General features: G+C 45.2%; 7 protein-coding genes across 7 annotated transcripts; 2 read left to right on the top strand and 5 right to left on the bottom strand.

The window, feature by feature from the left end:
* Positions 1–477: 477 nt before the first annotated feature.
* HOO65_110067 (Endonuclease) lies at positions 478–1,472 on the bottom strand (the record flags this gene model as incomplete). The annotated part of the gene is made up of 2 exons (XM_071004747.1): positions 478–678; positions 717–1,472. The coding sequence occupies 2 exons, from the start codon at positions 1,470–1,472 to the stop codon at positions 478–480; spliced, it is 957 nt and encodes a 318-aa protein (XP_070855777.1).
* A 777-nt stretch (positions 1,473–2,249) lies between these two features.
* Positions 2,250–6,587, top strand: HOO65_110066 (Retrovirus-related Pol polyprotein from transposon TNT 1-94; the record flags this gene model as incomplete). The annotated part of the gene is made up of 5 exons (XM_071004717.1): positions 2,250–2,317; positions 2,378–3,162; positions 3,481–3,579; positions 3,640–5,267; positions 5,325–6,587. The coding sequence occupies 5 exons, from the start codon at positions 2,250–2,252 to the stop codon at positions 6,585–6,587; spliced, it is 3,843 nt and encodes a 1,280-aa protein (XP_070855776.1).
* Positions 6,588–6,954: 367 nt separating this feature from the next.
* Positions 6,955–11,253, bottom strand: HOO65_110065 (Retrovirus-related Pol polyprotein from transposon TNT 1-94; the record flags this gene model as incomplete). The annotated part of the gene is made up of 1 exon (XM_071001745.1): positions 6,955–11,253. The coding sequence occupies one exon, from the start codon at positions 11,251–11,253 to the stop codon at positions 6,955–6,957; it is 4,299 nt and encodes a 1,432-aa protein (XP_070855775.1).
* A 720-nt stretch (positions 11,254–11,973) lies between these two features.
* On the top strand, positions 11,974–15,912 carry HOO65_110064 (Retrovirus-related Pol polyprotein from transposon TNT 1-94; the record flags this gene model as incomplete). Its single annotated transcript, XM_071001744.1, has 1 exon — positions 11,974–15,912. One exon carries the CDS (start codon positions 11,974–11,976, stop codon positions 15,910–15,912), a length of 3,939 nt encoding a protein of 1,312 aa, XP_070855774.1.
* Positions 15,913–20,221: 4,309 nt separating this feature from the next.
* HOO65_110063 (uncharacterized protein) lies at positions 20,222–20,824 on the bottom strand (the record flags this gene model as incomplete). The annotated part of the gene is made up of 1 exon (XM_071001743.1): positions 20,222–20,824. One exon carries the CDS (start codon positions 20,822–20,824, stop codon positions 20,222–20,224), a length of 603 nt encoding a protein of 200 aa, XP_070855773.1.
* Positions 20,825–24,149: 3,325 nt separating this feature from the next.
* HOO65_110062 (uncharacterized protein) lies at positions 24,150–25,424 on the bottom strand (the record flags this gene model as incomplete). Its single annotated transcript, XM_071001742.1, has 1 exon — positions 24,150–25,424. One exon carries the CDS (start codon positions 25,422–25,424, stop codon positions 24,150–24,152), a length of 1,275 nt encoding a protein of 424 aa, XP_070855772.1.
* A 3,219-nt stretch (positions 25,425–28,643) lies between these two features.
* Positions 28,644–28,943, bottom strand: HOO65_110061 (uncharacterized protein; the record flags this gene model as incomplete). The annotated part of the gene is made up of 1 exon (XM_071001741.1): positions 28,644–28,943. The coding sequence occupies one exon, from the start codon at positions 28,941–28,943 to the stop codon at positions 28,644–28,646; it is 300 nt and encodes a 99-aa protein (XP_070855771.1).
* Positions 28,944–52,503: the final 23,560 nt, after the last annotated feature.

The raw sequence follows: 52,503 nt of genomic DNA, 5'->3' as shown, positions 1-52,503 counted from the left end.
TGTGATCGTCAATGGCAGATTGTGATTGTCGGGGGGCGGTGAGAGGCCTCCCACTTCCTTTTCTCCGAACAAGGTGCAACCTTAATACATGGGTCCTGTGGTTCTTTCCAGTAGCTGGAAACGTTCACAGCTTGGAACTGGAAATCTCGAGAGATCATGATTTTGACTTGGTGGTCATGGACCATTTTCATCCCACTTAGCCTTCCACCAATTTCGTACCAGTGCTGTAGGGACAGCAGATTTACCGGCGCTTCGGGCAAGAAAGAACATTCTGGAGAAGCATTGTTGTATTCGTACCTGGTACATATAACGCTACATCCCCTTTTTTCTTAGCCACCAATCTCCCGTTTCCCGTCTTCACCCCTATCTTCACATCCACCACCAAGCCCGGAACAAACTCGTCCAGATCCTTGACAGCGTGCGTGTTCGCACACTGTCTGCCAAACCAGCAGCTCATCGATCTGTCGTACGTTGTTGTCAGTTTGTGCTTGTTCGGGTTATCGGTGTTTGTGCAGATGGAAACGGTGAATGTGCATGGGATCTCGGTTCTTGGTTGTTGTCTTGCATACCTTCATCTTCCTCAGACTCTGCAGCTGAAACGGCGACGCTTCTGCTGTTCTGTCGGGTGTTGGCCGATGAACCATTCCTTCTTTGAGCCTTGTGCTCGTCCGCCTTGCTCTTGACCTTGTCATTGTCACGTTTCTCGGGACACTTACTGGAGTGGTGTCCCACGACATCGCAGTTCCAACACCCCGTTCGTTGCTTTCCCGTGTTGGACTTGGAGGTCCTGGTGTTGTCCGGGGGTTTGAACGGGAATTGGCGGTCGTCTGTATTCCGGTGACTCCGCCTCGGATTGGAGCAGGCTGAAAACGGCAGAACTTGTGCATAGGCTCGACATGTGGTCTCAGGGACGCAAAGTGTTCGCCTACCACAGCCATCAGGTAGTTGGTCTTGGTTGTGTCTCGCAGATTGAGACCAGTCGCAGACGCTCTGGCAAGTAGTAGCTGGAACCTTTCGAGGAACTCGAGGAGGTTTTCGCCTGGCTTCAGTCGCAAAGTGCACAACTCCCGTTCCACCTGGACGCTCGGATCCTTGAGCTCTCCGACAGTCAGGGTTCGGAGTTGTTCGATCATCAGCGTGAAGGAGTCACACGCTATCACGTTCTGCTGCAGACGTAGTGATACATTATCCTTCACTACCCTGATGATACGAAGTTTGGTCTCCTCCGGGAGGCAATCGACGTCTTCCAGCGTGAGTCCGATTTCCCTCAATGAAGACTGGACGGTGGAGTGCCAGGTAGGCCATGTGTTTTTTGACTCTAGCACCTTCTCTGGTCTCATGGAAAGAGACCACCCTGTCTGGAGGAGCTGTGCAACTGTGAACTCCTTCGGGTTGGGTGCGTTCTGGGTTGGTGTGGTTGCGGTGAACTTGTGGAACATCTCCAGCAAGTCGTTTGGGCTTATCGTCAGCATGGCACTGGGGGGAGGCCATTGCGTTGTTCGGATTTGGTTTCCTGCTCGTGGACAGGATGTGCCTGGGCGGAGGCGTGAGGTTTCTGCGCGTGGGCAGATGGGTGTGCCTGCGTGGAGGCGTGGAGGTTCTGCGCGTGGGCAGATGGGTATGCCTGCGGGAGGCGAAAGGGTCCTGCGCGTGGGCAGATGTGGGTGATGCCTGCGTGGAGGCGATGGGGTCCTGCTCGAGGGCAGGGGTTTCCTGGGAATGAAACATTGTTTCTTGATCAGAGTTTAACCTTGCTGATCGGCGCGGAGCTGACATAACTTCGTTGTTTTCAGAGACAGAGAAAAAAAAAATTATGTTGTTGCGTAGCGCGGGCTCATAACCTATTCTTTGGTATTAAACTTGATAATCTCTTTCGTTTTCTATCTACTTGTGAATCGTCGGTGGTGTTGTGGATATTCTGCCACTATCCGGGTCAACATCGGGTAAATACACTACGTAGATATGTATAGCACGATGTGGCTCGTGAGAGAAAACTCTTCCCTTAATATAATCAAGTTTAACAAAAGACAATCCATAACAGGTTATGAGCCCGGTGTTTTTTCAACTAGTAGAACACCTCCTATAAAAGATTTGATAATAGAACAATCCGCCACACGACAAAGTATCAATCAAGACACTGTTCAACAAGACGGAACGAATTCGAAATCTCCCTAATCACATCTCGACAGCACTTGCTTGCCTACTTTGTTTCTTCAAAAAAAAAAAAAAATACACATAGACCGTTCAAGATGGCATCCAACCAGAACGTCGCAACGGATAACATTGACCAAGAGAACCTCAGTATCATCTTGAAAACGTTAGTTGAGTCGATGAACTCCAACAAAAGGCAGGAAAGACAAGCAACTCCGAGCAATAGTTCGAAGGAAACTATGTTCCTGAATTTTCCAAAACTCAACGACCTTAACTGGGAGAAATGGTCAAGAGGAACGATCAGAAATCTGAAGGCCAGAAGAGTTACATATTTGTTCAAAGGACTCCAGGAGGAGGAATTTGTCAATGCTATGGAGCTCGAAAAGTCAGAGGATGACAAAATGGCCGATATAGCCGATGCCTTCGGGATAATTCGTGCTGGCCTCCATGAAGAGGACCTTGGTGTTGTTGAGAACTCAGACAATGTGACAAAATGTTGGACATCACTCAAGGAAAGGTACAACGGTTCCACGCACCGCAGACATTTTGGAATACTTTCCAATATAAAGCGGGATATGGAATGGCAAGAAGACGATACCGCCTCGAAGAAATGGTTCAATCTCCGCGACAAAATGGAAGACATCCCTGGACTTGAGTCCCTCACCAACGACACAACGATGGGCAATTTTGTCATCAGAATCTTCATCGACCTCTGGATTTCACGTTTGCCGTCACACATTGCTAAGATTTTCGAAAAGAATGTTAGACAAGGCGCCGGAACCTGGAACGAGGTGATGATGAACATCGATGATGACATTGCCATGATGCCCAAATCATGGAAAGCCAGTGCGAATAAGGAACCCGCCAAAACGCGCTACGGGAACAAGAACCAGCCCAGGCCTACATGCCAGTTCTGCAATAAAGTAGGCCACACTGAAGACGTTTGCAGGAACAAAGCATCATGGGACAATAGGAAGATAAATGCCAACATGAGTTTCATGGATAACCAGAGTAAGAAAACCCCCAACCACTGGATCATTGACAGTGGCAGCACGCATCACCTCACAGGAGATCTAATGAGAATCCACAGCCACTGAAAAATAAATCCCATACCAGTATTCTGGGGCAGAATTCGGCTGGAAACCCGGATCATGGGTCTTGCCAAGATTGATGTTGGGGGATTCAGGGTTACCATAGACGTTTATCATGTAGAAGGGCTGAATCAAAACCTTTTGTCAGTAAAGAAGCTATGCCATAAAGGACTGGAAGTTGTAGCACGAGAATACCATGCCTTCATCAGAATGGGACGTAGAAAAACGATCTGTGTAGACAAGGACGGACTATACACCATCCCGTGCACTGAAACGATGGAACCGAATGTAAAGATGATATCATACGAGGATGCCCATGTGAAGTTCGGCCACGCAGGTGAGCACAAACTGAAAAAGATTCATCAACAATCAGCGGACAAACACTTGTGGTCAATAGGCACAAAACCAGACGATTTCCATTGCCAAACTTGTGTGAAAGGCAAGATAACCAAAACAAATGGTCATTCTCATACCTTGACGACCCAAGAGCCTCTGGACCTGATACACATGGACATATCAGGAAATCACCCCATAGGGATCAACAAAGCCCAGTATTACATCATAGTGGTAGACGATGCCACCAAATACAAATGGGCGATACTAATACAGAACTGGAAAGACGCACCGAGCGCACTGAACGAATGGAAGAAAAAGATAGAGCTAAAAATGGGAAAAACCATAAAAGCCGTCAGAACGGATAATGCTGCAGAACTAAAGAAATTGACGCTTCAATGGCAAAGTCAATATAGTTCCGATGCGCAATTTACCATTCCAGGAACTTCCAGCCAGAACGGCGTAGCCGAGAGAGCCATCAGAACAGTGAACGATTCCATCCGAACAATGCTGGAGGACTCGCAAATGCCCACAAAATTCTGGCCATATGCTGCAATCCACTCGGCCTACATGGCAAACAGAGCGAGTATCAGCAACTCGAAATCCCCTTTCGAACTCTTCTTCTCAATAGCCCCAAACGCTATGCACATCCACAGATGGGGGTGCAAGATAATCTTCCACAATGCCTACAACAAAAATCCAGCAATGGAACAAAGGAACAAACTGGAAGCTCGTGGCAAGGAAGGAATTCTATTGCTGATAGATGAAAACATCAGTGGAAGATACACATGCTGGGACATAGAGAAGAGGAAACCCCGTGTCACAGAATCTCTGAAGTTCTTTGAAGACATTGCAGGGGGAACCATACTCAGATCAACCAAAACAAACAGGGAAGCGCCAACCTCAGAAAACACCACTAACACGGTACAGGACACGAATCAGATTCTCGTCCAAGAAAAGGAGATGAACAATTACGTACCCGAAACCGCTGAGGAAATACATGAAGAAGAGGAGGGCCCTGAGAATCAAATTCATGACAATGAACCGGAAATGAACCATGAAGCCAACAATGTTGACCATGACATGGACATGGAAATCGATGACCAGGAAACTGATACAGTGACAGTTGAAGATACACAACTTGAAACACAGAGAGAGGATATTGACACCAACAAAACGGATGAAATGATTCCAGAGCAGGAACTGGAGATCACAAATGAAGACACCCCAGACAAAGTTCAAGAAAGAATAAATAGGACACTGAACGACCTGTACCTCAAGGGCATATTGAAGCGACCCTATACCCAAATCCAAAATGATCAAGAAGATGATGAAAATGCAACAACGAAACGCATCAGAACAATGGTCACGAAAATGGCTGAACGCGAACCAGGAAATTACCAGGAGGCGATTAATCACCCTACACATGCATTGGAATGGAAACAAGCGATCGACACAGAACTGAAAACACTACGTGAATTCAACACATGGACAAGCGTTCCGTTCGAGAAGGGAATGAAGCCCGTCAACACCAAATTTGTGTTCAAAATCAAACCAAGCAGAGACAACCAACCTGAGAAATTCAAAGCCAGACTGGTGGCACAAGGATTTAAACAGATAAGGGGGGTTGATTACCATGAGACCTACGCGCCAACACCAAAACAGACAACAACAAGAACTTTCTTCGCCATTGTATGCGAACTTGGCCTGAAATGCTGAAAGGTGGATGCCACGAACGCGTTCGCACAGGCCAAGCTGGAAGAAACCGTACACATCATTCCACCTCCACCACTGCAAGAAAAAGGCATGGTCTGGAGATTAAATAAAGCCCTGTATGGCCTCAAACAGGCATCATATACATGGCGCAACAAAATAGTAAGACGCTTATCTCAGCTAGGGCTTATACCGAGTACAGAAGACGAGTGTATCATGGCAGACCCAAATGGGGGAATCATGGTGCTGATATACGTTGACGACATCGCTATTGCAGGGCCAGATGAATCAAAGATACGAAAATTCATAGAAGCACTCTCCAGGACAATTGACATCAAAGACATGGGGGAACTGACATCCTTCCTGGGCATGGAAGTCTCCTGGGACAAGAAGAACAGAAAATTGTGGTTGACCCAAACTGGATATATCCAGAAAATGGCTGAGGAATTTGACATGGCTGCCTGCAGGGCACGACCAATATCCGCCCCGATCAGTTCATGGGAAACATTGGAACCAAGACGTCCTGAAGAAAAAGGGGCGGACAAGGGACTGTATCAGTCACTCATAGGCACACTGATGTATCCAAGTGTGATGACTAGGCCAGACATTGCATTCGCCACGTCATCCCTTTCACAGCACATCACGGATCCAGTAGAGAGGCATTTGGAAGCAGCAAAGCGAGTAGCCAGATATCTCAGAGACACTGCTTCCCTCGGCATAGAATTCGACTCGTCACGCCGTGGGGGAACGAATGAACTCCTGGTAGGATACTCCGACGCTGACTACGCAAATTCCAAGGACAGAAAATCAGTATCGGGCATGATATATACGCTTGCTGGTGGACCGATTCAATGGAAATCCCAAAAGCAACGGAGTGTCACCACATCCACCACGGAAGCAGAATACGTCGGTTTCACTCCCTGTGCAAAAGAAGGAATTTGGATACACAGATTGGTAAAATGGTGCTTGGAAATGATGAAATCAGAAAGCATCTTGAAGAAATCAGCCCAAACCATCAACCTACGAGATAGCACACTGGTATTCGGCGACAACCAAGCTGCTCTGAAAATTGCAAACAACCTGGGAGCGAGCTCCAAAACCAAGCACATTGATGTGCAATACCACGCAATCAAAGAATGGATTCGCGAAGGAAAGATAAAACTGGAATATGTGTCAACCGAAAAGATGCTTGCCAACAGATTCACTAAACCACTGAACGCTCAGAAATTCAAAACCTTTCGGTCGGACATAAATATCCGATCCGTACCGGACGGTATAACAAATGAGACCCCAGAATAGTGCTGAATCTGGGGGAATGTTGTGGATATTCTGCCACTATCCGGGTCAACATCAGGTAAATACACTACGTAGATATGTATAGCACGATGTGGCTCGTGAGAGAAAACTCTTCCCTTAATATAATCAAGTTTAACAAAAGACAATCCATAACAGGTGGCACAATGGAATATATAGTACACGTGGGTCACGTGACCTAGGGTTGGTACTTGGATGGCCTGTGTTGTGAAGTGTATTGATTTTCTATTGATTTATTAAAGGTTTAAGTTCTATCACTATGCACAACTAGGCCGGTGTATTTATGCACAGGTTTACCCAGTGTTAACCCGACTGAGGACAGATTCTCCACAACATTCCCCCAGAATCAACATCATTCGGATTCGCCAGGTATACTGATGTTCATCTGTGATCTGAACTTGTTGAACTTGACGTTGTTGAGTGGTTTTGTAAGTCCATCTGCCAGCATGTCTTCTGTTGCAACGTATTCAAGTTTCACTTTCCCCTGTTGAATCCAGTCCTTAACTGCATGATGCTGTATGTCAATGTGCTTGGTTTTGTCGCTGGCTCCTAGGTTGTTGGCGATCTTTAAGGCAGCTTGATTGTCTCCGTATATCAGAGTGTTGGCTCTTAGCTTAATGGTTTGCGCAGTTTTACTTCTTTTTCCGTCGAATTGTAGCCTTTCGAGACACCACTGTATCATTCTGTGTATCCAGATGCCTTCTTTAGCACAGGGAGTAAATCCGACATACTCAGCCTCGGTTGTTGAGGTTGCTACGCTTCGTTGTTTCTGAGCTTTCCATTTTATAGGGCCACCAGCTAGGGTAAACACCATACCTGATACCGACTTTCTGTCTTTGGAGTTCGCGTAGTCCGCGTCAGAGTATCCTATCAAGGATTCCTCCATTCCCCCAGAGCGCCGTAAGCTAAATCCAATGCCCAGTGAGGCAGTATCTCTAAGATATCTTGCAACTCGTTTGGCAGCATCTAAATGCCTTTCGGCTGGATTCGAGTTGTGTTGTGATAGCATTGCTGTAGCGAAAGCTATGTCCGGTCTTGTCATAACGCTTGGGTACATCAGTGTTCCAATCAGTGACTGATATGTTTTCTTGTCGACGCTCTTTTCTTCTTCGCGTATTGGTTCCAACGTTTCCCATGCTGCTATTGGGGTGCTGACCGGTTTTGCTCGTGGTGCAGTGATGTCGAGCTCTTCAGACATCTTCATGATGTATTGCTTTTGACTGAGCCACATCTTTCCTTTGTCTCTGTTTCGATTGACTTCCATGCCTAGGAAAGTTTTCAATTCCCCCATGTCCTTGATCTCAATCATTTTCGCAAGTCCCTCTATGAGTTGACTGATCTGGGGTTTGTCAGGGCCTGCCACGGCTATGTCATCAACGTATACAAGCACAATAATTCGTTTCTGTGGATTAATCATGATGCACTCGTCATCCGGGCATTTGACTAGTCCAAGTTTGTTTAGGCATGGTATTATTGTGTTGCGCCAGGCATGGGATGCTTGTCTCAGACCATATAGAGCCTTGTTCAGTTTCCAGATGGTGTCCGGCTTCTTGAGGTGTGGAGGTGGATTCACATACACCATTTCTTCCAGTTTGGCTTGAGCAAATGCATTCCTCGCGTCTACTTTGCGGCACTCCAGATTAAGACCACATACCATTGCAAAGAAAGCTCTGGTTGTTGTTTGTTTTGGGGTTGGTGCGTAAGTTTCATGGAAGTCAACACCTTGTTCCTGTCTGAAGCCTTGTGCCACAAGTCTAGCTTTGAACCTTTCTGGCTGTTCATCGGTGCTCGGTTTGATCTTGAAGATAAACTTGGTGTTTACTAGTTTTATGCCGTTTCTGAATGGCACTTCTGTCCAAGTTCCGAATTTTCGCAGAGTTCGTATTTCTGCGTCTATCGCTTCTCGCCATTCTGATGCATGTGTCGGGTGCATGATGGCTTCGGCATATGTTCCTGGTTCCCGTTTCAGCATTGTAGCCATCATTGCTCTGATTCTCTTTGCTTGTGGGTTTTCATCGTTCTTTTCATCCTGTTGAAAGATGTTGTACGGCCTTTTCAAGATTCCACGGATATATAGATCGTGTAATTGGCTGTCGATCCTTCTTTGGACCGTGTCGGGAGTGTCCTCAATTTCATTCGTTGAGTCTTGCTCCACATCCTTCTGTGTCTCTTCTGCTTCTGTGTCCTCGTCTTGCCCATCGATCATCATGTCTTGTCCCTCTGGGGTGACATATTCATCGTCATCCATGTTTGGGTTTTGTGGTTCCTGAATTGCCAGGTTGTCGTCCTGTGTCTCCAGCTCATTGACCTGGTGATCAACTTGGTTGTTTTCCCCCAGAGTGTTCATTCCTTGTCTTGGTGTTGACTGATCGTCTTCATGGTTTGCCTGTTCTTCTTGCACGAGTTCCTCGGGTGTCGAGACATCTTTGTTGGGTTGATCCGACTCCAGCAAGTCTCCACCGGATATATTTTCGAAAAATTGCAATGACTCTGTAACAAATGTTTTGTTCTTCATGATGTCCCAGCATGTGTACCTCCCAGTTACCTTCTCATCAATTGCCAGTAGGATTCCTTCCCGTCCACGAGTTTCCAGTTTGTTTCTCTGCCGTGTGTTTGGATTCTTGTTGTAGACGTTGTGGAATACTACTTTGCAGCCCCATCTGTGTATATGCATGTTGTTTGGAGCTATGTTGAAGAATAGTTCGAATGGCGATTTTGCGTCTCTGATGCTCGCTCTATTCGCTATGTATGCCGAGTGTGTGGCTGCGTAGGGCCAGAAACTGGTGGGCATTGATGAGTCCGCTAGTATCGTGCGAACTGAATCATTGATCGTTCTGATTGCCCTTTCAGCTATACCGTTTTGACTCGACGTTCCTGGGATAGTGAACTGCGCTTCAGAGCCGTGGCTTGCCTGCCATTGCAATGTCAGTTTCTTGAGTTCTGGGGCGTTATCAGTTCTGAACGCTTTGATTGTTTTGTTCATTTTTAACTCAATTCTCTTTTTCCAGCTGTTTAGAACCTCCGCTGTGTCCTTTCTTTGCTGTATGGGGAGTACCCATTTGTACTTTGACGCATCGTCGACTATGATGATGTAGTATTGCGTCTTGTCGATACCAATTGGGTGATTGCCTGATATGTCCATGTGTATCAGGTCGAGTGGTTCTTGGCTAGGCAGTGTGTGGGAGTGTCCATTCGTCTTGGTGATCTTCCCTTTTACACATGTTTGACAGTGAAAGTTTGTCGGCTTCGCAGCAATCTTCCAAGAATGCTTGTCTGCTGACTGTTGGTGTAGTTTTCTAAGTTTTTGTTCACCTACATGCCCAAACTTGACATGAGCTTCCTCACATGGTATTGTCTTCATACGCATATCCATTCCTCCCATGCATGGAATTGTATACAGTCCGTCCTTCTCAGTGAGGTCGGTTCTTTTGTAATTCTTTCTGATGAAGGCTCCATGTTCCAATGCTAGAACCTCGATTCTTTTTCGGCACAATTGTCTTACTGATAACAGATTTTGATTTAAACCGTCTACATGATACACATTTATAGTAACCTCTGATCCCCCCACATCAATCTTGGCCAGGCCGTATGTGTTGGTTACTAAGCGGAGACCTCCCCAATGAACCGGTATGGGGTCTATTCTTTGGAAGCTGTAAAGTCTCGTTAGATCGCCTGTCAAATGATGTGTGGTACCACTGTCAACTATCCAGTAGTCGGGGGTCTTCTTACTTGAGGGGTCCATGTGACTCATGTTGGCGGAAATCTTCCTCTGCTCCCAGGTCTGCTTGTTCCTGCATTCCTCTTCTTTGTGTCCGATCTTTTGGCAGAAAAAGCATTTTGGCTTTCCAGCATTCCTCGTTTGTTTCGCTTTCGAGGAGTCAGTCTGATTGGATTCTCTCTGTCTGTTAGATGATATTAGGATCTCATCATCTATCTTCTCCATAACATCATTCCAGGTGCCATTTCCCTGCCGAATTTGTCTTTCAAAGATTTCGGCGATTTTAGGTGGCAGATGCATCATCCAGCATTTCACGATGGGCCTAGCCATGAAGTGTGTGATCAACTGGTCCCTGCCTAGGGGTGCATACTCTGTCGTTTCTGCCAACCTGTGCCTGATGCTATGCCATTTGCTGGTTGCTTGATCTCCATCTTGCCACTTCATATGCTCCGCGATTTCTTCCATCATGTTGCAATGTTTGCGGCTTGTGGAGATGGCGAATTGTGCCTTCAAGGTAGTCCAGCATTTGGAGACAGTTTCTATCCCCTCAGTTGCCAGCTGTGTTTCTTCGTCCATGCCGGCACGTAGGATTGTGAACGCTTGTTGCTCATCGATTGACCGTTCTGCTTCGGTTTTGACGAGGTCCATCGCGTCCTCAAATTCTTTTTCTCCAGTGTCCTTGAACAAATAGAGTACCTTAACGCCTTTCAAAGCACGAACCGCGTGCTTCACCCATTTGTCCCAGTTATTTGCATTTAGTTTCGGGAAATTGTGAAGTATCATTTCCCTGGCTAGGATTGATGGCTGGGCATCTTGTCTGCTTTCCTTCGTAGTTGTCGCCTTGTTTGCTTCAAGGGTCTCAAAGATCCCCTTGATCATTTTTGTGACATCCTCTTGGGTCAGGTATTGGTTCTGGGCGGGTGGGTTGCTCATTTTGTTGTGAGATTGTAGCGACGACTGGATTTTTTTTTTTTTTTTTGGTAGGAGAGGTTGAGAATTAGGGTAGATTATGTTGTATGTGTTGTTGATTAGGCTGAGATAGTAGGTTTTTTTTTTTTTTTTGAATAGAAAACCTCTTCAGTCCTAGTCCTGATGGTGGTAACGTTGACACGTCTTTCAATTCCGTCTTCAAGATTTATCGGTTCGGTTCTCGACTTGTTTCTCGTTCACGGTTGTCGTCTCAATTGTCTGTTTTCGAAGGTGATTTTTAGTGTGCTAGAAACACCGGGCTCATAACCTGTTGTGAAGTGTATTGATTTTCTATTGATTTATTAAAGGTTTAAGTTCTATCACTATGCACAACTACGCCGGTGTATTTATGCACAGGTTTACCCAGTGTTAACCCGACTGAGGACAGATTCTCCACAACTGTTGAGAAAACGTCCACGAGTGCCCCGGAGAAGGTTCGGGTAAATAGATAAGACTGGGTCTTATCTGTGGAAAAAAGGTGCTACATAATTAGAGACAGGAAAAAGAAATTTTTTCTAACTTAATACATAAAAAATAAGGACCAATTTTAACAGGTTATGAGCCTATACTGAATTACCTTCGGAGAACATTTGTATAGTGTTCTTAAAGTACTTTATTGTACTTGTTTTATTTTATTTATTTCACGATTATTCGATATCCTACACGACAGACGGAAACGTCAAGATGACGGTGATACTTGAAGGACGAAACTGGAAGGAATGGGAGTCAAACTTCTTGATGCAAATCCAGAATGAAGGACTTCAGTATCTACTGGCGGAAAACCCCATGGAGGGCGTGGAAAGGGAGAAGAGGGATAGCAACAAGAAGCAGAAGGATGAGGAATTGGCGAAACGCATCCTCGAAATTAGCCTGAACGAGACTTTTCGAAGTCTGGTCAGGGACGAGGAGACTCTCAGCAAGGCTTACAAGAAGCTGAAGAAAGCTTGTCCTGCAGACACGACCGATGAGGCTTTTTATGAAATGGGAAGAGTATTTCAGTCACCTTTGGTGAAAGGAATGACCATTCTGCAAAGCTGGATGAATTTCGAGACGGTCTACGCAAGGCATTATAAAGCCGAAAATGTTGTGGAGAAGGCGGTCCTCAAGACTTTTCTGATTTTGCTTCCACTCGAGTATCAGGAGGTGGCCAAGGAGTGCTACCGAAAGAAAAACATCTCGACGGATGAGGTGATACAATGTCTCGAAGCAGCTAAAAAGACGTACGGCACCAACGGACAAGCGAAGTACAACAGATCGAAATCTAAGTGCTTCAACTGCGGCAAGGAGGGTCATTCGAAGACCGAATGTTGGTCGAAGAAAAAGACCAACACAAAGCAGAAAGCGAACCAGGCCACTGAGGAGAAACCAGGCAGTAAGTGCACCCAATGCCAAAACTGGATAATTGATTCCGGGTGCTCATGTCATATGACAAAGGAGCTAACATTGTTACAAAACCCCAAGGAGACAAGACAGACAGTTAAGGTGGCGAACGGGGACTGCATTGGGGCATCTAAAGTAGGCTTGGTAGATTTGAATGTTGGAAATAAGAAACTTAAGTTGTCCAAGGTTTTATACGTGCCAAAACTGTCAGAAAACTTGATATCGGTAAAGGCCCTCATGAAAGAAGGGAAATCTGTTCTGTTTAAGGACATGAACGTTACGATCGATGATGGCAAAGACAAGATGGTCATCCCATTGCGAGAAGACGATACGGTTACCAGTATGTGCTTTATAGCATATGACGAATTACATCGGAGGTTCGGCCATATCAGTGACAAGAGGCTGAGGGCGATTAACCCGGAGAAAACACCTCCTAGACCAGAAGACTTCGGGTGTGAACACTGTTCAAAAGGCAAGATGACAAGAAGCCATGGGAATTCGTCAGTCTCGATGGCAACAGAAGAGCCACTTGACAGTGTGTCAATAGATGTATCCGGCCCACATGAAGCTGGGAGGAATGGTCACCGCTGGTATGCGATAATTGTCGACAACTTTTCCAGATACAAGTGGTTGTTACCGCTGAGAAAGAAGAGCGATGTTCAACGGGCGTTGGACGAATGGAGAAAAGTGATTGAACTCAAGATGGGTAAAACTATTAAGAGGACAAGAAGCGACAATGCCCCAGAACTGAAGCAAATCTTGGAGAGCTGGAGAAGGGCCAATGGGACTGAGCCAACATACACGCTCACGGATTCATCAAGTCAAAACGGCATTGCCGAAAGGGCGATCCGAACGGTCAACGACGGGGTCAGGACTATGTTGTCGGAAACAAAATTGGGTGAAAGGTTTTGGGTGGAAGCCGCGAGGACGACGGTATACATCTCCAACAGGACATTGAGTACGCAGGGAGTCCCACATTCATTATTTTTCGGAATTGAGCCACAGACAGATCATATCAGAAGATGGGGATGTCAGGCTATCAGGCATTCGAAGGCATCCAAGCATGGACCTAGGGGGAGTGAATCCCTACTACTAGGATATGATGAAAATGTCGATGGCCGATATATCTTGTGGGATATCCAAGCGCGGAAAGTCCGTGTTACAGAATCAGTGCATTTCTATGAGAATATGCAACCCAAGAATCCGGAACAAGAGAAAGAACTGCCCCGGGATAAGGATGAGGATGCATCCAAAGAATCACAGGGTGTCGATCAGAGGTTCGTCGAAAAGGAAGAGCCTGCGGAAAACTATCAGCCAAATAGCGAGGTAGAGATACCTGAATGCCAAGGACAAGATCAGGGCGGAGAAGAACAACCACTGAAGCCCTTTTCCGAAACGAAGGCAATAACAGGGATTGATACGACGCAATTGGATGCAGTCAATGCAAGGCTAAATCTTCTGATTGAATCGCTGAATCGGAAGATACCGAAGAGAAAACTTTCCGAGGAATCGGAGATAAGAGAAAATCAACCCTCAAGTCAAAGGATGAAGACTGATGGGGGAAATGATTTAGGACAAAAAGCCATGTTGGCATTGTCAGAACCCAGCATGACACTCGATCAAGCCATACTACACCCGATGGAAGGGCAAGAATGGAAGATGGCCATCAAGAACGAATTGGACACACTTGAGAAATTTGGGACATGGCGATTTGTGCCTGAGCCAAAAGGATGTGATCCGATTGACACAAGATTTGTTTTTGCTAAAAAGTATGGTATCGACGGAAAACTCGAAAAGTACAAAGCAAGACTGGTGGTGAGGGGATTCCGGCAGGAATATGGTGTGAATTTCTTTGAAAGTTTTGCACCTACCCCTGGGAGCGCCACATTAAGATTGTTCTTGGCGGCAGTATGTCAATATGACATGGAGTGTCATCAGATAGACGCATGTAATGCGTTTGCCCAGTCAAAGATCAAGGAGGATGTTTACATCAAGCTGCCTGCGAATGTCAAGTGTCCCAATGGGATGGTCGCGAAACTGGATCGATGCCTGTATGGGCTGAAGCAGGCAGCATATCAGTGGAATGAAGATTGCACTAAGTTCCTTAGATCTATGGGGTTCGAAAACATGGTCACGGAGCCGTGTTTATTATACCATGCAGAACGGAAAATGTTAGTTCTGCTGTACGTGGATGATATAACCATAGCATCATTGGACGGAAAGTCTATAAAGTGGTTCAAGGATCGATTCTCTCGGAGATTTGTGGTGAAGGATTTGGGAGAGACCACCCAGATTATTGGAATACAGGTCTTGAGAGATAGGTCTAAGAAGAGGCTATGGATCAATCAGAAGCAGTACATCCAAAGGATGGTAGATGACGCTGGATTCGACGAGCGGAGGAGGTCTCCGATTCGCACTCCAGTGGGAGACTGGTCGGATATTGAACCAGCACAAGAAGACGAAGAAATCTTGGACTCAAAGAATTATCAGTCGATATTGGGCAAGATAATGTACCCAGCCATGATGACGAGACCAGATATTGCATTTGCAGTGTCAAGCCTGGCGCAGGCGTCCGCGAGACCAACACCAAGGCACGTTGCAGGGGTAAAGAGGGTGCTACGATATATGCGTGACACCGCTGAATACTCAATTTGCTTCGAAGCGCGCCGAGGGGGGATGGATATCGTTGGATATAGCGATGCTGACTATGCGAACGCAAATGATCGGAAGTCTGTCAGTGGATTAATTTTCATTGGGCTCGGGGGAGCGATAAGCTGGAGTTCTAAGAAACAAGCAGCGATCGCAACATCAACCACAGAGGCCGAATATATCGGACTAACTCCATGCACCAAGGAAGGGATCCATCTTCGAAGGATACTCAATAAAATCCTGGAAACTTTTGAAACTGGAACTAGGAATAGTCAGACATTGTGTTTGAAAGACGAGACCCTAGTTCTAGGAGACAACCAAGCGGCAATCAAAATTGCAAAATCCCTGGGTGTGAAGAAGGCGACTAAGCACATCGACATACAGCACCATGCCATCAAGCAATGGATTAAGGAAGGTCGGATTAAGATCGGATATATTCCAACAGCGAAAATGGCGGCAGACGGGTTGACAAAACCGCTTGGTCCTCAGAAAATGCCAGAATTCAGATTGATGATCGGAGTACGAGATCCACAAGTACAATGGCCAGATGTACCCACTTCTCCGGAGCTCTGGGAAAGTGGGGGGGGATGTTGAGAAAACGTCCACGAGTGCCCCGGAGAAGGTTCGGGTAAATAGATAAGACTGGGTCTTATCTGTGGAAAAAAGGTGCTACATAATTAGAGACAGGAAAAAGAAATTTTTTCTAACTTAATACATAAAAAATAAGGACCAATTTTAACAACAACAGCCTGGACCCAGTGGTCACGTGTTTGGCATTGACATGCCCTTGGCTGCAGCCACGCGACGCCACTCTTATCCCTTGCTACTGCCACGCGACAACTTTACCTGCTTCCATTTCACCAGTCAATCCTCGCCTATTGAATATGTCCGAGCCCAATAAGAGGAGTATTATACTTTTCTTCTTTGAATTCCTTCAGCACAACCTAAAATTAGGGCTCGGACTTGTTGCAAGGACATACAAAGTCGACTGTTATACGTCACATGGCATGGCTGTCATTATGGCATTGAACCTCGACATAACTGGATTCCTAAACTATGCAAAAGATTCGGTGTAGAAAAGCAGATTATCATCCAGTTCATTCTCAGTCTGGTATCGCAAGGATTCTTTCCGCAACTTTGCGGGGTTGAAGAAATAGCTAATAAGCTGCTCACTGACCGTGACGCGCCACCTATTGGTAAGCGCTGGGCTTCCAGCTTCGTCAAGCCACAACCAATTTTGGGATGAGACTTACCTGCAGATACGACTATAAGAGAGCCAAATGCACATATCCGACTATCATTCATGATTGATTCAGGTTCGTGGAGAGCACAATCGCCAAGGACGGCATCTCCCTTGCACATGTCTACAACGTCAGGGAGGCTAGCTTTAGGGTAGGACTGATTGCGAGTGTGAATAAATCAGACTTCTAGAAGATTCCGTCATTACGATACCCTGTAAAGTCTCTACTAAGAATGAGACAGGCCTTGAGTGGCTTCAGCACTTTAGACTGTAAGCCCAAGTATATACGTCCCATAGTCGAAATACTTAGGGGTTGACGAAGGGGAGGAGAAGGGAATCGATAAAAACAATTCTACAACAAACTCAACGCATGGGATGTAGGATGGGTAAAAACTGGGACAATTTTGGCGATTTTGAGTAAGGGATCTATTTTGCATGATGTTAACCATGCATTTAGGGTTACACAGACAGCTTGCGCAACATAGCTTGTACAACAGCATGAATGCTGTACTGCATTCTAGCAGCCATCATAGCCTACGCACACAAGAAGGGCCCTGGCCATGAGTAATGAGACAGGTGCAATCCAGGAGTAAGGATGAGATATCTAGTTCTTCAATCGTACCTGTTTTAACTTTGGTGAATTTATTTTCCAATGTTCATCGCTCCCCCCAGTCCTTGTCTTCGCGAGAAGATTTATTTGTGCTGTCAAGTCCATAATTATCAAAGCCCAACTTTAGTATGCGCCTTATAGCATGTATATGTGGATGACAAATGATTAAAATTAAATAGCGGACGGAGGTGGTGTACTAAATAGTTCTATGGACTTAACAGAGATGTCAAACCTGAGTGTCTTGATCTACGTTGATTCCATGCTCTCCAGACAGGAGGGAATTTGGGAATTCTTCTAGAACTGAATCAGGGTTGCCAAGCTTACTTGGCGCACGACGTGGTGGGACCAATCACCAGTTGTAGGCTAGTGAAATAGATGTTATCTGTTTTTACAGCCTGACTGACGTTATGACAAATTCAACAATTTCTTTTCTCTAGTTATGCTGCCTGTCATGGGTTTTTGGCTGTAGAATAGAGTACGTCGTATAACTAGGTTCAGAGGAAAACAGACACTTCCTTCATATTCAAAATAATAAAATGCACGATTACTAAAAGCGATACGACAGAGGTGGCATTTATAATAAAGAGACTGTTGTGGGTGTTACGCCTGCGTCTATGATATGGCAGTTGTAACCCTGCAGGTATTGATCACAGTAAACAAGCGCTATAATCACTCACGTTGATGCATATAGATACGTGAGTCTCGTATGAATAGCTATCCTAGAAATGTATGTCGATTCTTATAATTCTCAAAGCTTGATGAAGAAGGAAGCAAACTCCATGACAGAAAGTCTATGTTGCAGGTGGCCAGCATCAATGGGTCCATCAGGCGATTAATGACAGAAAAATAAGCTCAACCATGAGTAACCTCGTTCCTAGTAGTCGTATAGTCGTATAGTCGTATAGGTGTAGTCACATATTACAAGGGTTAACGACCCTAAGACTCGCTTTCTTCTCTCAGGACCCTTGTACAATCATTGGGCCTTTAAACGTTAAACACATCATAAGTAAGCGATGTACTTTTTTTTGCCTCTACCTAGCCTGCTAGTTCATTGAATATATTGTCACCCCACCCCACAGAATATTGCGATCTGCTCCGGAGGTGAAAGGCCTACTTGAATTTCAAGGCCCTGAGAATAGTCAAAAATTCAGCGTCTGGGCAGTGATTACTTGATGGCTGTTTACCAGTGTTTGAGGGACGAGGACCTAGCCCGAGGTAGTATATCAGTGATAAGTAAGTGACACAAAGTCTGGTCGAAGGGGGTCCAAGAGAAGGGAAGGATAGTAACTATCTGAGAGAGTTCCCTTCCTTTCGCTCACATCTCACCACGCAGTCTTCAATTTCAGTGTAACCACAGAGCCATTATTAATGCCGTAACACTCAATATTAGACACGTAAAAAGTATATCACTAAGAATCACCAAGGATAGTTTCCTTTCTTTTCTTCGAGTTTGGTTGGGAAGTACTTTACATTAGCTGTATTATGAATCCTCTAACAGCCCTATAAAAGTGAGGCATTAATAACATGCTGGAAGGTTACCATATGAGCTATCCAGGTATCCTATGTGCTATGGCTTAGACCGAGTTTTGGAGACAAGGCAGGTCATGGTCAATGGGGAAGGCGGCGAAACTGGAAGACTTCCAGCAGGGTACAGAGCATGTCAAATATGGAGGGAAACTAGTTTAGTCTTGAGGGTTTCTTTTTCCTTTTCTCCCTCATTGGACAATAAAGTCTATTCATATGATATCTACGTGATATTTACTTGTCCCATAACACTATGTATGTCTTGGTCACTATAGGCAAGTAGTTTATAATGATAATAGAACCTTGCAACGATGGCCCTGTCATAGCATTAATTCCAAAAATCAACTCAAGTCCCACTGTTTTGATGCCAAAAGCTCAGCTTGTTTCCATCCATGTAGAGTGTCCCATGTTTTCATTATCAGATCCTGCTTTCGCTTCTACCGCCACTTCTATTTCTACTCCTGCTTCTGTTTATACCCACCACGAACTGCATCGAGGCGTTTGTATCCTCAACCTTCTCAAGCGAGGTCATTTTCTATGACTTTAGGGTAAATACCACAAGTCAGTAAGGACTTAACAGCCAATGATCTCGCATCTGTATGCCACTGGAATGTAGTATCTTTTACTTATCCTTTGCAGTCAGTGGGATGAGTCCCTCCCGAAGAGGTATTTCATTAGAGCCTATTTACTGGGCCCTTCTTTTGTTTTCTTCCTATCTTTTTCCACTTGATGATAAGCTCATAGTATTGAAACATACTTGAAGTATAGATACATCCTTGAGATAACTCAAGCTATTTAAGACTGAAAGCAATAAATATTGAAATTAAAGTAGGCTCGTTGGGGAAGAAGGTAATAGTAGATATTAGGAGGACGTACTGAATGTCCTGTGAAGAGGAAGAAGGAATAAGTGATTATTGAAGTTGTTCTGTATCTATCAAAGTCTAGAAGGCCCTTTTAGCCATGGAGCGAGAGATGGGTATTAAAGAAATCATTCGCAACAGCTGCAACATTCCAAAATGTGTACAGCAGAGAGAGTGGCAGCCTTGCAACTGACATTGAGACATTCCCCGCAGGTGAGCATTGCGCCAAGACATAGGTTCTGCCTAAACAAGCTTTGAGGCTTTGTATCTAATCCTCACTCTACTGGCCTGGTGTTGTGCTGGCAATGACTAGAACCAATCTTGAAACACCACATACTTTCTTCACAACATATCCCACTTCTGAATGGTTCTTAGGATGGAAGGCTTGGGAGGTGACTAGAGTCATGTCTGCAGATGTTACCTTTTTTGGTACAATCAGTCCTGGTCGTGATTAAATTGAACTTTCTGATGCCAGCTATGGCGAGACTATCATGTGTGGAATGTTCATCTCAGAGGCTGAGAGGCTACAACATCATATATATTGTTCTCTTTTCCAACTTTAGTATCACCCCTTCTCAACTATAGACTAGCTTTTAGATACATAGCTAGCATACCCAAAGTAGAACGTGGCAAGCTAGAGTACAAAACTTGCAGTCTATTGCCAGTTTTTCAATCACAAGTAGTAGCAAATTTAATCTTGACCCATCTCCACATGCCATCATCTCTACCAACCTGAAATGACTCGACATACAGCTTTTCCATACCCTCAAACTTGGCGCACATCTCCATAGCGTCCTTTGCAAATGATGCTTTGCACAACAAGTTCCAGGCTTTGGTGTCAGTTGGAGAGTCTTTGGAGATAATACGACCAGAGTGAGACCATTCGCCATTAGGGTCATAACCAGATTTTTTGAGGATTGCGTCAATAATGTAAAAGTCGTCACCCTGAACATCGGAATACTTGATTTGCTTAAGACTTCCTACATCGAGCTTGCTTTGGTCCTTCCAAATACTCAGCACAGCCTCATAGGATTTGAAACTGTCCTTCGGGTTCTTTATTACTTCGACTTCAATAGCTTTGTTCTCTGCAGTGACATAGACTTGAGCAAAGAAGCCCTCGGAGTTTTTTGCACACTTCAGGCTGGTGCCTTCTAGCTCAGTGATTTCTAGGCCAAGATTGCTCAGTGTAGGGACTTTCTGATCACCTGCAATCGCCTGGGTGGAGAACAGGGCAGCCATGAAGACCAGCTTAAAGGATGTGAAAAGCTGCATTGTAGTAGAGTTGGTATTAAGGAGAATGATGAGAGTGGTATTTCCAAGAATGGAGGAATGCAGTGAGGTCGGTATCAGATGAGGAGTTGGAAGTAGTGAAATTTTCATCTGCTATCTGATTTTTAGGGCTGCCTTCTTGTTATATGTGAACTTTCCATGTAGAGCCAGCTTTTGCATTCTCTGATTCTAGCCCACCCTACTTGTCTGACAAAATGCTTTGGACCAAAGTTACTAGTCTATCAAGCCTGATGCATTTAGTCTAGAATCGCTTGATTTAAGATGAACGAGCCACCCTATATGTCAACATAGCTGCAATTGAGCTAAGTTAATGTCAAGAAGGCCAGAGCCTACGCAGCCTCTCAGCAATAATGTTTGGCCATTATAGCTAGTAGGCCTGTAGATTGGAAGGTAGAACACACATGATAGTGTTGAAAATTTTACCTCTAGTCAGTGAAACTTGTTTGTTAGGTTAGGCTCAGGATCCTCTACTTCTTGTTACTTTTTGTGTACCATGCTGCCCTTTGTTTTGTTTACTACAATCCATAAAAACAGGCTCTAAATCCTAAAATGAGTGCCAGATGGATATATGGACGTCGGCACATGCTGGTAAATATGCTTAAATAGGTCTTAGTCTCTAGAAAGTGGCCGAAAATTTACAGAGGGGATTTTCACAAGTAGTAATTAAGGCAAAGGTTTTATAAATCAAGGTCGCATTTCGATTGTACATGGAGCCAGTCGAAAAGCACTGGGACATCTGACACATAATACAAACCACAGCTCAATACGACAAGTTTCTAATTCATTTTTACAGTCTGGCCGATATTATTGCAAATCCGAGAATTTCGGTTCCTCAGTTATGCCGGCTATCATGGGCTTTCCACTGTGTAATACGTCGTATCAGTAGGCTCAGAGGAGAACAGACACTTCATATTATGGAGAACATGATGCACCATTACCAACAGCTACACAGATGAGTTGACATTTATAATAAAGAGTCTGTGGTAGAGCTTTGTTGCAACCCCTGCTGACTTTGGTGCGCATTTCTCTCGAATTACACCAAGATATATACTAGCATTAATTGCGCTAGTTCCCATCTTTTCACTCAAAAGCTTGTGCCATCTGCTTCCTAGAAGCTTCAAATGCAGCCTTTAATCCTGACAAATCTAGTTCATCTATTTCACAGTGCTAACTTGGTGGCCGTCATTACCATCGGGATGCTGTTAAGGCAATGGGTGTCAAATAAATGAGTGCGCAGAAGAAACTTGGCATCTCGTCGTATATTTGTATAGCTGTGTAGTCGTATATCCCAAGGGTTGGTGACCCTAAGGGTTACCCACCTCTGCCCTTGACCTGGATTAAGTCGTAGCTTCATTCCCTGATGATTATGTCCCACATGAAATCGAATATGAGTCTCGAGAGTCACTTTTACAGTCAGACAATTCTTATACTCTAAATCGTTGTCATGCCTTTGTCATGGGGAGATCCACTAGGTAGATCCACTAGGGAGAAACCTGGCCCATTGACAGTTACATACACCTGTGATAGAGCATGTAAGCCTCCTGATGCTTTGAAGAGCTGGCAAGTGAAGATTACTACTCGAGGTACCAATTGCTCGTTCTCAAACATAGCAAGACAGTCTCCAGCCTGTCTCGAAGTGGCATTTTTACTACTGATGATTGAACAGCCCTGCAAAGCAGCCTCCAGTATGGGGTTCAGCTGAAGTTTTGAGATATCCCCTGTAGCTTTTGTAGTGGCATGTGCACAATCTTAGCAACAGGCATGGCTGTAGGCCTGTGCTTAGGGTTGAAAATAGATTTGTCGAGAAGGAGAACTGTCCTTGTAGCAAAGGACATGATAAGTCGTAGAAATGTGCCCTCAAAATTGAGGTTCTTTATCTGCATTTTAGTAATAGGGACCACTAGAAATGTAGGTTTTAGCCTCCGCCATTATACTTTACTCAAATATCCTTGTGGGGGCCAAAAAGATTGCTTTGCAACAGAATTTGATAGCCAGGCGGGTGATGTTGTCGTCAAGATCAACAGCAATGTATTTGCTGCCTTGAAGCACATGCTCTGTTAGTAAAAGGTCCCAGGAAAATGGCGTATGGAACAGCAGGAATCTATACAGCCTTGACTTCGGGCAATTACGTCTTGGTCAATTCATTATTTCAGTCTAAACTTGAACGCTTTAGTTCCGTACACATTGTATAGTTATACCTTGTACAACATGCGCTACTGGCTGTGTGTAACTGTCAGGGTTATCAGGGTTGCCGACCCTGACCGAGTTTGGTCAACCGTTAGGGTTAGTATCAGATATCAAAGGTCCTTTCCAAGGCCATGTGTTTAATCCAGACATGTAAATTGGCTGAGATCTGCTCTTCAATCAAGAATTAGACAGAAACATAGAACAAAATTAAGAATCACTTATTCCTTATTCTTCTCATTCAAAAGGACATTCAGTGTGTCCTCCTAATAGTTACTGTCAGCAACCTTCCATTTAGCTTAGGAAAATGACAATTACCATGTCACTCATCCCAGCTATTTCTTAAATTATTTTTACTACGCTTCTGATATTTGATGTGTTTGCGAAGCCTATCATTTGTTGTTAGAACAGTGATGAGTGAAGATGCTTCAAGGAGATAGTGGGACCTTGGCCAGCTGGTCTGCGACTTTGCAGTATCTTTATAGGAATTGGCTAGCGCTTCTATCGTGAAATCAGAACAGGCCGTAAAACGACCCCTCAGGCAAGTCTCAGCCAGGCACCCCCAAATAATAAAGCACAAGTTAAAGCTGAGCCAGTGCATCAATGTATAAACGAAAACGGTATATCTTAACCTATAAGTCTTCTTCATTCATTTGCTTGATCCCTAATTCCTAGTTGACTATACTAGCTTTCCTGTATCAAGCTGCATCCCCCTCTAAACACGCTATGAAACATAGAACAGCTGGCTGTAATACCCTGAACAAGTGGCACATGTACTAATTTAAAAAAATACAAAACAAAACACTAATGTTTTATTTGCTGAAATAGTAAGAAATTTCTGTATTAAATTCTAAAGATTTTATGAAGTGTTGATTCATTAGTGACACAAGGGACGTTATCATAATTTGGTGTATAATTAATGGCCAAGATAGCCTCCACGAAAGACTTGTACTAGGGTGTACTTAGAAATCAAGCCTAGACTTGTGTTTCGATTTCTTTCGAACGGGAGGACTAATCGTCGATTCTCAAGTCCTTTTTAGAAGAAAGGGCTAACATAGCCTTCAAAAAACAACGGTGAAATAGGCTTTGCAGAAGGCTCTAAAACGGACGCCTAGTCAATATCCTATGGCTCTGTCTTTGAGGCGGACTCTAAAGAAAGCTCTAACATGGCTTCCCAGTCAAGATCGTCTGATGTATCCTCAGATTCAGCGTCTGGTACAGTCTCTGGTACTGCTTCTGATGTAGTCTCAGATTCACTGTTCGGAGCTGGATCTGAAGAAAGCTTCCAAATGGACTCCCAGTCAATTCCGTCTGATGCAGTCTCTGGTACAGTATCTGGCACGACCTCGGGGACATCGTATGGAGTAGGTCCCCAAAGCGACTCCAAGAAAGATTTCCGTGCTGCCGCTTTTAACAAGTCGATAAATTTCCTCACTCCCGGTGAAAGTTCCAGAGCAATCCTCAACTCAGCAGCCTCAATTTTATCGACGGCTTTAATAGCTGAATCTAGTCTATCTTGCTCAAGCTTAACAGAATCAGCAGGGGAGGCCCCCGCCTCTTTCGCAGCGTAGCTGTGCGAGAACATGATGACGTGAACAGCTGCAGTCGGAAAGTTGGTGCCTTCTATCACGCGCTCCTTTCTTTTGATTATGATTTTCTTGATTCTTCCAGGCAGCATTTCAGCTGCCTGTTCGTAGTGATAGGTATCGGTAAAGAAGTCCCAGTCTGGAGACTCGGGGGTGAGTCTGATCTCGGCTTCAGGTTCAAGTTTGTGTTGTCTCTGATACTTCTTGACAATTTTGAGCGTCTTCCCATCGTTGATATCCATGACAAGCCAGTCCACTCTGGTCTGGCCCACGCCCAGTAGATAGCGCACTCCCTCATAGATTGTGGAAAGCGATAGTTTGTATTTATGAGGTGTCTCGAGATGCAAGTTATCGTCGCGAACACTAGCCACTTTCTTTTCTCTGTTGAAAAAGAAGCTGACGACAGTATCTCGTCTGTATTCGCCAAAGTGATCGGAATAGATATTTATATTATTGGTATCGCCGAAGAAGTCTGATGTATAATAACCGCGGTCATATAGGTAAGATCGATTAGTGATATCATTACAGATGATCTTCGGGGGGTTTGTAATGTACCCAAAACTGTGCGATACGGAAGGCTCGGGGCCGGAGGCGTCTGTAGACACAGGCTCATTTGCATCAAAAGAACCGGCCCTAGCGATCTTGGTAGCCTCGAAACCAAGCTCCTTGGTTTCGAAAGGCTGGACGTCAGCTATCTTAGTAGGCCCAGGCACAAGGCGCTCATATGGCTGAACATCCTCAACAGCCTTAGGTTTACAGTTCCGAAGACATAAAATAGGCAGGCTGATGGAGAATAAAGTGGACACCCGCATATTGGGCAACAGATTAGTGAAATGGATAGCAGAATAAGATGTGTGAAAAGACTAGAAATTGTGGTGATAGAGTGCCAAGACAGTTCTGCCTCATACCAGAGACAGGAGGGAGATGGAAGTATTTATTGTTGACTGCTGCTTTGCCATTGCTGCCCATGGTTTTCACGCTGTATAGTGCTTTAGTGTAAAACCTGAAATATGTGAAGTCTTACTTTTCGAAGTAGCGAAAATCTATGAAGCCACTATAGTTCATCCGTGCTTATCATCAGTGACTCCAGCCTGTCAGAAATAAGATATGGGAAGGATATCTTGGATCGAACTAGCTTAAATCCGAGATACTTGCACAGACTTTGGAGCAGGGGGATACTGAAAAGCTGCACATGCTAAAGGCTTATGAGTCTTTTTTTTGCATATCTTGGGCCAGCTTATGGAAAGCTTTGGCAAGACCTTTCGTGTCTAAGGCTTACTCAACGTATCTGTGAAGTCCTTCTTGTCCTCTTTTCTTCCTATTTTTAATACTCAAAAAATTAATACTATAAGAAGCAGACAGCTGGGAAATGACAAAAAGGCCCCTGAGCACGTTGTTAGTAGCTATTCCAGTTTGCACAGAGAGCTCAGTTGGTAGTGCTAGGTCATAGATCATGAGATCCATGCATAACCAATTGCAGATTATATGTGGTTATCCACAAAGCATAATATTTTTTACTAGTGGAAAATGCTAGATTCGTCCATGCACGATGCAGAAGGTCTCCCATTGAAAAGCGCTAGCCTATCTGGAGTACAACAATATTACATTGAGGTGTCAAGATTGTATGAACATTCTGCCGGAGCTCGCTGTAGTAGATATCGTGATACAGAGACGGTGATGATGTTCTAGGGTCATGTGGCTTAGATAACCCTAACATGGTGTCACATGCTGCAGAGAATCTATCCCTCGTCAACAACAATGTTGAAACTTTACACAAAGCAAATGGCACACAATTGATTCAAGGGACAGATCTTAACTCTTTAGGATGATAGGAGATAATATCTGCACTACACGAAATCAGACATATATGGTATATTTTGCTGTGTGCACTGAACAAGATTGGAACTGCCACTAAACCAAAGTCTAGTCAACACAGTACACAGTGAAGAAGCAATATTATTTCTACCTGAGATAGTACAAACAATTACAGTGTGTGATTTTGAACCATGGTTTTGCTGGAGAAATGGGCTGAAAGTGGTTCTCTTGATTAGTCGCTTACATGACTATCCTGTCAGAGTCACCAGGATTGCTGACCCTGATGCAGTTCGCCCAAACGCTGGGGTTTGCATTAGACATAAAGGGGCTGGCTTCTTCCAAGGCCTAGAGTGATGGATGTATAAATCGGTTGAGATCTGCTCTCCAGACAAGACATAGTGAACTTGAATATATTTAACGTCCACGGGAATCACAGGGATCAAACGACGCCAGACTGGCTACTGGACAGAATTAACTCTTTTGACGAGCGAAGCGCAATTGCTCCCAAGTTACCTTGTTGCTCGTTTCCGCTCTACCGTGGCAGACAAGACATAGATAGACACAGAACAACTTTAATAATAAATTATTCCTTCTTCTCCCCTTTACAGGACATTCAGTACGTTCTCCTGATATCTACTGTTACATACACTGTTATAATAATTATGCCACCCTTACTTGAATGGTACTTTTCTAGGCGCCGCGCGGTAGTTCTGCGTGGTCATGTCAAAGAAGCCGCCAGTCTCGCTGAGTGCCAAGCACTGGCCAAGCCAGCTCACAACACGGACGTACTTGTGTGGTTGACTACAAGGCCATACGGATTTAGACGGATTTAAGATTTCCCTAGTCAGCCTTCATGGGTATGGAAAAGAAGAGAATGGAAATAAGCATTAGGAATATATGACACAGAAGTCTGGAATATAGGCTAGAGTAAGAAGGAGTTTGTCTTCAGCAGTGCTGCTTTGTATCTATAGAAGAAACACCTGATGTCAGCGCCCATGTCACCACGTCCATTTTTATCTGTTTTGTTTATTCGCCTTAGCTCCTTGCTTGTGAGCACGTATGTATTGTATTCGTTTGCTACCTTCAAAATAAAACGCGTACAGGGTAAATCCCTCCTGGCTGGCATTGTCCATGGATCTAGGATCTTTATAAATAGTCTTGCGCTGTCATGTAGCCATGCATCTTACTTTTCCCTCTTACACCTAGTCAATTACTATGTGGGCATCGGATCTTATGCACTCTGATTGGCTGGAAAGATTTCTGTCAGCGCATTCCATGCTCTCGGAATTCTGCCAATGTCCCTCTCTCACTGGCCAATCATATGGCTGATCCTTGCACAAAGGAATACAAAGGAAGGGATGTTCGTCGTGTTGAAGACTTCAGTCATTGCTCTGAAATATGATTTCTCAATCCTATGTTATTACTCTTAAGAACTATGATGCCAGCCAGCCCCTGCTCAGGAGGGCGACCTCATGATAGCCAGTTGCCTTTACCAGCACCTTCATGTGCAACTAAGCGGCTGAAGTATTGTACTACTTCAATTGGTTTGAGAGAGTGAACCAAGGAGGAGATGATGGCATATTTGGACTGGAATAAGGCGGAGGATGACTGTCATTAGTGTCGTTGCGGGCCGGTCTCAAACTAAGAAAGCAGCCCCTCGGGTCGGTTGGCATTAGCGAGAACAAAAAGTAATATGCTACATGTGGCAAGGCCGGCCATAAATAGACAACAAGACAAATTGGCGTTGGGACGACTGTAGAATAACACAGCAGCTGGCTTTGCTTAATTACGTGTTCTGTTACATTTTATATTAAATCTGTTGTGTTGGAGATCAAAAAGCAGGGTTGTGAATGCCTGGATTCCACGCCTCAATGACGTGCGGAAAAGTCCAACTATTGATGCGCTGGTGATGTGCAGCAGTCGCATATAACTACCTGTTCAAACAGCGTTCATGGTTAGGCAGTCATGCTAATTTTGAAGCTGTGGAGTTGCAAGGATTGGCGCTTGTCTTCATCCCGCCCTTGGAACTGAATTGCAAAGAAGACTACTAGATAGATTTCGAAATGGGGCCTGGGGCAATGCCCAAGCTTGCTTTGCTCCCCGCTGGATTCGCGCGAGCTAGTAGATGTTGAATAGATCTGTATCTATGTCTTTTAAATAAATTTCAATTAATCCTAAAGAATTCTAGTTTCGACTAACTTCATCTTTCCAGCTCTTTAGCTTTTATACTTGACCTTCAGGGCTTTGATACTCTTGTGTGTGTTCCGCCACAATGCATGGGTTTCTGCATAATTGCTAGTCACGTTTGAGGCGTGCTTAGAGCGCCACGCAACAGTAGATGAACAGCCCTCTAAGTTTGTCTGTCGAATAGCCTCCAACTCTGTTTGTCGAGCATTCCCTGAATCCTCGATAGCAGCATTCAGGTCTCGCTCAGCAGCAAGCTCAGCCGCCTGCCTGTCAATGAGACTGACAGGTGTGTTCTCGTTGCCAGGCCTTATGTTCTTGAACGAGAACATGATGATGTGATGAATCATGTTCGGGAAACCGGTGCTTTTTTCTTACGATTCTGTGTTCGAAAACGATTTTGTCGATCTCAGAGCCAGGAATCATTTTAGCTGCTTCTTTATAGTAAGGGGGGGGGGCTTTGGAAGATATTTCCCAAGCTTCATCATTGGGAGTTAGCCTGACTTCCTCGTTGGAGTCAAGATTGTTGTTCTTGCGAAATGCTCTGACGGCTGAGCGGGGATCTATCACAGGTGTATGTAACTGCTAATGGGACTAGTCTCAATTATACGCTCTCTATTTTCTCTTACATGTAGTTCATGGGTGGACCCTGCGTAATAATAACCAGCACTCCTAGCACCATTATAGAGAATCCTCATGGGCACAGACTTTCCACTAACTATGTCAGGCTCAAGTTTACCCTTTTTACTAATTTAAACTCTACGGAAGCAGCCTCCTCCAAGAAACGGAGAACCGGGGCATCATCCACTGGTATTACCCTGACAGATCACTACATCTCACATGATGTGCGGTACGTGCTGGGACTGCACCTGGCTTCGGCAGAAATGCGAGGACGGAGTCAATACTGTACTTCAGGCAGAAAGTCTGACGTGGATGGAATCCTGGTGCTTGTGAATCCCGTCTAGAGTGGATCTCACCCGTAGTCTAGCTAGCTAAGCTTTGCCCATCTGTTCTCTATCTTACATCTGCGAAGACTTTTCTTGCATCCTCTGTTCTTGACACTATTCAAAGTCATAAACACAGGCTATGTGGGAAGCCTAATGGATAGTGCACAGTTGCTTAGGAGTGCAGAGGTCAGCAGGAAAGCCCTGGCAGAACAACAGCCGATAACTAGGCAGCCTATGCCCCTTAGGCACACTGCCATTAGCAGGCAATAATGCCAATCCAGGCTACACGCAAAGCGATTGGCCAGGCGGTGGGTAGCCTTGAGTACGCTAGTGGCGGCGAGTTTCCAGCCACTGAAGAGCATCAGAAGACAGGCCTTCCCATGCTCCAGATATTGAGGCCTCGCTTCTTGACCTAGCTTCAGCCACGCAAGATAGCTCAGTCTGTAGCCCGGAATTAGCATTCTTCAATGCTGTTCTAGATGGTGCTTATCGCTTTGTATAACCAAGCTTGAGGAAGTGCCGAATATATCAAAACTCACAAGCGAACTGTATAATGTACCTAGGGGCAATACTGAATCAGAAGAGGCGGTCCACCTACCGTTTAATTTATACAGAAATACGAATCTTAGACTCCTGAATAAGAGAAAGCCGAGAGGACTGGACAAAACTTCATATTTGACGCCATTATTGATTTCATGCTTCTTTGAAGCAAGGACACGGACACAGGCTTTGCAATCTATCAAAGCGAAGGTGCTTATCTCTGCCCTCGTTGTCAGCTTATTCACTTCATTGGACTTTGCTTAGACGATGTTTTCACCCTCAGACTGCCGTTACCCTTAAAGGCGCTTTCGCCCTTCGGTCTGTTGATAGAGTGAGCCTCACAATAAAGCGTATTTATGTGGGCTAATAGCAGCGCAATAGTTGTCATCAACTCACCTAGCAATAACATAACTAAAACTCCCTACCACTCCTTCTAGGTATGCACTGCTAGTTAGCGTTGGAAGAAAAGAAGCCGGGCAAAATTGCGGCTAAAGCCAAATAGTTCTCCCTTTTATTCTATGGCATCTTCTCAATGATATGTCCTACATTCCACCTGCAATTAGTGGCAGGTTTAGGCGGTTGGACCTGCTATGAGAGGCTTGCCTTCAGGTGTAAATGCGCAGTAGCAGCCCCCAGGCGCATGGTATGGCGGGCCACCTGTAGTATCTTATACAAGTAGGTTTGGAAGTAGTCAAAAACTCTACATTGAAGAGGAAGGGACGACACTGATTGGGTTACCCGAATGAGTAAAAGTTACTAGCATAGTATGGTGTAACAATCTTGTGAGGCTTGTCTATCCTCTATCGCAGGCTCAGCCCTAGCACATTACTCATGTGTGAAAAAGCCACACTGTCGTGTGGTATAGTGAGTGTCAGGCGGAGGCATAATAGGCGTGATAGGATAAGAGATGTTCAAGAGCGGAGCGATGTAGCGAGATCGGTATGGGATATGGAGTTGAAGGTGGTGAAATTTCTACCTAGCTAGTATGTAGTGATCAGGGCTGCTTAGGCTTCATACGTAAACTGGCTTGCGTAGAACTTGCCTTTGTGTTTTCTACATATTCTAACCCCCTCTGCCAGTCTAACAATAAACTACCACTACAACTGCTTGATTTTTCATATGAAACCAACATTCATGGCTACTGTAGTACCGGAGGGAACACAAAGGTAGCATACATACAATAGCTTTTTGAGTGGTAGAGACGAACAGAAAGCTTCACCTGTAGCTACACATAGTTGCCAAGTTGAGTCTTGGTCCTCTACCTCTTCTTGTATCTTTCCACATGCCATTTCTGCCTCTTGCTTTGTTCAGTGCTAACGATGCATATTAGGAGGACCCACTGAATGTCCTTAAAATGAGAAGCAGAAGAAATAAATGATTATTAATATTGCTCATGTGTCTATCTAATTCTTGATTGAAGAGCGTATCTCAACCATCACGCAAGTGTCTAAACCAAGCACCTGGCCCCGGAAAAAGCCCTTTGTGTCAGGTACTAACCCTAACGTTTGGCCAAACTTGGTCAGGTCAGGGTCAGCAATCCTAGTGGCCCTGATTTGAGTTACTGACAAGCGCAGCCCATTATGCCGGCCTCTGAACCTTGCGGTTAATGCTTAGTAGATGTATGGATATCAACACATGCTAGTGAAGATGCATAAAAATGTAAACAACCCGCTGACGAATGGCAGTGCGTACCCTCGTATGTAGCAACCAAAGCAAAACGTTTACGATTCCAGGCCCTGCTATCATATCAGCATGCACAACTAGCAATCCAAACGGCGGCGGGACACCTGATTTTTAATACGAATGACAACTGGATACAACATGTAAGCAACCAAATCTAAACTCTGCATTCTTCCTGGCATTTTCTTGCAAATTTATAATGAACGTTTACAGCCTGACTAATATTACTACAAACTCGACGATTTCTTTTCTTCAGTTATCCCGACTGCCTGTTGAATACGTCGCATGAACGGGGTTAGAGCGAAACAGAGACTTTATATCAAAGAGGCAAGGAAAAATGAGTACCCCAAGCTATACGAGTGAGCTGGCATTTATAATACGGTGAAACTGTGACGTAGCTTTGATGTAGGCCCTGCATGACGTTCAACCATGGCGCCAGCAGTGTCAGCATTACAAGCTTTTTGACTGGTGTGAAATGTATTGCAGTCAGTGCAGATTATAGGCTGTTCCAGCATCAGTATATGCATTTTCAGTACCTACTATCATCTTTCCAGCATCGCTTTGAGCTTTTGCAGCAAAGTTTTAGCTGGCATTTTTCTCAAACTTTACCATCCTTTCACCTAAAAGCTCATGCCATCTGCGTCAAGAGCTTCAAATACAGTCTACAATGATTCCATGTCTGGGACTTCCAGTTGTTCCATTTCCAAGGGTTAGTTGTGCTCATTAACATCGATCTACCAACAAGGCAGTGGATGACAATTCAGTAAGCTTGGCCCGGAGTAACTCTGTACCTCATCGTATAGTCGTATATCTCGGGTTAGTAACCCTAGCATAAAATTCTCTACACGAGTATACCACATACATTCGCTCTCTGATGTCCGTTCAATAGATTGGAATAAATTCGACACCAAAAACATTGCGGAGTCAATTATGTCCCCAAGTCAAGCCATGAATCAGCTAACATCTACCACCCTCGAGTTATCGGTCTAAACGACACCGAGACCTATGGATTCGGTGACATGTACCAGACTCACCCATCTGAACTAAGACAAATGGTCAAGGAGTATGATCAGGAACTTCAAGTGCATTAGCATTCTCATCTGTTCAAGGCCCCCGGGGGAAGAAGACTTGTATCATGGGTTAGGCCACAGATTGTTTCGTATGAACTGGTTCGGAGGTAATCAGATATTGCACATTGGGGAGGGGTGGGAGGAAAGGGAACTAATATAAGGTATCGAGGGGTTGGATAATGATACCTTGGAGTACATTGAGAATACGCTAGCTGTCAGAGAGTGTTGGACGATGTTCCAGCAGAGATACGCTATTTCTCCCGATCTACAACACTCTCGGGTGATGGACAACATTATTTGCTCTCTTCACTCTTTGTCTGGAAGCTCTCCAGAATTTTGTTTAGTAGCCGTCGGAGATGTATCCCTCCCTTCACACATGGTGCTAGGCCGATATAGTGGGCTTCTGTCCTCAACATTGCGATTGCTGCTTGCTTCTTCGAGCTCCAGCTTACCGCTCCCCCAACTCAGTGAATACCATTCCACTGACTGACTTTCGATCATTTGCATTCGCATAGTCAGCGCCACTATATCCAACAATATCCATACCCTCTTGATGTACTTCGAAGCAAATGGAAAGTTTGGCAGTGTCACGCATGTAGCGTAGCACTCTCGTTACTTCACCAAAGTCAAAGTGCCTGTCTGTGGGTTTCACAGATGTCTGTGTGAGGCTTGACACTGTAAATGCCGTGTCTAGTCCAGTCATTATGACTGGCTACGTTATTTTCCCTTGTACTGACTGGTAATTCCTTGAGTCTAAGATCCCTTTATCTCCATGCGCTGGCTCAATATCCCCCCAACTGCCCACCAGTGTGCGAATTAGGGACCTTCTGCTGTTGCAGTTAAAGGCGCAATGCTATTAGACGTATGGAATCTTTATTCTTCGATGGGACGTAAAAGGAATCTAACTAGAAGGCCGTGATAGTGTGCGTGGCGAACTATGTCTATTGGTTCCACTGTGTTCTTGTTCTGCCTCGCCGTCTTCTATTCTCGGCACTAAACCGCGATATCTGCGCTCATCGAACCCCACACCCTCCACCATCCTTTGGATGTATTGCCTCTGATTGATCCACGGTCTTTTCTTGGGCCTATCTCGTGAGACCTGTACCCCAATGATTTGAGCGGTTTCATCCAAGTCCTTAACTACAAACTATCTCACTGCGTGGATGTTTTAATGGCAAGAACAAGTATTTCCCGATGATGCTCAAGTGCATGGTATGGTCGATTCTCTCGGTGCAATAGACGACAGGCTCAGCTCAGCTGGGGTTTCTAAGCCCTAACACAAACCTCTTTGAGAATAGGTGCTTGAACCACTTGATAGACTTGGTGTTTGGCGCGGGTATGGCTATGTCGTCAACTCATAGCAAGACTAATATTTCCCGTTTTGCATAAAATGACAGACACGGTTGTATGGCTGTGTTCTGAAATCCTGCAGATTTAAGGTACCCAGTGCAGTCCTCATTCCATGGGTATGCTGCTTGTTTCAGCCCACGTAGCTAGCGATCTAATTTCGCAACCATTCCATTAGGACACTCGATATTCGCTGGTAGTCTGATGAAGACTTCCTTGATCTTGGACTGCACAAACGCATTGCACGAATCCGCCCGATGACGTCCCATGTCATATTGGCGTACAGCTGCTAAGAGCAGTCTCAGTGTAGCGCTGCCAAGAGTCGATGCAAAACTTGCAAAGAAATTCACACTGTATTCTTACCAGAACCCTCCCATCACTGTGGCTTTGTATTTCTCAAGTTTTCCATTGAGGTCATCCTTCTTGGCAAAAACAAATCGATTGTCAATCAGACCTCATCCTCCTGGCTTAGGAACAAATCGCCAAGTGCCAGACTCGTTAAAAGTTTCCAATTCACTCTTAATAGCCTGCCTCCGTTCTTGACTTTCCATTGGATGTGAGATGGCTTGATCAAGTTTCATAGAAGGTTCTGACAACCATATCGTGGTCTTTTGGGTCGTGCCACTCTGATCCTTTGCCTTGGTGGTGGATCCTCTCTCATCTCGAACTCCTCGGCGAGCCTTCTCTTCAGGATCTTCCAATGCAGTGATTCAGTCAGGACATTCAGTATTGCATCGACTGCGTCTAGCTGTGTCGTATCAATGCTCGCTATCGCCTTTGTTTCAGAAAAGGGTTTCAATAGCTGTTCTTCTCCACCCCGATCTTCTCCTCGGCCTTCAGACATTTCTACCTCATTATTCGCCTGATCGCTGTCCGCGGGTTCTTCTCTCTCAAAAACCTTTTTACCGAGATCTCGTCATTCTTTGGATATATCGCCATCCTCAGCCTGGCCCAATACCTTCTCTTGTTTTGGATTCTTGGGTTGAATCTTCTCATAAAAATGCACAGATTCAGTAACCCAGACTTTCTTAGCATTAATGTCCCACAAGATGTATTGGCCAACCATCAACATTTTCGTCATATCCTAGTAGCAAGGATTCGTTCCCTCTAGGTCCATGCTTGGATGTTGGTGAGTGCCCAATAGCTTGACATCCCTGTCGCCGGTGCTTAGTTTTGAACACTCAAAAAGAATGCCAAAGTCAGTCCTTCAGCGGCAGATAAGGACATGCGGGTGCAGAGCTGTGGGCTTAAGACGCTTGACAGTTGTGCAATTTCGGCATCATTTGGCGATACGAGTTCTCTTACTTGGGCTAGGTGGCCTTCGAATTTAGGGAAAAACCTCCTAAGCAGCGTACTGCCTTGCGGCTGTTGTAGTCGGGCTAGGAGGTGTTCCCGAGCACTCGGGCTTTGTACATCCTGTCTTTGTACTGAAGAAGCTTCGAGACTTGGGGGGGCGGCTGCTCTCGAAGTGTGACTACGTACTGCCGGCACATCGTCTTCGCAGTTCCTCTCAAGCACGCATAAATGTAGGTGATCTGCGCACTCTGTGAACTCTGAGCTTCACCATCTACTAGGATCTTGTTTTTCGCTTCAAAGTACCAGTCTTAGTATTCCACCCGGTCCTCAGCAAAGGTTTGTAAGTTGGGGGATTTGACGAGGGTGGGGTCGTGGCGTATTCAGGGAAGTCTGGGCAGCGGGTGGGAGGAAGAGCTGTGAGCATGGCTTCCCTGGATCGTTCGGCTGCAAACTGGGATTGTGCAGGGTAGAAAACAAAACCCTGAGGCTCCTTGTGTACTCAACGTTCTGTTGGAGATACATACTGTTGCCATCCCGGCTTCAACCCAAAACCTTGCGCCCAATTTCGTCTCTGACAACACTGTTCTGGCCAAATCTAGGCGAAGATGCTCAAGTGCTTGCCTTGACCGATGTAGCCCAGTCGTGGGAGTTGGACTCTGAGTGATCTTTGCCTTGATGCAAGATTGACATCTTCCGCTATCTAGCATAGCTTTCAATCCGTGTTGTGCAAGAGTACCCTGTACATAATGATTGTTGATGTGGGCTAACACTCGATGCCAGTCTGTTGTGGCCTTCAAGGATGTGACCCTGGGACATATGTCGTACTATATTCTTCCTCCCCGCGAAACGGTCAATAGGGCAGAGCCTTGGTCGCTATCTAGAATAAAGCAGCGATCAGGAAGTCGATTCTACGTGTATCTAATCAATTGTAGGTGACCAAAGACCAAAAGGGGTTCATTACGAGGAAGATTCAGGGTGTTTTCAACTTTAACGAGGGCACCCTGATCATCAGGGAATTCAAAACTACCTCGACCCAAACATTTCACATTTATGCCACCTAGCTCTTGAGCAAAGCTGGTCGAAGGCGGGTAAGAGGAAAAAACTGATCTTTGTTCGGTAAAGCTGACGTGTCTGCACCGGAGTCTACAAGATCTCCCCAGCGTAGCAAACACTCGAAAGTTTCGGGATTGGCTCAGCACTAGCTTTCTGTTTAGCCTCATCCATCTTTTCCTTCCGCTTCTTCTTCCTGCACACCTTCTCCAGATGACCATTCTTTCCACAGAACCCACACTCTTGCTGTACTTCCGCAGGTATGAGCTCAGCTGCCCGATCGCTCAGCCGCCTCAAGAGAGCAAGCGGAGTACTGCATTCGAATAAGCTTTGCGCCAAGGGAAGATCGAAGGGAGCCAACTGAGAATACAAGAGTGTTGCCAGAAAAACAGACGCATCTTCCGCCTCCATCCCGAGCTTAGAAACTCGGGGCTTGAGATAGAGGACCAGACTACCCAAATCTTTGATAGCGGTCAGCCTATGAGACACTATCTCGGAGAGAGCAACACTCGCCGTCGCATTCTGAGAGAGTTTTCTTGTTTTATGCATGGCACTCGAGTTTTCAGCTAATGTGTCGTCCTTATCGAAAATAGTCTTTAGTGAGCATCAGTTCAGCTCCTTGATCCAGACCAGATTTCCTCAGCTACTAATAACTGAGCGGTCTCGTCCTCTAGCTGAGGGTATCGAACAGATATTGGGAAAGCTAGGAATTAAGGGGTGCAAATTGACCCTGCTGTGTGTAGCGGATGATAAAATCTAAAAATGTATTGTACTTGGCTCGATGAAGGTAAGGGCTCATAACCTGTGGTGATTTGGCATGAGGCAATTCAATTTAGTCTATCAACACAATTTCCCAGGACTGAGCATTTCCAGTGCTATGTGGCTCAATCACGTGACACAGCCACAGTGTGGCTGAGACTTCACATCACTATCACTGGATAACTACGTCAGAGAACTTTGCGCTGGGGTTTGCTCAGTGTCAACCCAACTACATTCAATCTTGCACAACAGGCTGTAATTCAAGATAAAATTTAAATACACATATACGCCAACCATTCCTAACACGGTCAAACCTCACACATTTGTTGGTGTTATATAGCGCTACAGACACAGTCCTATCTATGCCTATGTGGCTCAAGACCCACAAAATGGGTAGTACTCCAAAGAGTTCATATAGAAAGCATACAGCAGGAAGACTTGGAAAAGACATGATGGAGAGAGCAACTCTGTGTGCGAAGATCTATTACAGTTTGATCATATGTGCACTGATTTTAGTCCAGTGCGCCGTCACACAGGGTTGAGTGTGGGATATTCGTGAATAGAAGGTTTGTAAGACTCGTATTGTAGTACGAGATACGAGCATGATTGTACCTGTGTAACTAACTACAGCGCGTATTAAAGTTTGCAGTCTCGGTATCATAAAGGTTTGTTTGCTAGTAGTGTTTGTATGCTTGGCGCCAACTGTATTTTTATACATTATAATTACATCAACAGCAAGGTTGCCTTCACCTCTGCACAATGACGTCTGTCAGCCAGGGGGGGGGCATAATGTGCCAAGTCCTTTCTAGGTGCATTGAATTGTAGTCGGTCGTCTCAGTGTGAATCTAGAATAACATCGTACACGTTCCTCTAGCCAAATATGCGTGCATTCCTGAAGACAGGGTATATACAAAACTGGCGAGGTTACAATATCTATTAGCCAATGCCATCAAAAAACTTCCAGCAAAAGAAGAACAAAAATGTAGGCGCATATGGCGGGGTATATGATGCATGACAGTTAGAAACTCCAGCGAAGAGTCCCCAAGACTATCGACTACCTTGCGAGGATACTTTACCGAGTAAACAAGCTGGCAATCCATTAAAGAATAAAGAGAGGTCCTGGCGTGTCGGCGATGTCTTGAACAAAAGATACCAGAAACAACGGCGCTTTATCCAAGTTATGTTTTCTATCTCTACTAGCATACAGAGAGGAGGGAATGTAAGAGTTTCTGCAGAGCTACACAGCTTTGACGGACTTCCTTAGCCCAGGCGTCCTATTTTCTCTATCTCTGCTAGAGACACCTAAAAAGTGTTCCCAATTTCACATCTTGAGACTTGATCTCAGTCAAGGGGGACTCGCTGATGTTGTCTAAGCTAGAAGAACAAGTGATCTGGATCTCTATTCTGAGATGATCCAGACGCGGCAAATACGGAGGACTAGTTCCTCAGATATATTGTCAAGGGATATCCAGGTTAATAGCAAAGGGATTAGATCAAACAGGACCTAGAGCTTCACGTAAAGGCAGTGTAAACTGGCGGTGCACCATGGGTGTGTAGAGACTAGAGAAATGAGGTCAGTCTAGTGAAGACCCAAGAAGTTGATCCACACGCTAACTTTGTGCTATGGACAGCTTCCGCTGGAGGTGGCATTCCGTCAAGACCCTGTGGACTCAACTGTCCCCATGTTCTGGAAACAGCGCTTTCTAGCACTATCAAGCGACTCTACCAAGTCATGACAAACACTCCTGTTAGTGGTTTCTAGTGGAAAGCGCTATCTTTGGAAACGCTAGAGATGGCAAATTTAAAGCCGTACTTCTGTGTTCTTGACAAGACGGCGTGGATGTGCATCTTTGACGTCACGTCATACCTAGAGGCCAGAGAGGCTATCACGAACTCCAGCGATAGCCCACTTGGATGTCTGTGGGTGTAGCGAGTACTATTTCTATTAGCAGCTACAAGTAGCTATGAAGCTCATATAGCCTAGGCTAGAGGATGGGTGAATCTTGCGACGCGTGGTGGATAGAGGAAACATTGTTGGCTTTAGCAAAGGGCTAGCCTGTAGGTACAAAAGCATGATGGCCCAGGGCTTCCAACAAGATAAAGTATCAAGTAGTGAGACTTCGAAGAGGGCCAAGCTGCTATCCACACATACGGCAATCATCGCCTTTCAAATTGCTGCATCAACATTTCTGACACTCTAGATGCAATCTTCTTTCAGCATGTTCTATGCCTATCGCAAGGTCGCATCTTAACCCTCACATTTTGCTATGTGACAATCAAGCTTCGGTGCTAGCCGACAGGCACTGCTGGGTCCAGCCTACCGCTTTGCGAATGTGGGTGTTACGCCTGCGTCTATGATACAGCAGTTGTAACCCTGCAGCTATTGGCCACAGTAAACAAGCGCTATAATCACTCACATTGATGCATATAGATACGTGGGTCTCGTACGTATAGCGATCCTAAAAATGTATGTCGATTCTCTGATTCTAAAAGCTTGATGAAGAAGGAAGCAAACTCTGTGACACACTTCCGGCGCTTCGTAAGTCTATCTCAGAGCAGGGTCAGGGTCAGATTGTCATGTAACCCTGGACCCTAAGATCTACACGAACTAACATGTGCTGTAAGGGTCAAGGTTGGTGTTGACTTGATAATACTCTCAAGTTCATGCCACTTCTCAACATTAGTCAATACCAGGTTCCGCACCGTTCAAGCACAAGCGAATGAAGTGTTGGGCTGCATAAACCGTGGGTTGAGCTACCAAAGTGCAAGACTGCAAGCTACAGTAATTCCAGTGCCACCAACCACGCAAATGATGTGAGATGCAGTTTCGAACGGAGTTATCACTAGGACGGCATGCCTATGGATTCCAAAAGCTTGGCTCCCAGCTCCAAGGTCCATTGTTTTTGTAGTGCCTTTTGGCTTATTTCTTGGTGCCTTGGAAAGGAAAGACAGGGCCTGAGCTTGTCGATCTAGGAATAGCCGCGGTGGATGCAGGATGTTGAGATAGCAGTATGCAGCGGGGATGCAGCCTTCTCAGCCAAAGCGACAGAGGAGTGCCCACTGAAGCAGGGAGCGAAATGCGACACCATCCATTTTCAGTGTCTTCAGCTTTGCGTGTAGGCCATTTGTTTCTCCTGCATCCCACAAACATAGTGTTCTGTCTAGTTGGTGTAGAAACTGGAGAGAAAATGCGGAGTGAAAAAAATTAAAACGCAACGAGACGCTTCAACCAAGCCACTACCAGGTCCCCCCCCCTCTGAGCAAGAGGCTGCGATGTTGAAGTAAAAGATCTTTTTGCAGGATCCCAACGATCTAATGACTATGGCTGTGAGAAAAAGCTTAAGCAAAGTGTGCCACTGCTATCTGCAGACACTAGAGATTTAAACGGATAGCCCCCATTAGATGAAGACTACGTAACCTGCCTTCAGGCGATCACTAATTAGGGATAGGAATGCCAGGGGAGGCTCGGTAGGATAGTATAAAACTCAATCTAGACGCCTTGCCACGACAAAGCTCTGCAAAAGGGTTTGCTGCACACAGCCAAGCCAATGTTTACATGCAGTGCAGAGATTCAACTACATAGCTACAAGGTAATACGACCCCAGATATAGAATCTCCTGAGTGAAAGTCCACACAGAGATAGATAATAAGACAGGGTGTCAGTGCAAAGGCAACATGAAAACCCTAACTGTTGAAATTCGTCCTTGATTCTTATTACAGGCCAGGCGCCTACACTGTGGAAATTGTAGGGGGAAGCTAGGGCAGAGACAGAGGGTGGGGAAGACCCTGTAAAAAAGGGTGGCTTTTTTCCCCTAGCAAGGGGAATCCTGCGACTCTTGGATCTCCTTCATCTTCTCTCTTTCTTTCCTTGGTTTCTATCGCTATAATGTAAGGGAGCGAATCAAACTAATGGATGTATTGGCATAAGAACAGAAACAATCGTTGAAGAAGAAAGAACTAACTAATACTACAGCTGATGCAGGGTTCTACACTACTTTATACTAATGGAAAGAGGAACTGTTTCTTGCTGACAGTCTAGACCATCAGGACCATTCCAGGGGGATGGTCTGAGAGAGGCCCTAATGGATAGGCCTTTTCCAGGGGATTGCGTCTAAGGAAGGCCCTAACGAATAGACTGTCTCATGGAGATTGTGTCTAAGGAAAAGGCCTCAGGCAAAGCCTCTATGGGTTGCAGACCCTAACACATAAGTTGTTCTTTTGAGTGTTCAAAACTAAGCATCAGCAACAATTCTCTTGTATTCCAAACTGTTTAGATTCTGGCTAACCTTTATTTCCAATTCTTGTATCCATATTCTTTTTCTCCAATAAGCCAATTTCTTATCAATTCACCCAAGGCTTATCCAGATAGCAAAGGCTCTCTCAATACAGGCTGCTGTGGGGGACCTGCCCCATGTTTGGTAGATCCTTGGCTGATTGCATGGTGTGCAGTGCTGCAACACTGCCAAGAGTGTATAGAAGGTAGAGAAGGCATGGGATAGGATGTAAGAGAGGCAAAATGTAAAGGCAAAAGGGAGAGAAAGAGTAATTTTATTTTCCAATGTTAGAGTAGATCTCTTATTCATAGATCGCTAATCTCTTTTAAGTTTTGTCTATCCTCCATTCCATGCCTGAATTTCTGTGTGTACCAACCCTTGAGGGATTGTGGTAGGATGTCAATGCTTTCATGGGTCTTCAGCCACAGGGGGCGTGGGACACCACTCAAAATGTGCACAGTGCCACACAACAACATCTATTGTTTTTAGTCCAGTGCACTGTCACACAGACATTGAGGGAGTGAAAGATTTTAACACTCAGGTATGAGCATAATTAGGCCTGTGTAACTAATTGCATTATTTGAAACATTAAAGTTCTAAGTCTAATTAAACTAGCAGGATTCACCGTTATGGGAGGATTACACATTTAGGTTGAAATCTTGGCTTCTGTGCTTCAAGAAGAAAAATGGCCAACCACCTGGAACATAACACAACCAGTTTTTCTTCTTCTTTTCTGTACAAGAGAGTGGAAATTTAAATAGTAGGACGCCTGTGTACAAGTTACAAAAGATGATATATTCTAGAAATGATGCTTAAATCAACAGTCAATAGCAAAATATTGCTGGCCAAGTGCAAATCCACTCTCTCGCCTGCTCCCATCTAGTGTCAGTGGCTTTCTCCCCCCTCTTCCAGTTATGCTACCATTTCCTCCTGGCTTCTAACGAACTGGCGCTTAGTTTTTATCCACGAATGAACACCAGGCATCATTAGCCTCTACGTGGAAGTTGTTGGCATCGTAGCAGTAGCAGGTGCTGCCTGACCACGAGCAATCGTGGTAGTCATCCCCGTCGTCATTGGGATATGGGGCTGCCATGGCAGTGTTGGCTGCAAAGGCAAGAAGTGAAATAGTGGCCCAGAATTGCATAGCTGCTATGTGTTGATAGTAAATACACCGAGAACTGCCAAGTAGTGTAGAGTAAAGTAGAAATGGAAGTAGGTTTGGAATAGAAAATAAAAAAAAGGTGGCAGATTGAGGATTGCGTGAAAGGTATGCTGTATGAGAGAAAGGAGAGAAGGTTGTAGCTGGTGATGGATAGAAAGAAACACTCAACACCAGAGCAGCAAGGGTGGCTCTTATATATACATGTCTAGCATATGGGAGTGTGTCCAAGTTTGTATGTCTGCGCATCAATATAGCCTCTGAGAAAACACAAACAATCTACACATGGTGGTCCATGAATAATACATGTCCTTTCAACAACACACGTACCACATATCCACAACAATAGCAGCCCTCCTGCTAAAAACAGTACAGTTATTGCAGTTTTACCCAGTGCAATGTCCTCGCAGGAGAAAACCCAGAATAACACACTTGTCATTCTAAGACGACAAGGACAGGCCTTGCATGGTACACAGGAGGGATAAAAGCTAGCTATAATAGCAACTGGAATATAGAAAAGGCACTCTGCTACACCATCCCTTCTTTACACTTTGGAATTAGCACATTAGTAATGAGATTCCCTGCATAGAACCCTATGCTATGCAACTGGAGGAACAAAAGCCTGTGTCCACTCACTACGAGTGCATCAGTTCATACTGTCTTATTCGTTCATCAACTCCTCTCTGATTCTGCCCATCCACCCCTGGATAGATGCCAGGGCCATTGACACCAGGCCACCAGATAGCTAGACATCCGATCCGTTTGGGTCATGCCCACTTGATGTTGGTGTATTTCTTTGAACCGGCAGTACTGTCAGCATCCATTGAGTCTATGACAAAGCGCAGCTATATTGCGCCATTGGGCTGGGAGGGATCCTGACACAAATTTGATCGAGTTGTACCCTAGGCAAGCTCTACTCCATTGCATGTTCACCCAAAGAAAACTGTAATGCCACCAGTGTCAAACGCCCTCTCTTTGTCCACTTTAAGTTCATAGATGAAGTCTATACAATAATAGGCAACATCCCAACACCAGCATAGAACATTCTCATGAGCACAGACTTTCAACTACTCACCACGTTAACCATCCTAAATTGGAAGATAGGGTACTCGGGCTAATAGTCTAACTCAATTACTAATCTGGAGCCGGAGGCAGGGGCCCAGCGCCGGCTCCGGCTGTGCGCTTACGTAAACATTAAATACTTACATAATCTCCAAACAATATGCATCTAACATAGTGTATATGGATTTAACGGTGCGCTATCACACTCAAACCACCAACTTGGTTTGAGTGTGTTGAATAGAATTCCTATTTGCACCTAAAAGTCCAATGCCCTATAGACCAAGTAATTTCATGAACAACATAGCTGATCTGACAACAGTCCAGTCAATCAAATAGTTTTACATTTTTATGAAATGTCAACATTGGCCAGCGCATCAAGAGTGGGCAGGTTGTTTTGTCAAGAATATCAGAAACTACAACCAATGAAGTATCTCTCCAACAGAGCCAGCACGTCATGAGCTAAAAAGCTATTTGATGAGAGGTACTGGCGACTTGAAGGAGGTTTTTGATATTATTCAAGAGCTTTTACACAATCAGCAAAAAGCTTTTGATGCAGAAGCTGCTAAGCCAAAGACGTGCATGGCATAAAGTCATGCCGCAAATTAACTTGGCAATATAATATCCCTTGTGAGGTCACATATGCCTGTGGTGATATTCTTGCTAAGCAACATCACTATATCGCAGGTGTATAGGACTCAGGTCTGCCTACTTTTATGCCTCTTATATGTTCTTATTTTGGCCTTTTTACAAATTAGCATGGGTTATCTTGTGCCTATAAAATTCCAGTAAAACAAAACAGCAAAGAAGCCATTGCAAAGGTCAAAGTCAGATTGTGGCTGGATGGTTAAATCACCGGGGACCAATTTCTACACTTCTTAATTCCGCAGCCAGAAGCTACTCAATGTGAGCGTGGGTGCCCTTGAAAGACTGCAACTTTCAGTGAAGGTGAAATAAGTGTCTTTCCATTGTCCCAATCCGTCTATAAACGCCAGACAATCATCCCATAACAATTCCCTATTATGCAGCTGATTCCAGACCAAGGCTCCGGCCATACAGCTGCCTCAGTATATCATCAACTTGGTCAATGAGAGTGTAGCAATAGCCTTGTGGTGATGGATCGACAGGATATGGAGACAATTAAAGCCAAAGGAAAGAGGGAAACATGGCAAATAAAACTGGCCATATCACCACAGGAGGCACCACAGGAGGCAGAGGAAGGGAAGAAGGCTATATACAGCAGTCAGTACAAGAGGCCCAGAGTTGAGTTTCGTGAACTCAGGATAAAAGAGAGCTTGTAAAGTATGGGTATGTTTTATTGGCTAGATTGTTCTTAAATTTGCCTTGTGATTGATTCAATTACTTGGTGTGTGGTGCATTGAAGATTTAGGTGCAACTAGGAATTCTCTTGAACATATTCAAATCAAATTGGTGGTGTGTGATAGCACACCATTAATTTCATATACACTACGTTAGATGCATATTTTTGGAGATTATGTAAGTATTTGGGCCCAATAGGCGCACGGGTACCCGTTGTTTTAAAAGTCACACGGGACCCGTGGGACTTGCGTAATCTTTCACTTTAGGCACAGCTCACACATCACAATAATCAAGTACAGTACTGTGATCAATTAGACATCTAAGTTGTATTATTAAATAGTAATAGATTCTATTGCGAGTTGGCGATAATGCAAAAGTTTATCTACTGCTGTTCTTCGATATCCTTATCGAGAGACCGTTTTGATATTATTGAGAACAGGCAGTGGGTACCTCCTCGAGTAGTAGTCTGGCGTTGCCAGCTCTTCGAAGCATCAGGTGGCTTACATGCTCTATCACAGGTGTATGTAACTGTCAATCGGCCGGATTTTCTTCCTAGTAGATCTCCTCATGACAAAGGCATGACAATGATCTAGTGTATAAGCAGGTGGGAGATAATCGTCAGGGAACAAAGCTACGACTTCAATCCAGGCTTGTTCCATTATTGCGTTACCTACTTCTCCATGGTTGAAGAGCGTTATTGCTGCGATTTTACGCGTCGTGTTGGTGCCGAAAGTGGAAGTTTGCGCAAGTCCCACGGGTCCCGTGTGACTTTTAAAACCACGGGTACTCGTGCGCCTATTGGGCCCGCAGTGTGCACCTATGGGGCCCGGCCGTGTGCACGCACCTATTGGGCCCCCGGAAGCAGCCACCGGCTCTAAGAAATTGGGGATAAAAGCTGGTCAAGAAAAGAGACATCATCCACCAGGGCTGCACAGGCATAATACACTATAAGTTTTAAGAAGTACGTGCCGCGGCTGCTCCCAGCCTTCATGGGTATGTAAAGGATTAGCGCGATTTATTGACGGGGTTAAGACTACAACTCTGGTAGAGTCTCGTTGTTTCTTAATCTTAAGTCTGTGTAGAGCGCCAAGATGCGACCCCGCTGCCTGGCTAGCGCCATACTCACTAGATAGGCGGCTGGCTCTTACCCATGGCGCAGGGCCCGTGTTCTCTCTCTTGCATCTGTGAAGATATTGTTTGTATCCTTGGCAGTACCATACCACGACGTGATGAACACACGAGTATGTAGCAGGATTGAAGAACAGTCCAGGTACATTTAATGAATGTCACTTTAGTATCTGCTAGCAGCTGGTTTCCATTTCTACTGACTGTAAGCTCTTGATGAAGTCTATAACTCATCCAAAATATCAGCTCCACTTAGCCAAGCTTCAGTCTTGGCAGAGAACAAGACCAAGAAAAGAGACATGAGAAATTAGCCAGTAATTTAGATTTAGCGCGTCGGAGTTAAATAGCCGACGTGTGAGCCCTGGGTTGGGGTATGAGGATTAGCCATTTGTCACCCCATCTTATGACTCGGAGGCTAAATTTCAGCAGTATGTACCCATGTAAGGCTTGGAAGTGCAAAAAAGCATAAATGCGAGCGGTATTAAGTCTATCCGATGCAAACTGTCTTCTGCTGCCTCCATGCTGCTACATAGACAATATAAGAATGCTGCTCGTAAGCTAGCTAGACAGCCCACTCCCGTGTATGAAAATAGCGCACGACCACTAGGGAGTGCATGGAGACTAGCAAATAGGTCCTCGCAGGACAGCAGCCTGTAACTGAGCTGCCTTGCTACTCGGGCAAACTGCCATTGGTGGCTGATAATACCAGCGCAGATTGCATAGGCCGCATGCAGGGTGGCTGGCTTAGGCAGTGCGCCGAATGGCAGCCTGGAGTATGCCAGTGACGACGGATTTCAGGCCATAGGAGGGCATCAGTAAGCAGGTCTTTCAGTGTTCCATATTGTGAAGCCTTTACGCTTTACACCGCTTCAACCATGCAATATAGCACAGTGTAAGATGTGAAACTAGGCTTTTCTGATGCTTTTCAAGATAGTGTTTAGTGTTATAGATGGAGTTAACTTGAAAAACTGCTTGACATGTCAAAATTCACACACGTCCTACGGCAAGTGTAGGGAGGAACAGGAACCCTACCTGCCAAGCTATATTTACGGAAGTGTATGGTTTGAGTTCTAGAGTAAAAGAAGGTTAAGAGTCCCTATGAATCATGCATCTAGTAGGGCTTCCCTTCCACATAGCAGATGCTTTTCACCTTTAGGTAGCCTTCGTCCTTTGGATGACTTGTGGAATAGGCCCGGCAATAAATCGTGCATATAAACAAGTCATAGTATAATAGCCGGCACTAGGTCGCCTCGAAGCAATACAACCAAACCTCCCTAGCCCTGATGCCTATTGTCTGAAAAGGAAATTGGACCAAGTGAGGCCGAAAGCCGAGCTCTTCTTCCTAATTTCCTCTCTTTTCTTTTTGCCTCTTCTCATTATTCCTCTCGCTCCTGTATTGCTTTGTGAGTGATGCGTTGTCTTTAATGCCGAAATAAACTAGTCGCCATCTATTCTAGTTGTGTTGCGGCGCCCGCTGACACAACGGTAGACACACTCCTATTCGGAGTTAGCGAAATGTTTGGGCGCCCGGGTGCTATAAGAGCCCACTTCGCAAATACCAACTCATAGTAGTAGTCCGTGGAAGCATGGCTGATGCTTGTGCTGGTATAAACCTGCAGAAAGGAAACTGCAAGCTGAGGAAAGCTTGGTAGCAAAAGGCTGGCTAGGGCAGAGGGCAGAGTGAGGATGGGAGAAACACGACGTCAAACAGCGACTGTAGATGGAGATGAAGGAGCTATCATATGTAGATAGCTACGTGAGCTTGAAGAATACAAGAGATTCGTTATTGCAGGGAGCGAGAGAGAAAGAGGGGGGAAGAGTGGGTGAGACAGAGCCTGCTCTTATGTGTATCTACACCAACTCTGTACTATGCTGCAACAGATAGACATTCCTAGTGATGGTCACGTAACCATCATCGCATGCAGAGAGGCTACCAAGATCTTGGTGACAACGACTAGAAAGCCTTGGCAGCTCGCCGCACAAGCTGTGGCTCTTGTCTGTTTTCTCCATGGCGCTCAAGCAGCACCGAGATCTGATGTATTTTGTCCAATTTTCGGCCAAGCCTGCAGATATCCCATTCAGATATCCGTCTTTAGCCTTCAGGCTAAACCGTGGCCCGGGTGAGATAACCTTTTCACAAGCCACATGGGGAGGCAAGTCACGGCCTCCATTAGACACAAAGGAGCGCTTACAGAACTCTGGGCGTCCGGGGACAACGCAGCCAATGCCAGCGGCGGGCTAGCAAGAGCGAGAAAGCAGACGGCAAAGCAATAGAAGGTCACTTTACAGAATCGGATGGAGACGTCGACAGAGACCTCTAAAGGACATGCTAAGGGGGCTTTGCTCCTAGCCACTAGCAAGAAAGAAATCATGCTGCACCAGCCATGTATGCACAAGGGTGAAACCGCTGTAATTGGCCGGAACCTACCCCTGTGCCAAAAGCTCGCGCTTTTTTATACTAGCTTACAAGCGGTCGCCGCAGACTGAGAACACCAGATGGTCAATCTTAGGTCTGCGATGGGTAGAGAGCCTCCCTGGACCTAGTGGCGGACCATGAAAGTCACAGGCGACGCTCGAAATCTCAGCTTACCTGTAGCTGCTGACCGGCCAGGAGTTGCACTTGAAGATGACATGAGCCAGCTGTTCCTGCTTGAGGTCTACTTTTGCATTGCTTCAAAAAAAAACAGTAGGTAGACATGAAGAACACACAATGCAATCAAATGAATGGGATCGTAGCTGGCCTTATTAAGTCTAAGGTATAAGAGCACTGCAGCGTCCCAGATAACCAGGCAGTAGACCGGCTACCGTGGTTCGTAATTGAGAATAGAAGTTGGTCAAGTGGTAGGACCTGGCCGACCTGGTACACATAGTCTACTACTCCATACTTTAGTAGATCCCTAGTTAGATTCCTTTACCCCTCGCCGTACAATAAAGATTCTTGACGTCCAGCAAGATTGTGCCATAGCCTGCAGCGCTGGCTAGCCATGGTTGGTTGCGAATCAAATCTTTCCTGATTACGGGGATAGCAATGTCTCTAGCCTTGGCGAGGCGCCGAAGAAACAACGCATTCAAACTGACTTTGGCAGATGGATACCGACAACAGCCCGAATATAGGCCACCTTGGTGGATAGAACCCCTCAGCTGCTGAAAAAAGCGCCGCAAGGGCCGTGTGACATAGAAACACCGAGACACCGCCGCCACGAGACTGGCAGCATATTCCGGACATGACGATTTCAAACAGCGCCATGCCCAGTTCAGCTTAGCTACTACGATGCTATGTCAAAATGCAAAGTGTCGAACTGCGGCAGGCTAAAAGGGGACTCAGCCACCAATAGGAACTATGCCTAGAGAACGCTACAAAGCTGGCGGCTAGGCTTCTGAGGGCGAATCTTGCAGGCGGGAGGTAGATTTTGTAGATATATAGCGGAGAAAAAGCAAGACTCCAAATGTCAGATGGGTTGTGCAGGTATGTGACGGGAGATGGATGGTACTAGATGTCACTCTTGTTTGGGTCCATGAGGGCTCTATTCATTAGCTCAAGTGTCTGTTCCTTTTCTTGCGTCCTACAATAGTCGCAGGGCGGAGAGGCAAGTAACGGTAAGCTTGCCTAGAGGTAGCTGCGCTTCTCTCACGAAAACTGTATGATCAGCTAACAATAGGGGTTCATTCTGTCTAGTAGCCAACTTACCATCGTTTGATATTGGCTGTTCCCATGGATAGTGAAGATATTATCCAATTCCGGATTCCGCAACACACGAAGATCTGGACATGTTACTGTAGGATAATAGTTAGGATATGTAAAGGTGTGAAACCAAATAGAGCGTTACGTGAGTGATATCCCTGCTGACGAGCAATCAGCCACCATGGCTTTCCGAGATGCAATATTCCAGAAGCCAGTCTAGCTATGGGACTGCTAGAAGAGATGCTTGCGTTATTGCCACTGTATGTTGCTTTTCTCGTCCTCTGCTTGTGTTTATCCTCTTCTTAGCCTCTCTAGTTATGCGACTCTGGGCGAGCGACCCGCCGCCTTCCTCAAACGTGATTCGTCCCGTAAAAGATCACTTCTCTTATCTCTGGGAATAGTCACGATTTGATATCTTGGAGATTATCTGGCAGCTGTAGCTGGAATTAAAAAGGGACACAAATAAAAAATACCCCAAAGCAAGGCTAAAATATGGCTGGAGTTAAAACAAGAGCCAAGAATCTGTGCGCGCTGTATGGCTTCGGTGATTCTAGTAGTGCCTGGATATCTCAAGGTTCAAGATCAGCATCCTGGTTTCCTGTCATGCGTGGGATGCATGGTACAAGCCTACGGAGAAATAGTTGCAGCGTCTTGTAGTGCTAAAGGTGTGGCTCTAACTGCAGGTATTTGGCACCAATACTCACAGGCTTGTGCAGTACTTCCACGTCCATACCTAGTCAAAGACCCATAAGAGGATTGACACCTCACCACGGAACAGACATGGCGTGTAAGAAAGGAAAACTTGAATAAGATTAGTGACGCTGAGACATTGAAATAGCATATCAATTTACAGGATTTGGCAACTGAGCGACGACAGCTGAGCAGAAGTTTAAGCAGAGCGCGGCGCCGCCACCTGCCTGCATAGAAATCCATAGATGGGCTTGCCACGAACCCCCCACTAAACAAGGAATACATGGCCCTGAGGCGACCGTTGGTTAGGAGTGCTGGAGAGGTGGGAATATGGAGAATGGGGGGTGGTGAAGCTGCTCCTCAGGATATGCATATAGGGCGTGAGAGGGTCTGTCACAATAATCTGGGTGTCTTGACACGACGAGGCTCCACAAGGAGATGTGCTGGTACACACAGCCAAGCCGACGTATACATGCAGTGCAGAGATGCGACTACGCAACTACATGGCTATACAACCCACAGAACAAACTTGCACACAGATAATATGTGTGAGTAACATGAGTCAGGGTTACCAAGATTGTTGACCCTGATCTAGTTCTCTTAAATGTTAGGGTTAGTCTCAGACATCAAGGGTCTTCTTCCAAGGCCCATGTATTTGATCGAGAACATGGTAGTGATGGGATATAAACTGGCTGAGATCCGCTCCTCGGACTAGACCTAGACAGATACAGAACAGCCTCAATAATCACTTTTTTCCTTCTTCCTCTTCTTCACAGGACATTCAGTACGTCCTCCTATATTTACTGTCATCATATTGTTGTACGAGGAATGGGCGTGATTAGGCCTGTGTAACTAGTTGCATTATTTAAAGCATTAAAGTTCCAAGTCTAATTAAACTAGCAGAATTCATCGTTATGGGGGATCACACATTCAGGTTGAAATCTTGGCTTCTATGCTTCTTCGAGAGGAAAAATGGCCAATCACCCGGAACTTAACACAGCTAGATTTTCTTCTTCTTTTCTATACCAGAAATTGGCAGTTTAAATAGTAGGACACGCATGTACAAGTTACAGAAGATGATATATTATACAAATGATGTTGATAGCAAAATATTGCTGGCCAAGTGCAAATCTACTCTCTCGCCTGATCCCACCTGGCGTTGGTGGCTTTCTCCTCGCTTTGCCAGTTGTGCGACTATTTCCTCCCGGCTTCTAACGAACTGGCGCTGAATCTTTATCCAGGAAAAAACACCAAACATCATTAACCTTCACGCGGACGTTATTGACATTGTAGCACCAGCAGATGTTGGCTAACCACGAGCAATCGCGGTAGTCAATCCCTTCGTCATTGGGATATGGGGCTGCCATGACAGTGTTGGCTGCTAAGGCAAGAAGCGAGGTAGTGGCCCAGAATTGCATAGCTGCTCTGTGTTGATAGGAAATAATCCGAGAACCGCCAAGTATCTCAGAGTAAAGTAAGAATGGAAGTAGATTGGAATAGAAAATAAAAAGGGCGGCAGATTGAAGATTGCGGGAAGGGTACGCTGAACGAAAAGGTGTAGCTGGGGATGGGGAGAAAGAAATACTGCACACCAGAGCAGCACGAGCGGCTCTTATATAAACACGTCTGCATATAGGAGTGTGTTCAAGTGTCTATGTCTACGCATCAATGTAGCCTCTGAGAAAATGCAAACAATCTACACATCGTGGTACGCGAACAATACATCTCCTTTCAACAACACACGTACCACATATCCACAACAATAGCAGCCCTCCTGCTAATAACAGTACACTTACCACAGCTTTACCCAGTGCAACGTCCCAGCAGGAGAATACCTAGAATAACACGCTTGTCATTCTAGCACGACAAGGACAGGCCTTGGATGGTCCGCAGA

Source organism: Ceratocystis lukuohia (assembly GCF_044167205.1).
Source record: "Ceratocystis lukuohia strain C4212 chromosome Unknown Supercontig11_pilon, whole genome shotgun sequence".
NCBI classification, from domain to species: Eukaryota; Fungi; Ascomycota; class Sordariomycetes; order Microascales; family Ceratocystidaceae; genus Ceratocystis; species Ceratocystis lukuohia.
Note: the sequence above shows the minus strand (reverse complement) of the source record. Positions and strands in the feature narration are given on the sequence as shown.